Source organism: Macaca nemestrina, chromosome X (genome assembly GCF_043159975.1).
Source record: "Macaca nemestrina isolate mMacNem1 chromosome X, mMacNem.hap1, whole genome shotgun sequence".
Taxonomy (NCBI): Eukaryota; Metazoa; Chordata; class Mammalia; order Primates; family Cercopithecidae; genus Macaca; species Macaca nemestrina.
Genome location: NC_092145.1, coordinates 39,133,515 through 39,205,603, shown reverse-complemented (window position 1 = coordinate 39,205,603; position 72,089 = coordinate 39,133,515). Strand labels below are relative to the sequence as shown.

The 72,089-nt window shown below is 35.5% G+C and overlaps 2 protein-coding genes, 1 long non-coding RNA gene and 1 other non-coding gene across 4 annotated transcripts; 1 reads left to right on the top strand and 3 right to left on the bottom strand.

The window, feature by feature from the left end:
* Window positions 1-6,438: 6,438 nt before the first annotated feature.
* Window positions 6,439-6,542, bottom strand: LOC112424412 (U6 spliceosomal RNA). The gene has a single exon (XR_003015158.1). It is a non-coding gene; the product is annotated as a U6 spliceosomal RNA (small nuclear RNA).
* A 34,875-nt stretch (window positions 6,543-41,417) lies between these two features.
* Window positions 41,418-66,144, top strand: LOC105480076 (sodium- and chloride-dependent neutral and basic amino acid transporter B(0+)). The gene is made up of 14 exons (XM_071088650.1): window positions 41,418-41,567; window positions 42,600-42,765; window positions 45,781-45,912; window positions 47,513-47,674; window positions 48,469-48,616; window positions 49,747-49,879; window positions 51,583-51,723; window positions 56,131-56,359; window positions 57,710-57,835; window positions 59,024-59,142; window positions 59,679-59,778; window positions 60,050-60,159; window positions 62,308-62,475; window positions 63,497-66,144. Exons 1-14 carry the CDS (start codon window positions 41,520-41,522, stop codon window positions 63,641-63,643), a joined length of 1,929 nt encoding a protein of 642 aa, XP_070944751.1. The 5' UTR covers window positions 41,418-41,519; the 3' UTR covers window positions 63,644-66,144.
* Window positions 42,996-49,280, bottom strand: LOC139360755 (uncharacterized). Its single transcript, XR_011618220.1, has 3 exons — window positions 49,115-49,280; window positions 45,829-45,975; window positions 42,996-43,128 (listed from the first exon to the last, which is right to left on the bottom strand). It is a non-coding gene; the product is annotated as an uncharacterized lncRNA (long non-coding RNA).
* Window positions 66,145-66,362: 218 nt separating the features above from the next.
* Window positions 66,363-67,684, bottom strand: LOC105468369 (kita-kyushu lung cancer antigen 1 homolog). The gene is made up of 2 exons (XM_011718475.2): window positions 67,464-67,684; window positions 66,363-66,689 (listed from the first exon to the last, which is right to left on the bottom strand). The coding sequence occupies exons 1-2, from the start codon at window positions 67,539-67,541 to the stop codon at window positions 66,423-66,425; spliced, it is 345 nt and encodes a 114-aa protein (XP_011716777.2). The 5' UTR covers window positions 67,542-67,684; the 3' UTR covers window positions 66,363-66,422.
* Between the last annotated feature and the right edge of the window lie 4,405 nt (window positions 67,685-72,089).

Genomic DNA, 72,089 nt, shown 5'->3' with positions numbered 1-72,089 from the left:
TGTATTTGTTGGCCATTTGTATGTCTGCTATGAAGAAATGTCTATTCAAGTCTTTTCCCTTTTTTTTTTTTTTTTTTTTTTTCAGACAGAGTCTAGCTCTGTCACCCAGGCTGGAGTGCCATGGCACGATCTCGGCTCACTGCCTGCTCCGCCTCCCAGATTCAAGCGATTCTCCTGCATCAGCCTTCCAAGTAGCTGGGATTACAGATTCCCTCCACCACACCTGGCTAATTTTTGTATTTTTAGGAGAGATGGGGTTTTGCCATGTTGGCTAGGCTGGTCTTGAACTCCTGACCTCAGGCGATCCACCTGCCTCGGCCTCCCAAAGTGCTAGGATTACACGTGTGAGCCACCGTGCCCAGCTGCTATTGCATTTTCAGAGTTCCTTATATATATTGAAAATTAACCCCACATCAGATATATGGTTTGCATATATTTTCTCCTGTTTTATAGATGGTCTTTTTACTCTGTTAATTATTTCCTTTGCTGTACAAAGTTCTTTTAGTTTGATTCACTTCCACTTGTCTATTTTTGCTTTTGTTGCCTGTGCTTTTGGTGTCATGTCTAAAAAATACATGGCCCAAACAAATGTCATGGAGATTTTCCACTATGTTTTCTTTTACTAGTTTTACAGTCTCAGGTCCTTCATTTGAGTTTTTGATCTAGTTTAGGTTAAGTTTTATAAATGGTAAAAAAATAAGGATCCAGTTTACTTATTTTGGATGTGGATATTCAGTTTTTCCAACACCATTTATTGAAGAAACTGTCCTTTTCCCATTGTGTATTGTTGGAATCCTTGTCAAAGATCAGTTGACCATAGATGTGAGGATTTGTTTCTGGGCTCTATTCTATTCTATTCATCAAGTTATATGTCTTTGTGTCAGTACCATACTGTCTTTATTATTGTGGCTTTTTACTATATTATGAAATCATTGAGTATGATGCCTCTAGTTTTGTTCTTCTTACTCTAGATGGCTTTGGCTATTTGGGGGTATTTTTGGCTCCCCATGAATTTTAGAACATTTTTTTCTATTTCTCTAAAAAAATGTCTTTGGGATTCTGATAGAGATTACATTGAATCTGTAGACCACTTTGTGTAGTATAGATATTTTAACAATATTAATTCTTCCAATCCATGAAAACAGGATGTCTTCCCATTTAAGACTTCAATTTTGTTCATCAGCAATTTATAGTTTTCAGTGTACAAGTCTTTAACTTTCTAATTGGGCTTATTCTTGTGTTTTATCTTTTTTTTGGTGCTATTGTAAATGTTATTGCTTTCTTAATTTCATTTTTGGAACTATCTCTCTTTGCAGATTTCATGATCTTATATGTAGAAAACTCTGAAGACTCCACAAAGCAACTATTAGAACTAATTAAGGAATTCAGCAAAGTTGCAGGATATGAAATCAACTTACAAAAATCAGTTGCACTTCTGTATAGCAACAATGATATATCTAATTTCAGTCCTTTAAGTTGTGTTCAGGCTTACCTTATGATCGCACATATGGTAAATTTCGGTAAATGTTTATTCTTTCTCAATTTCAGTGCTCAAAAATGTTGATTATGTCATTTTTGTTTCTCATGATGGTTAGGACTTCTATATTATTTCACCTTTGTCTACCGATTTAATCTTTTAATTAATTAATTAATTATTATTATTATTTTCAGAGTCTTGCTCTGTCACCAGGCTGGAGTGCAATGGCACAATCTTGGCTCACTGCAACCTCCACCTCCCGGGTTCAAGCGATTCTCCTGCCTCAGTCTCCCGAGCAGCTGGGACTACAGGCATACGCTACCACGCCCAGTTAATTTTTGTAGTTTTTGTAGAAACAAGGATTCACCATGTTGGCCAGGATGGTCTCGATTTCTTGACCTTGTGATCCACCCGCCTTGGCCTCCCAAAGTGCTGGGATTACAGGCGTGAGCCACCGTGCCTGGCCCGATTTTATCTTTTATTAGCTATCACCCATTATGAAAGTAGTTTTCTGTATTTCTTTCAGTTCTTCCAGATTTTTGCATATTTTTAAAGCAAATTTAAAGATCCTTACACATTTAGAATTGTTTTATTTTCTAAGTGGATTGATCTTTTCATGATTTTGTGGTATTCCATTTTATGTCTAATAATGCTTCTTGCCTTAAGGTCTACTTTGCTATTAGTAGAGCTATACCAGCTTTCTTTTAGTCAATGTTTACATAATATTTTTGTTCCATTATTTTACTTGTTTTCAGCTTTTATTTTGGATTCAGCGGGTACATGTACAGGTTTGTTACATGGATATAGTGTATGATGCTGAGGTTTCAGGTATAGATGATCCTGTTAACCAGGTAGTGAGCATAGTACTCAATCATTAATTTTTCAGCCCACTACCCCCCCCTCCTTCTCCCATCTTGTAGTCCTCAATGTCCATTGTTCCCGTCTTCATGTCCATATTTACTCAATATTTAGTTCCCACATATAAGTGAGAACATGCAGTATGGCTTTCTGTTTCTGCATTAATTCGCTTAGGATAATGACCTCCAGCTCCATCTATGTTGCTGCAAAGGACATGATTTATTTTTTTTTAGGCTGTATAGTATTAATATTTCATCTTGTATATGTACCACATTTTCTTTATCCAATCGACTGTTGATGGGCACCTAGGTTGATTCCATGTCTTTGCTAACGTGAATAGTGCTGTGATGAACATATGAGTGCAAGTTTCTTATCGGTAGAATAAACTATTTTCCTTTGGGTATATACCCAGTAATGGAATTGCTGGGTTGAATGGTAGTTTTAAGTTCTTTGAGAAATTGCCAAACTACTATCCACAGTGCCTAAACTAATTTCCATTCCCATCAACAGTATGTAAGTGGTCCTTTTCCTCCACAGCCTTGCTAACATCTGTTTTTTTGTTTTGTTTTTATAATCACCATTCTGACTGGTGTGAGATGGTAACTCATTGCAGTTTTGATTTGAATTTATCTGATGATTAGTATTTTTTCATGTTTGTTAGATGCATGTATATCTTCTTTTGAGAAGTGTCTGTTCATGTCCTTTGTCTATTTTTTAATTGAATTATTTGGGTGTTTTTTTTTTTTGTTTTTTTTTTTTTTTGCTTGTTGATTTAAGTTACTTGTAGATTCTGGATATTAGACCTTGGTCAGATGCATAGTTTGTGAATATTTTATCCCATTCTATATGTTGTCTGTTCACTCTGTTATAGCTACTTCTGCTGTGCAGAAGCTCCTTAGTTTAATTAGGTCCAATCTGTCAATTCTTGGTTTTGTTGCAATTGCTTTTGGGGACTTAGCCCTAAATTCTTTGCTAAAGCTGATGTCAAGAATGTTATTTCCTAGGTTTTCTTCCAGGATTTTCATAGTTTGAAGTCCTAAATTTAAATTTTTGGTCTCTCTTGAGTTAATTTTTGTACATGGTGAAAGGTAGGGGGTCCAGTTTCATTCTTCTGCATATGGCTAGCCAGTTATCCCAGAACCATTTATTGAGAGGGAGTCCTTTCCCTATTGCTTATTTTTGTCAACTTTGTCAAAAGTTGATCAGATGGCTGTAGTTGTGCAGATTTCTTTCTGGATTCTCTATTCCATTCTATTGCTCTATCTGTTTGTTTTTGTGCTAGTACCATGCTGTTTCAGTTACTGTAGTCTTATAGCGCTTATAGTATAGTTTGAAGTTGGTTACCGTGATGCCTCCAGCTTTGTTCTTTTTGCTTTAGGACTGCTTTGGCTATTCAGGCTCTTTTTTTGGTTTCATATGATTTTTAGAATAGTTTTTTTTCTCTTTCTGTGAAAAATGACATTGGTAATTTTGACAAGAATAGTACTGAATCTGTAAATTGCTTTGGGAAGTATGGCCAGTTTAATGATACTGATTTGTCCTATCCATGAGCATGTTCCATATTTTGTAAGCAACATTTAAAAAAATCCATATTGTCAAACTTTGTCTTTTAATTAGAGCATTGGTCCATTTACACTTAATGTAATTGTTCAATTATTATCTTATTTTCTATTATTTCCATGTGTTTGTGTTCCTTTTTCTGTCCCTTTTTAACCTTAATTCAGAATGAAACAATTAATTATTCTCGATATTTTTATCTATTAGTTTTTTACGTATACATTATTTTACTATCATTTCACTGGTATCTTTAAGGTCATGGTTCTCAAAATGTGGTCCAGGGGTTTCTAGGGATGCCCAAGAGTCCTTCAGGAGTCTGAGATAACAATTATTTTTATTAATAATGTTAATACATTTTGCTCTTCCTCCCCTTTTCCTTCATGACTATATAGTGGAATGCTCTAGAACCTCCACTGGGTGTGATATCACAACAGATTGAATACAATAGCAGATATGAGGATAAAACCGTTTTCTACTAAGCCAGATATTTAAACAATTTTCAGAAACATAAAAACAACACTATTACTGTCACTAGATTTTTTGTTTTGAATAATAGTTATTTTTCATATAATTTATATAATTTGTGTAATAGGCTTATTGGTTTACAGCTTTTGTACTCTTTTTTTGTTGTTGTTTATTTATTTATTTTTAGAGCTGGGTTCTTGCTCTGTTTCTGGGTTGAAGTGCAGTGGTGTGATCATAGCTGACTGCAGCCTCGAACTCCTGGGCTCGTTATTCTCCTGCTTCAGCCTCCTGAGTATCTGGGACTACAGACATGCACCACCACATCTAACATGCTGTTATTTCCAAATGAATAAATGAATAAATGCTTTTTGAAACTTCTCAGTTTTAATTTCTAATATGACAAATATTAACAAATGCAACTCACAAAACAAAAATTCACTGGAGTCCTCAATAATTTTTAAGAGTGGAAAAAGTTCCTGAGACTACAATGAGAATCACAGCCCTAGAATCACATGCCTCCTTGATTTCATGAAGTTTAATATAAATTAGTAGTTTAACTTCTTCCTTGATAATGTTATGACCTAATAATAGTTTATGTCCATTTCTGTTTCAGCCCTTTGTATTGTTGTTATGCATCTTAATTCTACCTATTTTTTTTTTTACCACACAAGACTTTATTATTAACTTTTTGTACAGTCAATATTAACTTATATTTACTAAGATATTAATCTTTCCATTGTTCTTCATCCTTTCCTGAATTTATATGTTTTGGTAAGTAATGCTTTCTCTGCTACCTGATTGAGTTCTGGACATTATGTTTGAGAAACTACTGGGCATTGTATATTAAAAATTATAGCAATTCTGGATGATATTATTCTCCTATAGAGTGGATTCATTCTGGCCTCTGGTGGGCAATCTGTTTAAGAACAGAGTGCCTTGATCCAATCTGGGACTGAGCTGAGTTTTGCTTGGGTTGCAAGATTTTTTCTTTTTTTCTTTTGGAGTTTCAATCTAAATTTTGTGTTAGGCCTGGGGTATAGCTTGTTAGGGATCTCAACTAAGAGCAGCTGTGTTTACTAGACCCTCTCCTGTTTTGTGGAAACTCAGAACTAAGAAACTGCTTGAAAACTTGGCTCCACTGTTCAGTAGCTTTCTACTTAGCTTATTACTTAGGCTGTTGCTTCACACAACAGATGAATTCAGCAAATGTTTATGGTGGAAAATAGCAGAGTATCCAGCTCACTTTACTTTCTCTCTTCTCTCTGGGCTGAGATGTTGGTCATTAAAGTTCTGGTTCTCTTAACAGCCTCAAACTCCATTTATTTCCTTATTGATTTGATCCAATTACTTTTTTTAAAATTTTACTTTAAGTTCTGGGATACATGTGCAGAATGTGAAGGTTTGTTACATAGGTATAAGTGTGCCATGGTGGTTTGCTGCACCTATCAACCCATCACCTAGGTTTTAAGCCCCACATGCATTAGCTATTTATCCTGAAGCTGTCCCTCCCATCCACCCCACCCCCCGACAGGCCCTGGTGTGTGTTGCTCCCCTCCCTGTGTCCATGTGTTCTCATTGTTCAGCTCTCACTTATGAGCGAGAAGATGTGGTGTTTGTTTTTCTGTTCCTGTGTTAGTTTGCTGAAGATGATGGCTTCCAGCTTCATCCATGTCCCTGCAAAGGACATGATCTCATTCTTTTGTATGGCTGCATAGTATTCCGTGGTGTATATGTACCACATTTTCTGTATCCACTCTATCATTGATGGGCATTTGGGTTGGTTCCATGTCTTTGCTATTGTAAATAGTGCTGCAATAAACATACGTGTGCATGTATCTTTATAGTAGAATGATTTATATTCCTTTGGATACATACCCAGTAATGGGATTGCTGAGTCAAATGGTATTTCTGGTTCCAGGTCCTTGAAGAATTGCCACACTGTCTTTCACAATGATTGAACTAATTTACATTCCCACCAACAGTGTAAAAATGTTCCTATTTCTCCAAAGCCTCGCCAGCATTTGTTGTTTCTTGACTTTTAGTAATCGTCATTCTGACTAGTGTGAGACAGTATCTCACTGAAAAATATGGAGCGCTCACAAATTTGCTTGTCATCCTTGCGCAGGGGACATTTTAATCTTCTCTGTATCATTCCAATTTCAGTATATGTACAGCTGAAGTGAGCACAAACTCCATTTATTTTTCTTCTAGTCCTGTGAGTTTGCCAAAAACTCTGTTGCTTCTCTCCCTCCTATCCAGAGCCCTCTGCCTCGCTTGCCAGTCTCTCTCCCTATATCATAAGAGGCAAATGTCCCAGAGGGAAAAGCCACTTGTAGCCCGTTAGTGTACTTCTCTGTGCCTCTATTTTCTGAGGTTTTGGTCCCTCAACTTCTAGTTGTCTTGGCAATTTTCAAATGTCCTCTAATTGTTCCCTGTGCATACATAAACCTATAACAAGATAATCAACCATAGTAGGCCAGTGAAAGTCCGGATATCAACCAGGCCGTCTCCTTAGGATGAGTTCATCATTTCTGCTCCTTCACCTCAAGCCGCAGCAGTGTCCAATAATTTTAAGACGAGGTTATTACAAGCATAGACACTAAGGACTGACTTTCATTCCTGGCTTCTTTGTTTACCAGCTTTGTGTATCTTTGAAGATCATTTATTTTTTCTAAGCCTTAGTTTCCTCATCTGTAACATGCAGCTGATCATAGAAGCTATCTAGAAGGTTTGTGAGAATAAAATAAAATAATCCACAAATACATTACAGTGCTTGGCAAGTAGTATGTGTTAGATAAATACTAACTACTACTAGTATCTGTAGATTTTATGTAAGCACAATCATTATGAGGGGTATTAAATATAACAAATTAAATGTAAATTACTTATATTCCTTTACAATGAATATTATTAAATAGATAAAAGCTGAGTTAGAATAAGTGCAAGATAGTTTTAATGGATTTATATAATGTATTTTAATTTGTTTTGTTACCTCAATTTCATCACCTATAAATAATCTAGCAATGACATCCTTGGCCCCAGAACCTAATAATGCTTAGGTGAGCTATATATATTAACACCCTCATCCTCAAACTGTAGTTTTATGTTAAAATTGTATGTAGTTAATTATAAACAAATAATCAAACTCCTTCCCTTCTCCTTCCACATGTCCCAAATAACATTTCAATGTTATTTTATTTTATTTTTTGCTTGGTTTAAAAAATAATTGGCTATGGTGAGAGTGGAGAGGGTTTTCTAAACGTAGAATATATGCTATAATTCGGGTTGTCCTCTGTCCCAGCCCATCTGGAATCTTGCCTGAGTCTTAGCCTGAGGCACTGTAATGACATGAGTAAAAGCTAAAAGGGCTGTTTCATTCCAGTTTCTTAAGTGGATGAGAATGCCTTGCATCAGCAGCAGTGGTGCCAGCCACTCCTGCAGAGACAGTAGGAGGCAGTAGACTGTGCCAGTGGTTTCAGTAGCAAAGACAAAGCCAGTGCCCTTGTTGCAGATATTAGCTCCATCCAAAATGAATAGTGGCAGACTTGATGCTAATATGGGTAAACATTGGAACCTGAAGCAGTGTTTCTGGCAGGCACGAGCATCATTTGCGCCCTTGGTGGGATTGTGACTTTCTGGCATTAGCGTTTGTAGGATACCTGGTCAAAGAGACAGGAGTAGAAAGAGGGTTGGGGAAAGGGGGATGGTGAATGTCACAGCATAGCTAAAGAACATATGGGAAATTCTCCTTGTGGACCCCCAGAGCTATTTGGAAGATGTATGAAGGGGATTGGAATTTCTACAGAGTAAGTAGAGGCAGAGCCATGATTTGTGACTGTCATTGTAATATGTCATTATCCCTCGGCTAGAGTAGCTTGGGAAATACAGAGCTTAAGAATAATAATCGTGGTAATAACAATACAGGAGCTACTACAGTTTTCCAAATACAGAGATACAGTTTTCAACAAAATACAGAGAACTGCCATGCATGCTAATGTTCACCATTCATTTAGCTCCCAGGTTCCAAAGGAAACAGGTAAGTATATTAGATGTAACATTAAAGAAATATGATTTTTTTAAGGACAATGAACCAGAAGCTGGAAGACCCTCATGGAAATGTTTAATTATGGGCATAACCCCTATGGTAATTGTTTTTGGATGCAGATTAAAAACCACTTAAGAATGTATCTCATTGTTTTAAGATCATAGCTCAGTTTCAGACCAAAATGGTGTTGTTACACTGCTTGTTTACCCACCTTTCTACACTTTGGGTTTCTATAAGGCAAAATCAACAAATGATAACATTTGATGTTGCCAAACCTGAATTTTACCCTCAAAGAGTAAATAAATTTTAAAATATGCATCATAAACTATGAAGAATTTCTCAAAAAGGAGTACTAGGGAGGTAATTTGACCAGTACAGTTCTCCATTATATAAGAAAGTCTTTTGTAGTTATTGCTTAAAAATCCCTCAGGCAAATTGATTTCTTATAGCTCATATCTTTTCAAATACCACATCAATTCACTAAGTGTCTTTTAATTCTTCCTTTGTGCAAGATAGTAATGAAATAATCAGAGAAATGGATTTAGAATTGCAACTGTAATAAGTCCTGGAAAGAGAGCTACATAGCACCATGAAAACATATCTTTGTCTGAGAGGTCATGAAAGGCTTGTTGGGGGAAGTCACACTTAAATTCAGAAATGAAAGATGAGGTCAGGTGCTTTATCTTAAGAATTATTATTAAGCCCATTTACAGGCATATGGCTCACACCTGTAATCCCAGCAGTCTGTGAGGCTGAGTCAGAAGGATCACTTGAGCCCAAGAGTTTGAGATCAGCCTTGACAATGTAGAGAGACCTTGTCTCTACTAAAAATAAAAAAAAATCACCAGGCATAGGGGCTCACACATGTGGTCCCACTACATGGGAAGTTGAGGTGGGAGGATTGCTTAAGCCCAAGAAGTAAAGGCTGCAGTGAGCTGTGATTGTGTCACTGTTCTCTAGCCTGGGGCAACAGACTGAGACCCTGTCTCAAAAAAAAAAAAAATTGGAGAATGAGTATGAGTTAACTAGGTGAGGGAGGGTGGCACTGAATGAGGCAGAGGAGATAGCATGTGGAAAGATCCTGTGGTTAGAGGGAGCATCACATATTTAAGGACCTGAAAGAAAGTCAGTGTGGCTGGAGCCACATTCTTTTCATTATTACCTGAAGTCATTTTCTCATAAGGTAAAATAGAGTAAGAACATTTTTAGATTTCAGATTTCATAGCGATCACTGGAATCAGAACTCACAATGATCTTTTCCCTATACTCATTTCTTCTCACCTGCTGAATCAATTGAATTTGTATTTTTCTTTAGTCTTCATTGTGGTTTATGATTCCTTTAATCTGCCCTATTTATCCAGTACTTCACCCTGATTGGCTTAATTTACTTCTTTCCATAGGGAACCATTTTAAAGTGCTTTGCTAATCCCTATAATTTACTTTTTACCCTTTTGGGTTTATCCCATACTTCTTTGCTGACCTCCAAAGCTAGGTAGCCATCGTCTTACTCTGTTCTCACTCCAGGATTCCAAGGTTGTTTAAAAATCATGCTATCACGATTTAATGAAAATTTATACTGCCCTCAGCTGGGTCCTCAATACTACTCAGTTGTCTCTTAACTAATATTTTATTGCATCTTCAGGATTTATTGTAAGCTTTTCAATTGAAAACAATATCCACTATAACTCCACTATCCTCACTCATAGATCATACCTTCTATTTTTTTCACAAAAGATTGAGGCAATTTGATGTAAAATTTTTCAGTATATTTCTTTCATGCTCCCATTGCTTCTTTATATTTCTTCTATTAACAACTATCTTAGGTCTTTAAATATCCTCTTTCCTGCCCAACTCAAAAGAAAAATGAACCCCTTTCTTTCCAAAGTTAGTTCCTCTGTCTTTACCCTTATTCACTCTTACTTCCTTTAGGATCATGCTCCTCTGTCTGAAATGTTCAATTTCTTCATCTGTATTGTTGTCTTCTTCTTTACGTATGGTTCTAATCAATGATTGCTCAACCTAAAACAACATCAAATGAAGCAAAACCAAATGCTGATACGGTATTACTAGTCCCTGAAGCTACCACCCATCTTCTTATACAATGATGCCAATAACAACAATAATTTCTGATTAGAGCTCCTGACGCTGAGCTAAGTGCTTTAAACATTGCTTCATTTCAGCCTCACCAACACCTCCTGTGGAATGGAGTGTTTTTGTCCCATTTTACAGATGAGGAAACTGAGGTTTTGGTTTAATATTTGTTCTACTTCCTGGTAGTCCATTTGTTCATCAGCTTCTTCTAATCTTAATTCTACTCTACCCATTCTAATGAAGCAGTTTTGTCAATGATTTACTAATTTCAAATTCAACAGGCTTATCCAGTTATCAATTTCACTGCTGCATTTGCTTTTTATTTGATGCTATGTACTGAGACCTTTGATGTGGGCATTCCTGAGGGATTAGTCTTTGGTCCTTTTCTCTTCTTACACTTTCACAGTTATTAATTAATGCCACTGATCCGAGTGATTCTAAACTCTATGTCTCTATCCCAGACCTCTCTTTTGAGCTCTAGCTCCATGTATTCCATTATCTAGTAAACATTTGTTCCTACATATACCACAGATACCACAAACACAAACAAATCAAAATTAAACAAACCTCTCCTCTTCAACTTTCCCTTCTTTATCCAAAAAAGTCTCTCCTCCTTTTGACTTCCTTTGACTTTGGGCCAGTCTTCTAATTTGCCTCTCCACCTCTAGGTGTACTTGCCCTGGGACACAGGTGGGAGATGGATCTTCCTAAAGCTTAGTTCTGATTATTTCACCCCTGCTGTTTAAAATACTTTCATGTACTTGCATTCCAATCTAAACAAACTAAAACTCCTTATGTGTTCCAGGACATTCACAATTTGTCTATTTTACATTGTTTATACTCCCAGCTCCTGGTTTTCAAATCTGACTTTATATAAGAGTCAACTGGGATCTTACAAAATATTGACACTTGGGGTTCACCACAAACCAAATAAATTGGAATCTCTGGGTTGGGATTGGCACCTGTAGTTTTAAACACTTTTCAGGTGATTCTAATGTGTAGCTGGGCTTGCGGACTTCTCTAAGCCAACTGCACTATGTTTTTTTTTCTGCATTTGACCCATACCTCTTGTTTCTCTACACTTGCTTATACTTTCTCTTTGACAGTTACCCTCTATGGCCACAATCAATATTTTCTTGAGGTATAATTAACAGAGTAAAATGAAAACATTTTAAGTGTTCAGTTTGACAAATTTTAAAAATTATTTACATCTATATAATCACCACACAAAACAAGACCGTTTTATCACTGCAGGAATTTCACTTGTACCCTTTTCCAACTGGTTTTCCTCCTTCCCAGAAACCACTTTTGGACTTCTAAGAATAAAGATTTTGCCTGTTCTTATACGTCATAAAATTGTAACCATATTGTATATACTATTCTTTGTTTGATTTCTTTCAGTAAAATGCCTGAGATTTATCTTTGTTGTTTTACATACTGCAGTTGATTATTGTATTTCTGAGTAGTATTCAAATGTGTGAATATACAACAGTTTTTGTATTCATTTTTTGATTGAAGGACATTAGGCTGTTTTGATACATTCACTATTTGAAGCCGTATAAATTCCTCAAGGCCCACTTCAAATTCTAATTTTGTCATGAAGTCTTTTCTCATTTCCCAGTTATAAGTGATCTCTGCTTACTGTGACCTCCCGTAGCATTTTGTGCCTGTCCGAGACAGTACAGAATGTATAAGAATCAGATAGAGCTGTGTTTCAAATATGTCTCTATCACAAACTGGCTGATCTTATATAACTCAGTGTATAGTTTTTTTTTTTTTTTTTTTTTTTTTTTTTTTTCTGCTACAGTAACACATTGCTACAAATTTACTGACTTAAAAATAACACTAATTTATAATCTTACAGTTCTGGAGGTCAGAAGTCTGACACAAGTCTCCCTGGGCTAAAATCAAGGTGTCCGCAGGGCTGCATTCCTTTTTGTATGCTCTGCGGAAATATATGTTCCCTTTCCTTTTTCAGCTCCTAGTCCATTTTTCTTGGCTTGGAGTCTCTTTTCTTTTCTCACATTGTTTCACTCTGACCTTTTTCTCTGCCTCTCTCTTCCACTTTCTAAAACAATTGATTATTATTGCATATACTTGTGGGGTACAATGTGATGTTTATACACATACATTGTGGAATGATAAATCAAGCTAATTAATATATCATTGCCTCACATGCTAATCATTATTTTTTGTGGTGAGGACATTGAAAACTTACTCTTTTAGAAATTTTCAAGTACACAGTACAGTATTGTTGACTGTAGTCACCATACTGTACAACAGAGCACTAGAATGTATTCCTCCTGACTGAAACTTTGTACTCTCTGATTAACTCTAGCCATTTCTTCCCTTTCCCACTCCCCCAAACCCATGATAACTACGATTCTATTCTCTGCATTGTTTGACTTTTTTATATTCCACATATAAGTGAGATGATGCAGTATTTGTCTTTCTGTACCTGGCTTATTTCACTCAGTATTATGTCCTCCAGGTTCATCTATGTTGTCACAAAAGACAGGATTTCCTTCTTTGTTAAAGCTGAATAGTATTCTATCGTGTACATGTACCACATGTTTTTATCCATTCATCCATTGATGAACATTTAACCTGTGATTATATTAGGCCCATTTAGATAATCCAGGACTGGCAACCTTAATTCCTTCTGTAATCCTTAGTAGCCCTTTGCGATGAAACATATCATATTCATAGGTACCAGAGGTTAAAATGCGGATAGATATCTTTGGGAAGGTAGCATTGTTCTGTCTACCATATTCAGTTAAATTCTGGGATTGTTTCCTTATCTAGAAAATGAGATCAATGCTGCCTACTTTATAGGATTGTAGTGAGGATAAAATGAAATCAGCTAACATATGTAAATTGTCTAGCACACTTCCTGGAAAAACACAGCAGTATTATTGATTCAACAAATATTTGAGACCCTGCTTTGAGCTAGGCACTATTGTTGGTGCAGGTAATGCAGTAATAAAACAGAACAAATATCTGCTTTATGCAGTTGATATTCTAGTTGGATGAGACAGGTAATAGCCAATTAAACAGCAAATATATAGAATTTTAGAAAGTGAAGTGATGTGGAGAAAAATAAAGCAGAGTACAGGGATAGAAAGAGATAGATGTTATTTTATATCAGATGATCATAGATAGCCTTTATGATAAGGTGATATTTGAACAAAGTCTTCAAGGAGGTGAGGCAGGGAGTCACAGTGATATCTGGATATCTGAAGAATGAACGTTATAGGCAAAGGGAACAGCAAGTACATACAAAGATCAGGAAATGGAGCAGGTCATCCCAGTGGGCTGTATTGGGGTCCTCAAGGAGGTGAAAGGTAGGAGGTGAGGACAAAGAAACAGGAGAAGTTATTATGATTATTCTGTTGTCTGCTGCCTTACCACTTTGTAGGGTGCTTTGAGGGAATGAACTTTATATTTTTTGTGATGAGAATTGTAAAAATTTACTCTCAGCAATATTGAAATGTAACAATATTCAGTTATAAAGTATATTCAGCATGTTATCAATCTTTAAAATAAAATCAATCATTCCTGTCTTTTTGGTGTTGCATGCCTCTCAGCTTAGCACAATGCCCGACACATGGTAACTGTTCAAGGTAACTTTGTTATATGGACTGTTATTATACATACTATATAAATAAGTCATATTTAAATAAGTCACTTGGTTCTCCTATTCCTTTATTAACCTAAACTGTGTTTAGTCATATATCATAGAAAGAAAATATTCTCCCACCCAACTGTATAACCCACTACTCTCCATTTTGGTGAATGACTTTGCATAGGAAAAACCACCTTTTCTTTCTACTTCTAGGTTCCTGGAGGTTGTCTGAGCCTGAATGACTGAGTATATTTAAATTTCTTGCCAAAGAGTAGCCTCAGGCTGTGTTAGTTGCTTTACCTTTTTATTCAAAGGGGCCCAGATGAAGACAAAATATTTATTAATCAGTTTTGTCTGTGCCTCAGAGTCACATGCTCCAGCCCCATTAGTTAGCTTGTTCTCTGCATAACATTTTCAGATGTTTCTAGGAAGCCGGGAGCATTTTCACAATTTTCTGGGCAGACTTGGAAGTATTGGAAATTTTAAGTTCACATCAGCCCTGTTAGAACTTGTTTGTAGCTAGAGTTGTCAGTTAAAACACAGGATGCCTTGTTAAATGTGAATTTAATATAAATAAAAATAATTTCTAATGTAAATGTGTACCAAATATTATATTCAACATATTTATACTAACAAGAGTTTATTTGAAATGTTACCTGACAATGTTATCTGTAAATTGAATTCCTGAAACTTCTGCATCTTGGGACTACTATATCTGTGACTACTTCAGTTCTAGTCCTAGAATTGCCCATATTTACTGTTTCCATGTTTTCTAATTCATACTATTATAAACTAACTCATCAGGCTTTGTTGCTACCATAAACTGAAATTAGTCTGGTCAATATTCTCAATGACTTCCACAGTGCAAAGTCCATTGATTCATTCTCAGCCCTCAGCAGCATTTGCTCAACTGATCACTCCTTTCTCCTTGGTGCACTATATTCCCTTGGTTATATAACACCACCCCCTCTTGGTTTTATTTCTACATAGTAGGTTGCCCCATGTTGATTTCCTTTGCTGGCTCCTTCTCATCTATCCTACCTGTCAACATTGAAGGGATACCATATTTCTCAACAGCTCAGTCCTCATATCTCTGATCTCTGTTCTCACTCTCCTGTTGATCTAATCCTCTATCATAGTTTTAAATTTCATTTATATGTTAATGAAATGTTGACAACTTCTAAATTTATATCTTTATCTCAGACTTCTCCACAGAGCTCCAAATTCAAATATACAATGCCTACTCAAAACCTCCACTTAGGTGTATAATAGGCATCTCAAAGTAGACACATCAAAAATGAAACTCCTGTTCGTCTACCTTGCCTCACATAGCCCCACTCCTCCCACAGTTTTTGCCATCTCAATTATTGGGGAGCTCCATCTTTCTAGTCTTTAAGCTTTGGCTCATTTATTTCACTCTTATTTCACAACTAATACCTTAGAAATCACATTGACATTTCCTTAAGATTTATCCAGATTTGACAGCTTCTCACTGTCTCCACTGTTACCTTCTTGGTCCACCAGCTGTTGGCTAAATTATTATAATAGCCTTGATATGGTTTGGCTGTGTCCCCACACAAATCTCTTCTTGAATTGTAGCACCTATAATTCCCATGTGTTATGGGAGGGACCCAGTGGGAGATAATTGAATCATGGGGACAGTTCCCCCATACTGTTCTCAAGGTGGTCAATAAGTCTCATGAGATCTGATGGTTTTAAAACCATCTTTGGTTCTCCTTTGCCTTCTGTCATGATTGAGAGGCCTCCCCAACCATGTGGAACTGTGAAGTCCATTAAACCTTTTTCCTTTATAATTTACCCAGTCTTGGATGTGTCTTCATTAGCAGCATGAGAACAGACTAATACAGTAATTTGGTACCAGTAGAGTGGAATGCTGCTGTAAAGATACCCAAAAATATGGAAGCGACTTTGGAACTGGGTAACAGGCAGAGATTGGAACAATTTGGAGGGCTCAGAAGAAGACAGGAAAATGTGGGAAAGTTTGGAACTTCCTAGATACTTGTTAAATGTCTTTGACCAAAATGCTAATAATGATATGGACAATGAAATCCAGACTGGGGTGGTCTCAGATGGAGATGAGGAACTTGTTGAGAACTGGAATAAAGGTTACTCTTGCTAGTTTTAGGAAAGAGATTGGCAGCATTTTGGCCCTGCCCTGAAGATTTATGGAACTTTGAACTTGAGGGAGATAATTTAGGGTAGCTGACAGAAAAAGTTTCTATGCAGCAAAGCATGCAAGAGGTGACTTTGGTGCTGTTAAAAGCATTCAGTTTTAAAAGGGACATACAGCTTAAAAGTTTGGACATTTTGCAGCTTGATGATGTGATAGAAAAGAAAAACTCATTCTCTAAGGAGAAATTCAAGCTGGCTGCAGAAATTTGCATAAGTAATGAGGAGTCAAATGTTAATCTTCAAGACAATGGGGAAAATGTCTCCAGGGCATGTCAGAGACCTTCTGGGGAGCCCCTGCCATCACAGGCCCAGAGGCCTAGGAGAAAAAAATAATTTCCTGGGCTGGGCCCAGAGTCCTTGTGCTGTATGCAGCCTAGAGACTTAGGGTCCTACATCCCAGCCACTCCAGCTGTGGCTAAAAGGGGCCAAGATACAGCTCGGGCTGTGTATTCAGAGGGTGCAAGCTCCAAGCCTTGGCAGCTTCCATGTGGTGTTCAGCCTGCTGGAGCAAAGAAGTCAATAATTAAGGTTTGGGAACCTCTGCCTAGATTTCAGAGGATGTATGAAAACCCCTGGATGTACAGGCAGAAATTTGCTGCAGGGGAGGGACCCTCATGGAGAACCTCTGCTATGGCAATGCAGAAGGTAAACATGGGGTTGAGGTCCCCACACAAAGTACCCACTGGGGCACTGCCTGGTGGAGCTGTGAGAAGAGGTCCACCGTCCTCCAGACCCCAGAATGATAGATCCACTGACGGCTTGCACTGTGTCCCTGGAAAAGCTGTAGACAGTCAATGCCAGCCCATGAAAGCAGCCAGGAGGGAGGCTGGACCTTGCAAAGCCACAGGAGTGGAACTGCTCAAGACCATGGGAACCCATCTCTTGAATGAGCATGGCATAGATGTGAGACATGAAATCAAAGGAGATCATTTTGGAGCTTTAAGATTTGACTGCCCTACTGGATTTTGGACTTGCATGGGGCATGTAGCTCCTATGTTTTGGCTAATTCCTCCCATTTGAAATGGCTGTATTTACCCAATGCCTGTACCCCAGTGTATCTAGGAAGTAACTAACTTACTTTTGATTTTACAGGCTCATAGGTGGAAGGGACTTGTCTTATCTCAGATGAGACTTTGGACTGTGAACTTTTGAGTTGATGCTGAAATGAGTTAAGACTTTGGGGAACTGTTGGGAAGGCATGATTGGTTTGAAATGTGAGGACGAGAGATTTGGGAGGGGCCAGGGCAGAATGATATGGTTTGGCTCTGTCCCCACCCAAATCTCATCTTGAATTGTAACTCCCACAATTCCCATGGGCTGTGGGAGGAACCTGGTGGGAGTTAATTGAATCCTGGGGGTGGGTTTTTCCTGTGCTGTTCTTGTGATAGTGAATAAGCCTCATGAGATTTGATGACTTTAAAACAGGGAGTTTGCCTGCACAAGCTCTTTTCTCTTGTCTTCCCCCATGTGAGACGTGCTTTTCACCTTCTGCCATGATTGCGAGGCCTTCTCAGTCACATGAAATTGTAAGTCCAACAAACTTCTTTCTTTTGTAAATTGCCCAGTCTTGGGTATATCTTTATCAGCAGCATGACAACAGACTAATACAAGGGTTGAACTAGTGATTTTAAAAGTCTCTTAGAGCCCTAATTTTTTTGGCTTCTAGGAGAGTAATTCCCAACATCAATAGTACTTGAGCAGTTTTCCTGCAGACCAGAAGTGTCCTTTATTCTCTAGCAAGATTTTTGAAAAACTCAGAAAGAGAGGGCATTTATAACCTCTTCTTTACCATTCCTAAATCATCAGTTCAACATTTTGATAAGTCAACATTTATTGAGAAAGTTTAAAATTGTCCAGATATTCCATTGTTGATGCTATACTTTAACATATTAGCAAAGGGTGAACTTCATCTCTTTTTTAACTGACCACTTATTTTACGGGAATATTGATTTGGGTTGTTTGATAAATATGTGAGTGGTCTCATCCTACAGAAGCAGATACCAAGTGTTATTCTAATTACTTTATTTTATTTTTTTGAGACAGAGTCATGATCTGTCACCAGGCTGGAGTGCAGTGGCACGATCTCAGTTTAGTGCAACCTCTGCCTCTTGGGTTCAAGCAATTCTCCTGCCTCAGCCTCCTGAGTAGCTGGAACTATAGGTGTGCGCCACCACGCTCAGCTAATTTTTGTATTTTTAGTAGAGACAGAGTTTTACCATGTTAGCCAGGATGGTCGTGACCTCTTGACCTCGTGATCTGCTTGCCTCAGCCTCCCAAAGTGCTGTGATTACAGGCGTGAGCCACCGTGCCCAGCCCATGTGTTATTTTCTTAAAAATCAGTTCAACCTGAACTTTTATAAGTTTATTGTTTTTTTTTTTTTTTTGGTAAACTGGATTTACATAACAATCCTTATTAAAAAGTGCACTGAGAAATTAGCACTGACTTTAAAGAGTTGAAAGATTGTCACGTAAATGAGGTTTACATTAACTCTTGGAGCTCCAGAAGATAGAACTATGAATAGGAGTGGAAGTGCAAAGAAATGAGCCTGCTGGATTTTGCCTTATATATGTATGATTGTCACCAAAAAATAGGTATTTCTGGCGTGAGTACCAGTAAGTTTAAATAATTAACTAATGCATCACATCCTAAGTGCTTTCTGTTAATTTAATGTCACCACCCTCAGATCAAAAGGTGTAGACTGAGAGTGTGACTCAATTATTTCATAACTAAGAAACACTTAATCTGATACTAATTAGTCATCTCTAAATTGGGACTTCACCCTAGCTTTTTAGTCTTGGATGACAAGTCAAAAAGTCACACAGAGAAGATATTTACATTGGCATTTGGATGAACATGGAAAATAAATGATCTCATTAATAATGTAGATCATTTTTTCCCCCAGGAAGTTTTCCAGTACAGAAAGTATTCTATTTTTTATGAATTAAGGTTAAAGGGAAGATTCTGACATGGAAAAGAAGAAATTTCTTTCTGAGTCTCTTTAATAAAAAATTAGCAAACTCTTTCGAGACTCTCTTTCTTTTTAAAAACAGCCTCTTGACTAATGAGAAACCGAAGCAAATTATCACTTATTACATGCTCACTTTGTAAAAGATGCAGTAGTAGGAGTCCCTCATTTTAACCTCTTAACAATCCTGTAATATTCATATATTTCTATTGTATTGGTGAAGAAACCAGGTTACAGCAAGAACTAATTTGCCTAAGATTACACAGCTGGTAAATGATATGTCAACCGGGTATTTCTTTCTTCATTCCTTTGTTCTTGTCATCGTCTAAGTTTTCCTGAAACTGAATTCCATTGTTTCATAAAGTATTTTCCCATGTTATTTTCCATTTTAGCGCTAATGTATTTAGATATTTGACTTCCCAGGTCCTATTTTCCCTGGAATAGGTATCAATCTTCAGTCAGAGCTAATAGTAGCAATCTCTAGAATTATACATTAAGGAGCTTCTGCTTCTCAGCAAACATATAGAAAGCAACCAGAAAATCTGGGTTTCTAATTCTTAAACAGTTGGTATGTATTAAGGTACATATATATCAAAAAGGTGGTATTTATTAGTACTTTGGAACATAGGTACAAGTTAAATACGTATGCACAATGGTGTACAGTAAAGTGCTGTTTATGATAGCAACATTTTGAAAATAAATATTCAAATATGAATTTAAATTATACTACATAATTATGAGAAAGAATTCAGTCATTAAAATTGACAATGTAGATCTGTTACTTATTAACATAAATTTTCGTGTTGTTAAGTTTTTGAAGCTTTCAAAAGAATATATAATGAAAAATTCTAACATATCATCAAATAAAATACAGTGCTATATTAAAACATATGCATCCCAGAAAGGTTAGATTTATTTCCAAAACACAAGGGTGGTTTAACATTTTAAAATCAATGAATGTAATTCATTAATAATAGAATCAAGGAGATATTTATATTTTATATTTATATTTTACCTCAGTAGATGCAGTAAAAGCAATTTATAAAATCTAATACCCCTTCAAAAAAAAAAGATAAAACTTTCAACAAATTAGGAAGAAAGGAAAATTTTTTAACCTGATACATGATTATTTAAACTAAAAGTCTACAGGAAGTATTATGTTTAGGAGTGAAATGTTAAAAGATCCCCCATACATATTACAACTGGGAGTGAGACAAGAATGCCCCATATCAATCTACTTACCAATATACCAGAAGTCCTAGCCAGTATAACAAGGCAGGAAAAAAGTGGTATAAGGACAGAAAAGGAAGAAATAAAACTGTCATTATTCATAGATGAGACTGTGTGTGTAGAAAGTCCTAAAGAGTCTATAAGAAAGCTATTGAAATTAATAAGTATATTATCAAGGTCACTGAATATAAGATCAAATAATTATATTTGTATATTTCAGAAACAAGCATAAAATAAAAATTTAAAGGATAACATTCACAATACCATAAATATGTCAAATACCTACAGAGATCAGACAAAATATATAACAGATCAATACATACAATTAGAACATTAGAACAATGGGGAAAATAGAGAGTTCCATCCACACATATATAATTTATGACTTACGTCAAAAGCGCCACTGCAGTGCACCAGGGAAAGATGACCTTGCCAATAAATGGTGCTGAATTTATAGTCTATTGAGCTACAAATAGAAAAAAAAAGAAATTTTACCTCTATATTATAAACAAAGAAATTTCATATGGACTGTAGATCTAACTATGAAAGGTAAAATAATAAAGCTTCTATGAAAAAATATAAGAAAATATAAGCGAATACCTCACTGACTTCATGCAAAGATTTCTTAAACAACACACAAAAGCACTTAATAAAAGAAGATGCTATAAAATTGGACATTAAAATTAAGAACATATTAATCAAAAGCATCATTAAGAACGTGAAAAAGCCAAAAAAAAAAAAAAAAAACCAGCTGCAGACTGGGATAAGATTGGGATAGGATGTTTATAAAAACTATGATCAACAAAGTTGGAGTAACGAGAACATCTAAAGAACTACAAATCAACAATGATAGACAACCCAATAAACAAATTGGTAAAATACTCCACCAGATACTTTGTAAGATAGGATATCCCAATAGTCAATGAAATATGAAAAGCCTCTGAGCATCATCAGTCATCAGGGAATCACAAATTAAAAACACATTGAGAAACACACATTCACCTGAAAGACTAAAGTGAAAAAAGCAGATAATAACAAGTATTGGCAAGGATGTAAAGCCACTGGGACTCCCGTGAATTGCTGGTGGGAATGTAAATTTATTTATTTATTTATTTATTTATTTATTTATTTATTTATTTATTTTGAGATGGAGTCTCGCTCTGTCGCCCAGGCTGGGGTGCAGTGGCGCGATCTCGGCTCACTGCAAGCTCCGCCTCCCGGGTTCATGCCATTCTTCTGCCTCAGCCTCCGGAGTACCTGGGACTACAGGCACCCGCCACCGTGCCCAGCCAATTTTGTTGTGTTTTTAGTAGAGACGGGTTTTCAGTGTGTTAGCCAGGATGTTCTCAATCTCCTGACCTCGTGATCTGCCCACCTTGGCCTCCCAAAGTGCTGGGATTACAGGCGTGAGCCACCGCGCCGGTCTGGGAATGTAAATTTATGCAACCACTTCAGAAGATCCTTTGGTATGGTATACTAAAGTGAATAGCCTATGACCCGGCAAGTTTTCTCTTAATAATATACGAGAGAAATGTAAAAATAAATGCACTAAACATACGTGCAAGAATATTCTTAACAGCATTATTCATAATAGCCAAGAACTGCAAAAACTCAAATGCTCAAGTATAGAAAGAATAAAAAACTTATTGTATATTCACACAATTTACTTCTAGGCAACCACTTGGATGAGTCTTATAAAATTAATGAGATGTGAAGGAAGCTAGATATAAAAACAAGTGCATACTCTATAATTCTATTTATACAAAGTTCAGAAACATAATTATTTGATCTTATATTCAGTGACCTCGCTAATTCACTTATTAATTTCAATAGCTTATAGACTCTTTGGAATTTTCTACATACACAATCTCATCCATGAATAATGACAGTTTTATTTCTTCCTTTCCTGTCCTTATACCACTTTTTCCCTAACTTGTTGTAATGTCTAGGACCTCTGGTATATTGGTAAATAGATTGATACAGGGAATCCTTGTGACATCCTCAATTGTATTGTGTATAGGGGCTTCTAAACCTAATGTTTCCTGTAGGCTTTTAGATTAAATAATCATATATCAGGTTAAGCAATTTTCCTTTCTTCCTAGTTTGTTAAAAGTTTTATTTTTTTTCTTAATTTTGGAGGGATATTCTTAGACGTGACGGCATTATGAAAGAGAATGAAAAGAGAAGGGCTGCATAGTACAGGAAATATTTGTAACAAAATGTTTGACTGCTAAATATCTGTGTATGTTGAAACCAATTTATTTATTTTCCCTCCAAACGCATAACTGCCCACCTTGTGGTTGGAACTTAGATATTAAATTTATTGTGATTTAAGGAGCAGGTACATAATCTTGGAGTTTGAGGTTTTCAATTCAATTGGTGGATTTTTCTCAGTGATTCAGAAAAGCTCAATGTTTTGGCCTCATAATTGTATGTTTTGTTGCAAGCCAATTCGATCACATATGAACAAAACAGGTCTAACATGATTTTACTGGCAAAAGGCCAGCCAGCCTCTGCTGCAATCTTTTACTTTACAAACTTTAAATAATCCTTTTAGTGGTTCCAGAGTGGCTAGGGCTCTCTAGTTCTGGGTGCATGGGGCATATGAGGCACAGGTTATTAGGTCAGCTTCAATGAGTTTCACCATTGTCTTGGACTATCCTTTGATAATCATACATAAATTAAAAATTCAGGAAATCATTTCCCTTCTAGAAATTAGAAAGTTAAACTCAACTTAGGCAAGGAAATTATTAGACTGTCTAGGAAATATATTACTTCTATGATTTAGTTCAAAAAATAGATTTAGTACCTCCTTTTTTTATTTCCAAAATCAAAACATCAAGATGGAAAAGCAAGAAAACTAATCAAATGGCTTTTCTTTCTTTTCCAAAGTTTTTTCTCTCTCTTTCTTTCTTTTTTTATTCTTTCTTTCATTCTTTCTTTTTTCTTTTCTTGTCTTTTTTTTTTTTTTTTTTTTTTTTTTTTTTTTTTTTTTGAGACAGGGTTTCCCTATGTTGCTCAGGCTGATCTCGAACTCCTGGGCTAATGCAATCCTCCCACCTCAGAACCCCCAAAGTGCTGAGATTACAGGCATGAGCCACTGCACCAGGCCCGAAGTTTTGTCTTTGTTATTTATATGAAATGAGCTTTTTTTTTTTTCCGTTCTGACAGGCATTTTATTTACATTATATTATTGAATCCTCACAACAATCCAGTGAAACAAGTACTATATTATTGTCCCCATTTTACAGGTAAAGAAACTGAGACACTGAGTGCTTAACAACTTGTCCAAAGTCATTCAGCCAGGAAGTGGCAGAACTGGAATTTACATGATGATTCATACGTTCCAGAGACTAAATTCTTAACCATTATAACGTATTTCAGATATATATATATATATTGTGCCATCTAGTAGTGCAAATATACCTTTCTTTCTTTTTTTTTTTTTTAATAACAATCCTTTGGGGGGAAGTTAATTTTGTATCAATTTATAGAAGAGGAAATTGAGGATTATAATAGTTTGCTAACCTGCCTAATCTTATACAAAAGAACATTAGCAAAAGAAACAGTTAAAATGTGTTTGGCGATATGGCACACAAAAAGCCTTCAACTGATTTATCTATCAGATTGATCAGTCATATTAATCAAGCCTATAGTTAAATATTTTTTCCTATAGTTTTCAGGCGGCAACTCTTCTACACTGTACCCTCTTAATCACATCTGCTTAACTCAGGGATTTTCTTCTCTACAACCAATTTTCTTTTTCTTTTCTTTTCTTTTCTTTTTCCTTTTTTTTTTTTTTTTTTTTTTTTTTGAGACGGAGTCTCGCTCTGTCGCCCAGGCTGGAGTGCAATGGCGCTATCTCGGCTCACTGCAAGCTCCGCCTCCCGGGTTCACGCCATTCTCCTGCCTCAGCCTCCCGAGTAGCTGGGACTACAGGCGCCCGCCACCTCGCCCGGCTAGTTTTTTTGTATTTTTTAGTAGAGACGGGGTTTCACTGTGTTAGCCAGGATGGTCTCGATCTTCTGACCTCGTGATCCGCCCGTCTCAGCCTCCCAAAGTGCTGGGATTACAGGCATGAGCCACCGCGCCCGGCCTTCTCTCTGTTTTTTTAATCCCCAACCTCAAGCTTTGAGTGGAAACCGGAAGCAGCACCTCACTACAAAAAAGTTAGGGATGCTTTGCTGAGAGCAGCAGTTCTCAACTGGAGAAGTTTTTGTCCTCTCACCTCTGGAAACATTTGCCAATGTCTGATAGCATCTTTGATGATCACAACTTGGTGTGTGTGGGGGTGCTACTGGCATCTACTAGGCAGATGCGAGGGATGCTGCTAAACATCCTACAATGCTCAGAATTTCCCTTCACAGAATGGTGTTCAAGAGCTGGGTTGGGCGGGTGGAGAAAATAAGAAGTTGGTCAAAGTACATAAACTTTAAGTTGTAAGATCAGTAAGTTATATGGATCAAATGTACTGCATAGTGACTATAATTAATATTGTATTGTGTACTTGAAATTTGCTGAGAGTACATCTTAAGCATTCTCAGCAAAATAAAAAATTAAATATATGTATTAGTCCATTTTGTGCTTCTAAAGAGAATATTACAGAAAGAGTAATTTATAATAAACAGAAATTTATTGGCTCACAGTTGTAGAGGCTAGAAGGTCCAAGACTGAGTGACCTTCATGTAGCAAGAGCCTTCTTACTATGTCATAACATGGTAGACGGCATCACATGAGTGAGAAACAGAGAGAATGGGTTGAACTCATCCTTTTATAAGAAACCCACTCTCCCAATAACAATATTAATTCATTCATGAGAGCTCTGCTTATGAATCACCTCTTAAAGGTTCCACCTCTCAACACTGTTGCATTGTGGGTTGAGTTTCTAACACATGAACTTTGGGGAACACATTGAAATCATAGCACTATGTGAGCTAATGTATGTGTTAATTAACATGATTGTGGTAATTATTTCACAATGTATACATATACCAAATCATGTTGCACATTTTAAACATATAGAGTTGTGTCCATTATGCCTCAGTAAAACTGAAAAGATATTAAAACATTAAGAAAAAAACATTGTGGCTCAAAATGCCAATAGGGTTGAGGTTGAGAAACTCTAACTTGGAGGTATAATCATAACTTGCCTTACATGGCTTGTTGCATGAGCTTATCTAGGACAATGCCAGTTCTGTAACTAGGCTGCTATCTCGTAAATTCCAACAGCTTTAATGCACTCAAGATGGCTCTTGTACACAGAAAGAACTGTCTCAAAGATTGTTTCCCAAACCTTTATAGGTTAATATAATGGTTATATTTATAACCGTGTATAGGTTATACTAACCTATAAATGCAAGTGGTTAATAATTTATTCAAAGAAATAAGACACAAACAAGTGAAAAAGCAAGCCACTCCTTATAAGGGGATGGGAAAAGAGAGAAGCTCTGACAGAAGTTGATTCATACATTAGATTAGCTCTGACCTCATCTTTAGTAAATTGTATCTTGACATACAGATAATCAAAATCTTTTTCAGATATTTGTATGGAACTCTTAGACATCAGAAAGATCTGCAATGAAGGTATCTGAGGATAAATATTCTATCTCAATGTTGTAAAATAAGCAAGTGTACATCTAAAGATAGACTAATAGAAAACATTAAAATTGTTTTTTTTTTTCTCTTCCAACTTTAAATTTAGGTTTAGTGGATACCTTTACAGGTTTGTTACATGGGTAAATTGCATGTCGGGGGTGGGGGTTTGGTGTACAGAATATTTCATCACTCAGGTAATAAGTATAGTAACTGATACATAGTTTTGGATCCTCACTCTCCTCCCACCCTCTATCCTCAAGTAGTCCCCAGTGTCTATTGTTTCCTTCTTTGTGTCCATGTGTACACAATGTTTAGCTCCCACTTATAGGTTTTCTGTTCCTGTGTTAATTCGTGTGGAATAATGGCCTCCAGCTCCAACCACGTTGGGACCACTGGGTATAAGTCATTTTGCCTTACAATAAAACTTTAATATAATATATTTTATATAGGTGCATAGGGTCATCAGGTGGTTTTTATTTAGACTTCTAATGTGCTCTGCGGTTACATATTGGTTTATTTTCAGAATGTTCCTGGGGTATAAGTGGTTCATGGCAGGTTGTTGGCTGGCTATAGAATCAAACATAGTATGAGGTGTTGGGGGAAAATGAAAATGGTTGATCATAAGAGATGATATCTCTGTTTCAATTTAATCTTTCAAAATTTCATGTTGTGAAGTGGAAAGAGCTCTAGCTGTGGTGCCAGATAAACCTCAGTCTCCCCTGTGGCTCTGCAGTTTTCTAGTCATTGCAGTAAAGTTACTTAGCCTTCCTAAGCCACACTTTCCTCATCAGTAAAACAACATATTGAGAATTTCCACCTAAGAGCTTTGTGAGGACTAAATGGGACTCTGCATGTAAAGTGAGAAGCACACATTCTCTTGCACATGTTAACATTCAAGAAGTGTTAGTTTTCTCCCACATAATCTTCACAGGAGTTGCTGGAAGTTATGAAACCTAATGCAAAACATTATGGAATTAACTTTAAGTTTATTTGGTGGTCTCTGTGACTATCTGAAATAACAAGAGCAGCTTGTAAAGACTTTCACATGGATACTTGTTCTGTAATTTTTATTACTTTCTGATGAGATTTACAATATAGGTAGAATTATAGGGTTATGTACCTAAGAGATATCAGAAAACAAAGCCACTAATTTGACTTAATGGCTGTATCAAAAAGTCATTTTCAATAAAGGTCTGTAGAAACCCACAGAAAATCTTTCTGATAACAGGTAGTAAATTACGGTAAATGTAGGATGCGAATAAATAGGTAAGACCCTTGTATATTTGGGACAGGGTTAGAGTTTCTAAGCCATACTGAAAATACTGCCCCATAGTTGTCACATACCAAGAATTGCTCAGCCAGTTTGAGGTAGAGTAAATTGGCATAATTTTGGATGGTAATTTAGCAATGTTTCTTAAATATTAAAATAATCATTCCTTTTTTTCTCTAATCACACATATAGAAATCCAACCTGAAGAAATAATTCTTGGCAATTTTTAGACAAAGATGCTCATTTAACCATGACTTATAACAATGAAAACCTAAAAAAATTATAAATCACCAAGAATAGGTCAAATAAATTGTGCTATACCTGTGTGATAAGATGCTATGTGGCCATTTTTAAAGACGTTGGCAAGAGAAAATGTTTAAAATATAATATCACATACAAAAGAAGGGATCAAAAAATCATTTACAACATAAATTCAATTTGATTTTGTTCATATATTTAAAGCATATATTCAAGCAGCAGCAGTTGTATCTGGGTGGAAGAATTGTAAAGGACTTTTGTTTTTACTTTATAATTTTATTTTATAAAAAAATTTAACAGAAACACTTTTTATTAGTAGTAGAAAAAATAAATACTGTATGCTATATAGTTTTGGAATACTTAAAAAGGTACAGTTTTATATTAGCCCTGAGTAGTGGGCTACCTTGTCTGTCAGGACAGGGGAGAGCCAAATGTGTGAGCTGTCCAGCATTGGAGAAAAATCTAAAGCAACAGCATCTTTAAGAGCCTAATTAATAAGTCAGTTGTGTCTAGCTAATTTAAACAATAAGCTGTGTACCTGCAATTTAACTAATCTGTGTATAGTTTATACCCTGAAATTGCTACACTCTGTTGCAATTTTGCAGTCCAACTAGTTAACAGAGCACTAGTGAGCAGTAGACATAGAGCAGAGAGGGAGACAAGGGAGAAAGAAAGGGAAAAGGCTATGGGCCGTAGGTCATGGAGTTCAGCAAAGAACCGCCCTTCTCTCTGCTAACCAGCCATTACCTTAGATGACATCAGCAGGAAACTGCCTGCTTGAGGTTAGTAGCCCTATTTTCTAATACTCCCAATTATTGAGAAGTATGGAGGAAGTATATAATAATGCACAAAGTTTCTAGATTCTTTGTTTCATTTGTTGCTTTAAAGTTTGGACCAACTTTAAGGGTAGGACACAGAAGAATAAAAGTTTAGACTGGGATTCCGGGAGATTCTCAGGCTTACAGGTGCATACACCATCCTCTTTCCTCCCTGTAACATTAGAAAACACAGAGCCATATGATTTGAACATTTTCTTTCTTTATTTTTTGTGTTTGCCTGTTTTTTTTTTTTGTTTGTTTGTTTCTGTTGTTATTTGCATGGACAGCCCAATGGAGGCAAGAACATTAATATGAAGGAGGAATTTGTCAGACTACTACAGGAATAGGCTTAAATACCCAGACATGGTCCTTAAATACCTACTGATATATTCCTCAATTACACTAACTTCTTTATCAATCATTTCCATTTCTCTGTCTGCTTTCATTTTTTGCCTGTATGGAAAGGATGAGAAGATAAGATCAAATGTAGACTAAAAAAATAAACTCAAAGTTTCTCTCTGACTATAAAACACATACATGATTATTGGAAATATAAATTACTAAATATCTCACCACCTGAAGAAAACTGTTTCATATTTTGGCATAATTTCTTCTAGACTTTTTCCAAAGTATTTATATATGGGTTTGCATTTTTTTCCATATCATTATGTATTCTTCTACAACAGACATTTTATCGGGTGAAAAATACAAAGTTTACTTAAACATTCACAAAATGTGTAGACATTCAGAGTGTTACTAGTTTTTATTGATTCCAAATACCACTATAATGAATAGCCTTCCAGCTAATTTTTTGTCAACATCTTTGTTTATTTAGGGATAGATTCCTAACATTACGATGTACCAGGTCAAATGGTATAAACATTCTTCAGGTTTTAAATTTATGTTGTCAAATTGCCCTCCAGAAGTGTATGCTGACTTGAGGTCCCATCAACTATGCAAATAAATATAAATCAGGATTTTCAAACCACAAGAAATAACACAAATACTGGAATAAAATTCAATTCTGACAGCCAAATAAATAGAAATGAGTTTCACTTTTGTCATTCTTCAGCCTTATTTCATGTGCTGGGACTGCAATTTAACCCTTACCTATTATGAGATATCCTCAGATAGAATAAGGGTGTGGAATGAACACTGAATAAAAAATAAAATTCAAAATAATGCCAAATGTACCTTGGAAAATTCTCAAGTGATTGTGTTTGTGATAGCTCTGAAGGCTCCCTCCTACCTACAGCATGATGTTTAGATTCAGGTGTTTCTAGTCTCAGGCTCAGCAAGCAACAAATATGTATTGAGCCTGCTATGCTCCAGAACTTTTTCAAGGCAATGATGATACTGTGTTGTACAAGACAAAGTCCTTCCTATCTGAAGTTGCAGTCTGGTAATTCTACTGCAATGAGCCAACCATTTCTTTTATTCCCACTCCCACCACAAAATCTTGTGCTCTAATCAGATCTGTATTGTGCTGCTTTATAATCATTCTTACTTAATTACAGTTATCTTGTCCCATAAGCCCTAATCCTTTCAGTCAGGGCTTATCTGAAGTCTCCTGTGAAGCTCCCCCCCCAGCTATTACAATAGTCTAAACACTTAAATCTGTACTTACACTTTAGAACTTGATTATTCAATGTCCTGAATAATAGCAAAGACTTGGAACCAACCCAAATGCCCATCAATGATAGACTGTGTCAAGAAAATGTGGCACATATACACAATGGAATACTATGCAGCCATAAAAAAGGATGAGTTCATGTCCTTTGCACGGACATGGATGAAGCTGGAAACCATCATTCTCAGCAAAATAACAGAGGAACAGTAAACCAAACACCATATGTTCTCACTCATACGTGAGAGTTGAACAATGGGAACCCATGGACACAGGGAGGGGAACATCACCTACTGTGGCCTGTAGGGGGCTGGGGGGCTAGGGGAGGGATAGCATTAGGAGAAAAATCTAATGTAGATGCAGATTGATGGGTGCAGTAAATCACCATGGCACGTGTATACCTATGTAACAGAACTGCACGTTCTGCACATGTACCCCAGAACTTAAAGCATAAAAAAACAAGTTACACTCATGAAGTGTTATAGATTCCCACTTTCCTCTTAAAGAGGGAGAGGACTTATTAAGGGTAAAGAGTAAAGGTAAAAGGGACTCCAAGATAACTGCTTGCCATAAATTGCAGGGCCTGGCACAAAGGGGGCACTGGCTTTTTGTTTTGCTTTGTTTTAACTTCTGCTTATCTGGGGGACCATCTTATTTGTCCTTTATGACTGAGCACCAGGAGAAAACAGCAGAAAAGAGATATTAGTGGAACAGTCTGAACTCCCAGTTTGTCACAGAAAGTACATAGGTGTTTCCCTTTGATCAAAAGGATGACACCAGAGGTAGCCAGGCTTGAGTCTTTCTTCCAATATGCTACCCAAGTTGGCTATCAATTGATGAAGCTGTCCCCAACAGCCAAAGGCTTTGAGGTGTCCTGCCAGAGGCAGGAGCTGAGGGAAGCTTTGAAGAGGTTGAAACTCATTGTCAGATTAACAGTGTGAGGGGGGAGTCACTCATTTACATAGCTCCAGAAGACCTCACATTCACCCATTATTTGGATACCTGACATGCAGAGGGCATTGATGACCAACCATTCATAGCCAGAGAAGCAGTGACAGCTGAGTTTAGATTATACCAGTGGTGCCTTCTAACTCCAACCCTGCAGAGTAGAAAGGAACTCTGAAGAAAGAGGAGGAAAGTTCAGGAGGTATTCAATCACCACTCCAAGTCTCTTGCGTTGAAGTTTGGCCATTACTGAGAGAAGGGAAGAAGTAAACTGGCAATGAATTGAAATTTTACAATGGGTTACAATTTTTAAAATGGGTTGGACTTTTTAATAACTAAAAGTGATTAAAAAAAAAAAGCTAGGGGATATGCCTGAGGTGTTTTTAGGGGTCAGGAAATGCAGATTGAACACATCATGGTTAAAGGTAGTAATCAGAAAAAAATAACATATTTGTACCTATCACAATTCAACAAACTGAGTATCAATACATATATATTTTTTTTAATTCCTAAAGGTACCCTAGTCAGAATAGGCAATAGGATTTAGTACCTATGTCACAAAACGTTGCTATTTTTTGTCTGTATCTACACCTTTTTTTTTTTTGCATCAAGAAGTTATGTAACAACAATGTGAGTGTTTTCTTCTGAACTACTTAACAAAAAGGACTAGGACACACTGTACCTATTTCACTTGTTATACCTGATTATAAGTAGCAATTCAAGCTGGTAAAATGATTAAATGGAAAGGTACTAGGTAAGAGGTACTGTTTAAATTTTTTTCTACATTTTTCATTACTTCCTAGTACGTTTTAATCACATAGCTCCCTTCATTTCTAGACAAAAATGATCTAAACAAATGAGTCAGACTGTAACCCACACTGAGGCATTAGCTGGTGTTGTGTAATTACAAGACAGGTGTATCACCACTCCTAAGCCTGAAAACAACTGTATTCCAATAACACAGGTCATGGGCCTGACCACCTGTAACTGATTGCTGCACCCCACTGATGTTAACAACTATAATAATACTGATTATACAGCTGGACTCCACTTCATTGTTTATGAGTCCTCCCTTCCATGGATATTGGTGGAGGTCCTGGTGCTGGTTTCATAAACTGATCTCTGATTGTCAGTTGAAAAGTCTATGTAACTGATCCAATTGACTTATGCACAGAATCGACCCTCCTTTCTTCAGCAGTCTCCTGAGAGGGATCCTCAGTTTGGAGCAGTGAGATATCTATCCGGTGTTAAGGTGTTATCTGTTCAGGCTGGTAATTAATACTAATTAGCCCTTTGTTTGTGTTTTGTTTGTTTGTTTGTTTGTGTTTTAAGGAGAAACCGGATAAGAGGGGAAAGGTGGAAGGAAGGAAGACTTCCAAGAAAAAGGAAAAGAGTTTGGAAGGACTGGGTGAAGCATGACATGGGGTAGAGGAAGGAGAAATAGAAGTAACCAAGAGGGAGGAATACTAAGAGGGAAGACAATTTAATGTAATAATTGAGAAAGGCTGAGGTGGAAAGGAGAAGCTCTGTAGCAAAATTACTGGGAAAAACTCAGGTTTTGTTAATACATCTGGGTTTGAATACCAGCCCCTATATAGTCCAGCCCTATGACCTTGGACAAGTTATTTCACCTATCTCTGTCTATTTGTTAATATGTAAAAATGGCGATAGCAGTAGTACTTGCTTGGTAGAGTTGTGAAGATTAGAAATAACAAACATAAAGTACACGGCATATGGTAGCTACTCAAAGAAAAGGGTAGCTGATATTGTGGTAATAGTGGTTATTGTTATTGGTAGAGGCAGTCACATTATTATTGTTACTGACAATATTAATTGTCAGTATGAAAGCACAAATTAATTAGTTGCCATGACATTCAGCAAAAAAAAAGAAAGTGCGTCAATGAAGGATGCCTCAGTTTTAGAAAGAAGTTCCATATGTCAGTTTTAGAAAGAAGCTAGAACGTTGCTATGTATGGTGAAGGCAAAAAGAATTGCATTGTATTATTCACATATTAGACATCACTTTTACATTAAAGAACTTCAGGCAAGCAAGAAAAAGTAAATGTTATACTTTATGACTAGTTCTGCTTGCAGCACCTCCTTTTTCAGTTCTTTAGAATATGTAGTGATGCAATTTAAACTTTATTAATTAGAAAAACATATTGAAAATGCCTGCACATGAACACAGATAATATTAATATAACTATTCTTTAATTTTTTTTTATCTCTTCAAAGAACTCAGGTAGGTTAGGGTTCATAATAAATTATACTTTATGTTTGTTTTTATTTAATAAGTTAACAAGAACAATTATTCTGGAGATCTTGTGAAGCAAATAATTTCCTGAGGTAAGAAAGTAAGAGTAGGCATTTGGCTGTTTGAAAGGCCTTGGATTTAAGAACTAAGATACATAGTTTTGATAAAGTTTATTTTTGTAAATGAAAACCGGCAGCAAGCATACCTTGCAGCAATGCATTTAAAAGGAGGAATACCAGTATACCAAAGGTGAAGTCTAAGTACAGGCATAGCTCATTTTATTGAACTTCACTTTTATTGTGCTTTGCAGATACTGCACTTTTTTACAAATTAAGCGTTTATGGCAACCCTGGTTTGAGCAAGTCTATTGGTGCCATTTTTCCAACAGCATGTGTTCACTTTGTGTCTGTGTGTCACATGTGGCTAATTCTCACAATATTTCAAACTTTTTCATTATTCTTATATCTTATGGTAATCTATGGTCATGTTTGATGTTGACATTTTAATTATTTTGAGGTGCCATGAACTATGTTCATATAAGATGGCAAACTGTTGTGTGTATTCTGACTGCTCCATTGGCCAGCTGTTTCCCATCTCTTTCCTTCTCCTTGGGCCTCCCTATTTCCTGAAACACAACAGTATTGAAATTTGGCCAATTAGTAACCCCGAAATGGCCTACAAATGTTCAAGTGAAAGGAGCAGTCTCACGTCTCTCACTTTAAATTTAAAAAGCCAGTAATGATTGAGCTCACTGAGGAAGGATTGTCGAAAGCTGAGAGAGGCTGAATGCTAGGCATCTTGTGCCAAATAGCCAAGTTGTGAATGCAAAAGAAAAGTTCTTGAAGGAAATTAAAAGTGTTATTCCAATGAACACATGAATGATAAGAAAGTGAAACAGCCTTATGACTGACATGGAGAAAGTTTTAGTGGTCTGGATAGCAGACAAAACAAACCACAACACTCCCAATAACGCTCCCAATAACGCTGATGTACAAGGAGATTAATGTTCTCTTCATGCCTGCTAACACAGCATCCATTCTGCAGCTCATAAATCAAGGAGTGATTTTGACTTTCAAGTCTTATTATTTAAGAAATATATTTTGTAAAATTATAAGTGCCATAGATAGTGATTCCTCTGATGAATCTAGACAAATTAAAGTGAAAAACTTCAGGGAAGGATTCACCATTCTAGATGACATTAAGAACAGTCATGATTCATGGGATAAGTTCAAAATGCCAACATTAACAGGAGTCTGAAAGAAGTTGATTCCAACCCTCATGGATGACTTTGAAGGATTCAAGATGGCAGGGATGGAAGAAACTGCAAATATGGTGGAAATAGCAAGAGAACTCGAATAAGAAGTACAGCCTGAAGAGGTAACTGAATTGTTGCAATCTCATGATAAAACTTGAATGAATAAGGAGTTATGTCTTATGCATGAACAAGGAGGGTTTTTTTTGTTTGTTTTTTGTTTGTTTGTTTGTTTTTAGATGGAGTTTTGCTCTTGTTACCCAGGCTGAAGTGCAGTGGCACGATCTCGGCTCACTGCAACCTCCACCTCCCAGGTTCAAGCAATTCTCTTGCCTCAGCCTCCCAAGTAGTTGGGATGACAGGCATTTGCCACCACGCCTGGCTAATTTTTAGTAGAGACGGGGTTTTGCCATGTTGGCCAGGCTGGTCTTGAACTCCTGATCTCAGGTGATCCACCTGCATCGGCCTCCCAAAGTGCTGGGATTACAGGCGTGAGCCACCACGCATGGCCAGAATTTTCTTAAGATGGCATCTACTCCTGGTGAAGATGCTGTGAATATTGTGGAAATGACAACAAATTATTTAGAATATGACATAAATTTAGTTGATAAAACAGTGACAGGATTTGAGAAGACTGACTCCGATTTTGAAAGTTTTGCTGTCAAACAGCATCACATGCTACAGAAAAATCTTTCGTGAAAGGAAGAGTCCGTTTATGTGGCAAGTTTCATTGTTATCTTAAGAAATTGCCAAAACCACCACAACCTTCCGCAACAACCACCTCTATCAGCCAGCAGCCATCAATATCAAGGCAAGGCCGTCCAGTAGCAAAAAGATTGTGACTTGCTGAAAACTCAGATGATTGTTACCATTTTTAGCAATAAAGAATTTTTAAATTCAGACATACACATTGTTTTCTAAACAATCCTATTGCACACTTAATGGACTATAGTATGGTGCAAACATAACTTTTATATGCATTAGGAAACCAAAAAATATGTGTAACTTGCTTGATTGCAATATTTGCTTTGTCGTGGTGGTCTGGAACTGAGATTGCAGTATCTCTAAAGTATCTCTGTACCTCCCTCCTTTAATGCATCGTTACAATAGTATCAGGTAACTAGGTCATGTTAAAATGTTTATTCATTGTTTGTTTAAAAAGATAGTCAAACAGCCACACCAGCTCCATTGCCCAGCTGATTTAGGTGTGCTTTATATTAAGGATTTGGCTTGGTTAAATGTATTTAGGAAAAAGGGTGCATTGCATGGGTTGGTTAGTGAAGCACCCAAGTGTTCCAGAGTCTCCGAACCTATTTGCTTGTTATACCTTAGAGAACAATATATGTCTATATTTGTTTCTGAGCCATAGCTACTGAGATCCAGCCCTCACCTTGAGCACCTAGCACTGATTGTCCTCACTGTGGATCCAAACTTCTTGCAGGTGACACTTGTAAATTGACAATGTGAGACTCAGCTGGAAAGGAGGCACAAATGTTTAAGTTGTGACCTCTTCAAGGAGGAAATATAAATAAATGTGTTCAGTCTAACTGAAGTGGATATTAAACAGAGTTTCATCTATGTGTGGTGCTCTATTAGATACGGAGGGTCAAGTGATGCCTAATTATTCCATGTTATCTTAAATGTTGGTGGATTACAGCAGGGATTCAACAAACAGAATTTTCTAACATGTTACCGTATTTTCTTATAGTAAAATAGTTTGAGAACATAGGCTGTAGAGTCAGATCATTTGGGCTCGAATATCAGATCTTTCACTTACTAGTTGTGTTATTTTGAGCAAGTCACTTAACTTCTCTGAGCCTTAGTTTCTTCATTAGTAAAATGAGAATTATACTTTTTCCTACCTCAAAGGGGTTCTGTGAGAATTAAATTAGAGAATAAATGTAGATCGCTTAACACAGTACCTGGCTCAGTAAATAATGGTTTTCTTTTCTCATCAGGCACTCACTTTCTTCTACCTTCTTTCTTCTCTTGCCACAGCCCATTCCATGCCATGGGGCCTTTAAAGGTTTATGTTATAGTGCTGATGCTGATGGAAACATACATTGGAAAACTATTGGGTAACATATATTAAAGCTGAATTTATTATACCCCGTGATCAGAAATTCTACTCCAGGTCTATACCTAACAGAAATACATAAAGAAGAAATGTTAAAAGAAAGTTCATAGCAGGAATATTCAAAATAGCTCTAATCTGGAAACAGCTCAACTGTTCATCAGTGAAATGGTTAAGTGAATTTAGTATGTATTGTATAGTAGCATATTCATACATTGTAATGTGATACAGAATGATAATAGATGAACTACAGGTCCATGTAACAGTATGAAAGACCCTCTAAAACATAAGGTTGAGTCAAAGATGTCAGACACAAAAGTGTATATACTACAATATTCCATTTGTTAAAAGTTCAAACACTGGCAAAACTAACTTATGGTGGTCAAACTCAAGATAGTGGCTAATCTTGGGGAGGGTAATAAGAGGCCTTTTGAGGTTCTGCTAATGTTGTTTCTTGAACTTACTGCTAGTTGCATGGGAGTGTTAAGTTTGTGAAAACTCATCAAGCTTTATATCTATAATTTGTCCAATTTTGGTATACATGTTACACTTCAATATAAAGTTTATACTAAAAGCTCTATGTTATGCTAAAGGCAATGTAACAAAAACATGAAATTTAACAAATTCACCTTCCCTATTTGGAAAGAACCAATATGAAATTACACATCAGGAGCTATTATTTTCTTTAAAGATTCTATGGCATGTTATCCTTTATATTCTGTAGAAAGCAAGATTCATGTTCTCTGTCAATTCACTAGTTGTTAATACTGCTAGAGAATCATTACTTCTTTGGCTGACAACAAAATTTTCTTTCTTAAATAAGTCTTGCTTCTTAGAATTATAGGAACCTTTTCTAGAAAAACTTACTAATGTTTTGACTATGGGTAGAGTCTGATTTTTAGTAAAGTGGTTAATGTCTGAAACCATAAACTTCAAATGCTTAATTCATGTATACACATTTACTAAAATAGGAATTTATATTATTTATTTTTACTGTAGACCAACTAGTCTTTCTTCTTCATTCTTTCACACTTTCAGATGGTGAAGTTTAAAAGAGTTCTTTCAGGAGACGTCTAAAAAACAATGTGGTTGCTCAATAAGGCATTGGGTTTCATGAAAGTGTTCAAATGCCTTCTTTTTTATTTTTATTTTTTAAATTATATATTTGATGTATATATTTTGGAGGTACTTGTGATGGATAATTTGATATATTCATATAATCAAATCAGGGTAATTGGGATATCCGTCATCTTAAATGAGAGACTGAAGACAACTTCCATGGTTAATGACATAATCTTAGTGAGAAAGAAGAAGAATATGGGATGTAACTATTGGATCAATTTTTATTTTAACTTGTTTCCTGGACAAAATCACAATTATAAGCTGATTTTTAGTTGCTAGGGACTTATTACTAACTAAATATTTTGGTTGCTGTATTAGTCTGTTTTCACACTGCTATAAAGATACTACCTGAGACTGGGTAATTCATAACTAAAAGATGTTTAATTGACTCACAGTTCCACATGGCTGGGGAGGTCGCAGGAAACTTATGGAGGTAGGCGAAGGATAAACAAGCACCTTCTTCACAAAGTGGCAAGAGAGAAAGAGTGCAGGGGAAACTGCCTCTTTTTTAAACCATCAGACCTCATGAGAACTCCCTATCACCAGAACAGCATTGGGGAAACTGCCTCCATGATCCAATCACCTCCCATCAGGTCCCTCCATTGACATGCAGGGATCACAATTAGAGATGAGATTTGGGTGGGAACACAGAGGCAAACCATCTCAATTGCTGATGGTGCTTTTTGTGTGTATGTGTGTGAAAAAAAAAAATAGCAAATCAGATTCATGGCTATTGTGTATGTCCTAGCTGGGATGGCCCATGTTTAAAAATCCCCCACTGAACAACATAGTGCATGTGGGTCATTAATTATAATGTTGAGGTGTTTTTGCACAACTAAAACAGAGCTTGCCATGTGTCATGCCCAAGTTAACAATCACTTTACTACTGCCTTTCAGACTGTGGCTTAGGCCTAGATTGCAAGGCAGATGAGTGGTTACACTTTCTCTCTTTCTACTTATTTTTTATTACTCCAATAATGAAGTCTTCTCCTGTTTTCCCACACCATGCTCATTCATATCCCTGTGATTGAGTTTACGTAGTTCCCTCTTTCTTTCACACATTCAACTTCCATGCTTCTTTCAAATTCCAAATCAATAATTCATAAACATGATTTGTTCATTAGTTAATAAATCAGGACCCAAAGAAAAGAAAATATGCTCTTGGATCCTTGAGTCTTTGAAAGTGAATTATAGACCAGGTGTCCTTTCCCTTTTTTGGCAACAAAGTCATTAAATTACTTGTCTGAGTCAATTTTTCTAACAAATATTTACTGAGTGACTACTCTGCATCAGGTTTTGTGCTAGATGTGTGGAATACAAGAAGAATTAACACAGTCTCCCTGCCTTCAAAGAACTGGTAGTCTAGTGGATGATAAACAAGTAATTTCACACAATATAAAAAGAATACAGGGTGCATAGGAACACAGAGGAGAGACATCTAAATCTAGTTCCCTGTAATAGAGGAGGAAATATTGCGAAAATACCTGAAGGAGGACACCTAAGCAGAGTTTTAAAGGATGAGTAGTAGCCAAATGAAGAGGAGGGTGGGAATTTCCAGAAGAAGCAATAGCATGAGCAAAGGCACTGAGGTGAGAAACATCATATTTGTGCATCTACAGAAAAGGACATACACACTAAGCATTTGAGACAATAAATGGAAAGAGATGATACTAAAAAGGTAGGCAGGAGCCAGGTCATGAAAAGCAAAGCATGGTAATGGGAATAATCCTACCCCCCCCCCCAAAAAAAAGAAGTATATTATCTAAAATCAATCTCACATGTTATGTGTTAAATGCTCCAACTCTCAAAGGTAATAGAAACCTTACTGTGTAACAGGCAGGGAGAGTTGGTCTCCCTGTATAACAGATACCCTTTCCTTGTGATATGGTTGGGCTTTGTGTCCCTACCCAAATTTTATCATAAAATGTAGTTCCCATGATCCCCACGCGTGGTGGAAGGGACCCGGTGGGATGCCATTGAAACATGAGGTGGTTACCCCCACGTTGTTCTCGTGATAGTGAGTAAATTCTCAGAAGATCTGATGGTTATATAAGGGACTTTTCTCCCTTTGCTTGGCACTTCTTTCTCCTGCTGCCATGTGAAGAAGGACGTTTTTGCTTTCCCTTCCACCATGATTGTAAGTTTCCCAAGGCCTCTCCAGCCACGTGGAACTGTGAATCAATTAAACCTCTTTCCTTTATAAATTACCTAGTCTCAAGTAGTTCTTCATAGCAGCATGAGAATGAACTAACACACCTTGTGAGTCCCATAATCTCTCTATCCTTAGGATTCTTGTTTTCTGTCTATTCCTTTGGTTACCAATTGTTTGAAGGGCCCCACGGTTGGCTCCTTTCATTTATATGGGACTTTGATAGTTTAGTAAATGCTATTGGATTTGCTTTTTAGCTCATCCTCTTATAAGGAGGTTTATAAGCCCTTCTTGCTCCTCTCCCTTCTATGTTTCATCTTAACCTTTAGGTCATACCAGTAGTGTATAGTACTAATAGGCACACACTCATGCATTAGCACTCTCCCTCCCCTAATGTCCCATTGATACATGCACATGTGCACACACACACACGCACACTAGCCTTTGTTACGTTCAAGACAAAGTTAAATAAAACTTATTGATACTTTCCTTACTACCACCCTACATCTTTCATGGACTTTTCTCTACCTTACCTGCCAAGATTCCCCAGGGCATATTTCTATTGCAAATGGAAAATTCTTTCAGTCAGTGGAGACAAAGGAGCTGTACATAGGGTACAGAATTTGCCTATTTGTTCATTCCTCTGTGTGCATGAATTTGTGCTTTGCTTCATAGAACCACCGTCACTATCTCTTACCTGGGCAGACTGAGTTTAAATCCTTTGAGTTTCCTGATGAAAAGGCATTCCACTGGTAAACAGCATTATAATAATTATTTCCTCCCTGGTCAAGCTGGGATGTTTCCTCATAGTTTACTTTCTAGGCCTCATCTTTCTTACAGAGAGTGCTCCTTTGTTAAGGTTAGAATTTCCCATAAACCTGCTCAATAATTTGTTTGTGTTTGGCTTCTTTGAAATACTATACAAAGCAATCCCTGTAAAAGGCAAAGCTGTCCTGAAGGCTGAGAAAGGAGCCTGAGACATAGGCTCCAGGTTGCTTTTTTCAGGCAGAGCCAGGTGGGTAATCTTATCTCAGATGGCTGCTTTTCAAGGTGCCCAATTCAGGGGCTTTTCCTCTGGGAGCAGCATTTGCCCCAGGGAATCAAGTGCTTTCTAGTCAGGGGCAAAAATTTGGGAAATCTGAGGACCCAGGGTGGTATGGTCTGTTAGGGAGAATTTTGGGGAACAGAATGGCCCCCTTCTCCCTCCAGCACATGTGCAGATCAGCACTTGGCCCCAGAACAGAGACCAGATTGAGAGGCGAGGTTAGGAGGAAACAGGGGACCCAGGAAAGGAGGCTAGATTGCAAACGCACCTACACAGCTCTGAGTCAAAGGCTGTCAGTCATCTCGACTCAGACTGCTCTGCTCTCCAGCAGCCCAGCCCTTTCCCAGGGCTGGGGCAGGAGATTGCTACATGTAGGCTTATCTGGGGAAAAAACAGAGCCTCACTTTAGTCCCTTCCGGTAATTGACACTACTGGACACCCAGGAGGGGGAGGAGAGAGCTTCTCTTCATAAATGGTCCCACCCCTGGGCAAGGTGGCTCACTCACTCTGGCAGGTAGGAACAGGGGAGTGTGCACCTGCCACCAGTCAAGCTCAGCCAGACTGCAAGAGGAGGCGAGGCGGAGCCAGCCGAGGGAGTGAACCATGGACAAGTTGAAATGCTCGAGTTTCTTCAAGTGCAGGGGGAAGGAGGTAGGAGTCTGGGAGCTGCGGGAGGTGTAGAGGACCTGAGAGTGGAAAACTTAAGGGCGGTTGCTAGTCTGTTTTTGCTTTCTGTGGCTGTTCTTTGTGCTCCACATTTCTGTTCAACTATTAGGTGTGCCTGAGACATACCTATAGAGTAGAGAAGAAAGAAAAGCTCTTACTCTCATAGCTAGAAGACTTAGGGCCACCTCATCCTCTGCCTTGGGGGTACCCACAAAATCCTGTTCTCTGTCTGTCTCCTAACTGTGTCCATATGCTAGAGGAAAGTACAAAAGTACACACGGTTCTTAATTGACCCAAGGAACCCTCCATACCCCATAGAAGTGAGCAGGTTGGGAGAGAACCCCTGTCCCTTCTCTCCCTCCCAAGTGGAGACAGAGCTACTTCCTCTGCTGAGACAGGACTATTTGTCTCTGCATATTATTCTGTGGCTTTTAGAAAGGCACTGATTTTAATCTGTAAGACAGAGAAAAGTTAAACTACCCTTAACTTGATACATCCAATACTATCAAACCATAAGAAAAGTTTATAGATTCTTGCTTTTTCTTCCAGCAGACACTACATTTGATCCTGCTCAAAGATCTGCTACAGTATCAATAGTAATGACTTTATCTAATTCATCTTTAAGACTTTTGTATTTGAAACCTGATTTGTCTAGTTTCATTTTCCCCTCACACTGGTGTGACAAACACCTTTGTATTTCAAACCTGATTTGTCTGCTTTCATTTGTGTCTCACACTGGTGTCACATTTAACATTTTTACCAAAATTTGGATAATCTCAACTGATGGAGTATTAAACATATCTACTTACAGAACTTTGCTCATTTTAAGGGGTAAATGGTGTAAAGTACAAGCAGCTATCAGCAGAAATCTTCCCAACTTTGTAAAGCATTCCCCTGAGCTATGGTTTTCAGGGTTTCTTCCCCCCATTTTCTGTTGCTTTATGGATTTGTGAAATTATGCTTCTGTGGAATTTGTAATGGTAGAAAGGCAAGCTGTTGATATTTTTTCTTCCCCAGAAAGTGTCGGCTTCATCAGAGAATTTCCATGTTGGTGAAAATGATGAGAATCAGGACCGTGGTAACTGGTCCAAAAAATCGGATTATCTTCTATCTATGGTTGGATATGCAGTGGGATTAGGAAATGTGTGGAGATTTCCATATCTGACGTACAACAATGGTGGAGGTATTCTATTTCACCCCCACCCCCACCCCCGCTTTTCCCTTCAGTTTTAAGTGTGGTGCTGTATGGCCTCTGAGGATGTTTTACGAGTTGAAGGAAGGCATATGATAGTTGATGGTCTGGGTTAGTGGGAGAATGAGAAATAAGCATATTGAATTTATTATTAGTCTGAGCTACTAGCTCAAGTTAGAAAGCTAGTTTCACAAAATCCTCAGACATAAACTTGATAAAAGCTTTATTTTTAGCACTTCTAAGCTTCTGATTTGAGATCTCACGTAATCTTCAACTATGACATACTTTTCCAAATTTATGCATGTTTCTGTGATAATCTGTTCAAACTCAAGTTGTGCTTTGCTTAATTTATAGCTGAATCAGAAAGAAACAGAAAAATAAGTTCTATTAAGAAGCTCAAATAAATTATTTGCTTAACTAAATGCATTACATTTTGGTGATTTAAGTGTGGAAAAAGATGATTAAAAAGTAATTAAAGTTTTAGTATTTTAAGCTGCAATATTGAGTTACATGTATTCCAAATTGGACTGACTATGTGGAAGATCCTTCTAAAATGAAATAACTTAGTTCAAGAATTGATGTTTTAGTCCTGCAAAAAAAAAAAAAAAAAAAAAAACACTGTGTATACCTTGTAGATCATTAGAGTAGACTCAATTAGAAAAAGGAGAGAAAAATAACTTTGAGGTGACACACAAAGGGAAATAAAATGAATTGCACAATTCTCTAGTAATGTCCAAACAACTTTTCACTTACACCATATTTTATTTACTTGTAATTACAGGTTCTATTAGAAGTATAGAGGTGGCATGCCCTTATATTTCATAACTGGGTACCAGTGAGACTGTGCCACTATAATTATTTTTCTTAGTATAATAGGATTTTGTGTGGTGATATTTCAATCACATTTCATGTTAACTGATTACATTCAAATATTCACAGTGGTCTTCAGAGACTTAAGAAAGGAACTCCGTTTATTAAACACTTTAAGTGTCAGTAGCATGAATTCCCCTATCTAGAAGCTGGGTCATTTAGTCATCTTGGTATCGAATATTAGCTGGAAAATGCATCAGAAATCACAATTTTATTTCTGTCTGTGTCGTAAGGTCCAGTGTGGTAAAGAGAAGCATTCTGGATCATTTTGAGCCTCTTGTAACTCATGTTTAGAATAAGAAATTCCCTGTGCCTTGACATCATACATAAGCCCAGTAATTGCCATGAATTTTTAGGAACTATATTAAACTAGTTTTAATAGAAACTTTGAAAATATAGTCAAAAATAATATTAATTGTATGCTATTATATTTTTCACTATTTCCTCTGAAATTTAATATGCCATATTGGCTTTCAATTTTTTATAATAACATCATTTGGGTAATAGATGATCTAGACACTCTCAGTCCTTCTTCTTTTATCCAAGAGTGGAAGAGGAAAATGAAATTAAAATTTGTTAAATGCGAATTAGGTTTAAAAATATAGTCAGGTTTGAAAAGTTATTTCTAAAGTCTGGAAATATTTTTATCTGTATATTCTTTTTAACAGTTTATTAAAGAGAAATGTCATACCACTTTAAGGTCTAGGTCTGTAGTATTGACAATTTGTGGCCACTATATTAACAATTTATCATCTATGGATAGTATTAATAATAAAATAATATAATAGGTGAAAAGTCAGGTATAACACTGAAGAAAATAATCTTTTTTAAAGAAAAATACCTGTTCACACTCAGCTGGTAAAGCTTGTTTATTGTTGTAGTTAAATAGGGATATTCCGAATTTTTTTTCTTCATATTTGTCATTCATAGGACTTAAACTTCTATTAGTCGTAGTAAAGATGGTATGTGCATTGCAACATCTATACAAACATATTTTTCCCTGTGGTCTAGTGACTTCCAGGGTTAGTGTTAAAGTAAACCACTTACCTATGAATAAATAACAAGTACTTTATAGACTCATTTTTAGTAGAATGCATTTTGAGAGTTGAAAAAATGTTATTCCTAGGTATGATGTTACAGTATCATAATATGAAAAATACTTGAGGCAAAACTGTAACATGAGTAAATAAAATGTATATAATCTGAAAACCCATTTTTATCCACTGATCCCCACATTCTTTATTAAACTTTGCCAGTACTTCTGGAATGTTTTATTAGTAAGCTTAATATTCTGCCCTTGCTTCAACCCATAATTTGGCATGGTTTCTAATGAAAAATACCATGCCCCAAAAGTGGAAAGAAAGAAAAGGGAAAATGATAAATGGTTAAAAGTATGGGCGAGGTGAATTGTCTAGTGTGGGAGAATTATTCCTTATGAAATTGAAAGTTAACTACAAGTATTTCTCAAAAGTTCAGAGTCTTCAAACAAAACCAATACATTTTGTACTAATACTGAGTGAAGAACCTTGTGACTCTTTGGAGAATAATAAACTTAATTGCAGTAACTTATACTCTGAGCCACATTAGCAGTTTTACCCCAAGTCTTAAAAATATACCGTTTATCTTTAAAGGAGAAAGGAGGAAAACCAATGTTGAACATGGGCCATGTGCCTGGCATTTTAGCAAGTGTTTTCACATAGACCCTGTATTTGAACCCTTACCACAAAGTGAGTTGGCATTGTTCTCCCCTTTTATAAGGAATCGAAGGTTCAGACATTAGACAAATTGCTGGAGGTCACATAACTGGTAAATGGTCTAGCCAGGATTTCAACCTAGGTCTATCTGGTTCCAATGCCTGGGATCGCTCAATTCCTCTGGCTTACTTTTTATACTCTACACTTTTTAGTAATCACAACAGCCTCATTTGGTAATACTAGCATCCCCATTTCGTAGACGAGAAATCCAAGGTTTAAAAAATCAACTACTTATTCATAGAAAGTAGTGAATTTTAGGCCCAAACCCAGCACTCTCTGATTCCACTGTATCAGGATGCTTTTAAAATGTTATGCTGGTTGTCAAAGTGCCATCAAGACTCTGAGCTATAATAGTGCTTTGATTCTTTCTCATCCTTTTTAGGCGCCTTCTTGATACCTTATGCAATTATGCTAGCATTGGCTGGTTTACCTTTGTTCTTTCTTGAGTGTTCACTGGGACAATTTGCTAGCTTAGGTCCAGTTTCAGTTTGGAGGATTCTTCCATTGTTTCAAGGTTGGTAATAAAGCATTTTCTTCACCATGGTTATTTGTATATTTGTGCATATAGCTACCTTCACTGTGAGGAACAAAAAATTGCTTAAAATTCTGACAATTTAAGGCAAAGAAAACATACATTATTGTTGTTTCGCTGTACAGTATGCCACTGCAGAATTTAAAAAATCAAATGTTTTTATTTCTGTTTATCATGGGCTGCAGAAATGGGAAGGGTTAGAAAGCACACCAAGAACGGTTAGAAGGGTGTCATTATTTTCCCATTTTCACCTGGTGAATTCTTTTACCACATAGTCTTGTGCTCTAGTTTAAAGGCTCTAACTTTTTTCTACTTCATATGTAGTCTGTGTCTTACTGCCTTTGCATATCTTTTACAATGCCTCATTCAGAAAAGTTGAAGGGTAGGTCACTATTTTTTCTTGGATGCTCTTAATAGAATAGGATGCTGATAAAGCTTAAAAATGCCTTGTTATTAAACATCAAACTACCTCTTTTGACTGAAGATTAAATATCATTTTGGTATGTGCTAGCTGCTGAAAATTATTTGTTTTCAATGCAACATCAAAAATAAATTCATAGTGAGGTAAATAGAATATTGTTCTGGAAGAGTGGAGAAACTACCTTAAAAGCTAGTTTTAAGCATAGGCGTTATATTCAGCATGCTAAACTGCATTTTGAAACTGCTTAGTTAAGGAAACTTTGGATATTTAAATTCAGATTGTTACTGAATTATTTAATTTTCTTTACACATGGTTGTAGATATATGTACACCATCCCTCCAGGTCATTATTTTAGAGGCTTCATTTTCTACTTTTCAAAATGTTGATGTCTAGATGAATATTGTATTGGTCAGTGAGTAAATAAGATATGAGCTTTGAATTTTTTTTTTTTTTTTGTCTAAAGATGTCGACTTTGCATGATCTGACAAGAATTTGCAGGCTTAATAAGAAAATGTAATAGACATGGGTTTTTGTTTATGTGAATTTGATGTGCTTACAACAAGTCTTCTGGCCTTGGCCTTAATACGCTTTCTAATCAACTGAGAAACTGCATCAGAAAGCCAATCATAAAAATAAATTTAAATTTAGAAGAAAATTACTCAGATAACATTAGCCCCTACTCTCCCAGAAAGAAAAAGGAAAAAAGTCATTTAAAACAGTCTTTATTTATTTATCTATCTATCTATCTATTTATTTATTTATTTTTGAGACACAGTCTCACTCTGATGCCCAGGGAGGAGTGCAGTGGTGGATCTCGGCTCACAGCAATCTCCACCTCCCAAGGTCAAGCAATTCACCTGCCTCAGCCTCCCGAGTAGCTGGAACTACAGGCATGCACCACCACGCCTGGCTGATTTTTGTATTTTCAGTAGAGACAAGGTTTCACCATGTTAACCGTCTTGAACTCCTGACCTCAAGTGATCCGCCCTCCTCAGCCTTGAAAAGTACTAGGATTATAGGCATGAGTCACCGCACCCTGCCTGAAATAGTCTTTTTTATTTTAAAATAGATTTTGTGGTAATTGAGATCAGCTTTTTTATAAATTAGCAAAATAAATTTCACTTGAGTTTGGTTTTTATTTTAATTGTTCTTTCTTTCCAGGTGTGGGAATTACAATGGTCCTGATATCCATTTTTGTGACAATCTATTACAATGTCATAATTGCCTATAGTCTTTACTACATGTTTGCTTCTTTTCAAAGTGAACTACCATGGAAAAATTGTTCTTCGTGGTCAGATAAAAACTGTAGCAGATCACCAATAGGTAAAATTTGTCAACCACCAAATAGTTCTTTTATATATTTTTTATAAGCTTGAAGGGTCAAATCATTCTCTAAGCAACTTAGGTACGATTTTAAATGGTCCAAAGGTCACTGGTGAAAGCAGAAGATAGCATATATAATCGGAAAAATGAGTAATACAATGTGTTAATCCCTGAGAGCAGCCAGGAAGGCTAAATCATGCCTAAGAGTACTTCTTTCAGGCCTATGTCCTGGGCAGGAGAGGAGAAACTGAGAAAATGATAAAGGGAGAAAAGTACTATCCAGGATAGTTGTGCGTGTCTCAGGAGACAGTAGGTGTTGTTCATGTCATATGTTGCTAATCTTTGGGATAATGTACCATCCATGTCGTAGGCTATTACCATTTTAATTCCCTATGTACATCAGAGGATAAATTTATAAATATTTAATGCTACTGAGAAGTTTAAAGGCCTTAATTTGTCTATATGCATAGGTTGGATAGGTAAATCTACACACAAAAGTTTGTTAGCGCACTAAACCTCAACTGAAACAATTGTTACTCTATACCTGTTGTTACTGTAAATACAATCACAGCTTAAAAGGGTAGACAGTTTTGTAATCCCTCCTAGTTTAGTAGAAAAGATTTTAAGATGCTGAATGTACATAGCTTATTCCATCTGTAAGGTTTCTACTCCACTTTTTTCAAGTAACAATTTTGATGATAATTTAAATATTTTACCATTAAAACTTTTTTTCTAGGAAAGCAATCTTCTAAAACTAAGTACATGTCTGTGTCTATATTTTTTATTATCTTTAGTAACTCACTGTAATGTGAGTACAGTGAATAAAGGAATACAGGAGATTGTCCAAATGAATAAAAGCTGGGTAGACATCAACAATTTTATCTGCATCAATGGCAGTGAAATTTATCAGCCAGGGCAGCTTCCCAGTGAACAATATTGGAAGTAAGTATACTAGATGATTTACTTTTAAGCAGATGTTATCTTAAAATTTATATAAAACAACAAAATATTAATCAAACCCCCTTGCTTAACACATAAAAAGGAAAATCAGGACAAATTATATTTCATTTAACTCAAATGTCTACCTATCCCAGGTGACTAGTAGCTACCTGCAAAATTAGCTCATAGTCAGCAATGTGTCTTTTATAAATTAGTTATTAAATGGTCACAACACTGTAATGATTTATTAAGCACTTATTAGCTATGAGTTAGGAAATTGCTTTGAAGAAAACACATACAAAGTTTAGACTACAATGATCAAGTTGTAATGATAAATCGTTGGGTGATGAATAATATTGCTTTTTAAAAAAGTGTAATTCTTCAGTAGTTTTGTTTACTGTTGTCATTATATGGTAAGAATAGATATGTAGTGTTATATTTACTTTCATTAATTTCAAATGATCTCTCTTTACTTACTCTATATCTATCCATTACCCTTACCTAATATTGTTGACTCTACTGCTAAATGACCTCTTCTTCATTCACTGTTAATGACCTTTGTAACTCTGTTAAACTTTGGATCTTCAAATGTTCTCAAACTTCAAGCTTAGAAATAAGATCCTAGATTCATGCATGTACCTGGTGAGAATCTTGGAATTTTACAGAAAGTCTGTGGAAAAAGTGTGAATAACAGGATCATTTGAGTTTGATGATATCTATAAGTATGGAATGAGGAAATATTTAATATAATTTTAAATGTTTTCCTCATTATTTTAACATGAGAAAATACTATAATAGTAAAATAAAATAATCTGACATAAAGTCAATTTCTTTATATAAAAGATCTTGAAATAGAGGAAAGTAATAGCTAAAAGAATCAGTAGATCTTTTATTCTATGGTTTGAAACTTTGGATTGGCTGTGGTTAACTGAATTCAGAGCTTGGCCATTTAATGAACTATCTGTGCCTCTTCATATTGATAGTATCTATCAATAAAGGCTCACCGAACTTCGACATATTAATAAGATACAATATTCATGAAACTTCCACCTGGATAAATGGTATTACAAAATTCAATGTATTTTCTTTAAGTCAAGTGATTCTGTGATCATAAAATGACTTATGTATTTCAGTAAAGTGGCGCTCCAACGGTCAAGTGGAATGAATGAGACTGGAGTAATTGTGTGGTATTTAGCACTTTGTCTTCTTCTGGCTTGGCTCATAGTTGGAGCAGCACTATTTAAAGGAATCAAGTCTTCTGGCAAGGTAACTTGAAAAACACATTAGATAGTGATATAGCAGCTTTCCAATTTCATTGTAGTTCAATATCAAACATTATCAAAAACATGTTTTTTTCCTTCTATAATGGAGCATTCAAATGTGTGAAAAGCTTTCTAAATAGTTATTTTAAGCTCTAAGTAAACACATAGGATCTCTGTTATTGCTAAATACAAAACAAACAAACAAAATAAAAACTAGTACTAGAGGTGCACATTTCCTAAAAACATGGACTCTTTTAGCTGATAGAGCATTCTGAGGTTTAAGAGTATATTATTAAATTTTCTATCCTACTATATAAAGAAGCATCTTGAATGGAATCATATATTGCAATATATGGTTTGGAAAGTCTAGATTCTTGTTCTGTGTAGAGTAATAGTATCAGGAATCCCCCAGTTGGTGGGGGGGGGGGGAGAGAGAGAGAGAGAAATGTGTGTGTTTGTGTGCATGTGTGTGTGTCTGTGTGTCTGTGTGTGTGTATATATATATGTATATGTATATATACACACACAAACTATGTATTCATTCTCTTAAAGATTGCCAAAATGGACACAGAACTTTTTCTCTCAGTGAAAGGGCCTCTTCTGAAAAACATTCTGTTATATTTTCTCACTTCATTGTTTACTTTTATAAACTTTCAGAGAGAATAATGGTAATTTAAGAGAACAACATGAAATTTTCTCTGTGAACAGTTACACAATACCCAGAAAAAAAATGTTTATGTGTTTTTAACTAGTCAATGGATATTTCCTCAAAGGTGGAGGACAGGAATCACTGGGGATATTGTCTTTGTATTCTCAGTACAATATTTAGCACATTCAGTTAATGTTAAGTTGTGATGAGACATGCTGTCACATTACAAAAATACTGTGAATATCACAAATCAAGTGAAAACTTTCCAAAATGTTTTAGTTCCACATTTTTTAAACCCTTGGTTTCCTTTTGATGCTAATATTGAAAGAGTCCATTAAAGTCCATTTACCCAGGTAATTAATTTTTATTGGTCTCTGGATGACTTGTTTAAATCGTCTCCTTGGATGTATTATAAAACACAGGACATCTACGGATCAAGGAAATCATCCACATTAAGGCAAAGCTGGTCTCAAAGGCAATCTGCTCATCTGGAACCATGTGTTATCTAGTACAGAAGCAGTGCACTTGTATGTGTGTTATCAAACTTTCTTAATGGGAGCTGTAAGGATAACAGTAACAGGTGTCCAGTATTCACTTCAATATGCTTTTCTGGGATTTGAACATCTGCTAGGAAATATTTTCCTTTTCTTTGAACACTGAATATATATTAATCAATGCAGGGTTTAAATCATTTCTCTCCTCACCTCAATGCAGTAATTTACTGAGAGAAGACATTCAGTCTCCTCAGACATGTATAAGGATGTATTTATGAGAGCAGTCCATTTAGATCCCAAGTTATCACTGCTGATGTATTATTTATTTACAGCATAAACCTGGGAAATGTGGATTAATACATCAAAGTATTTTTGAAATGAATCACTTGAGAGTAGTGAGGACTAAAATAAGAAATTATGCTAACTTTGGTATATCATCAGAACCTATGAAATCCCCTGTATTTTATTTAATTAATCTCAACTGGCTAATAATTTTACTTGTATAAAATTATACATCATGATTTAAAAAATAATTTACTAATTTTTGGTTACTTTTCTTGGTAGGTGGTATATTTTACAGCTCTTTTCCCCTATGTGGTCCTACTCATCCTGTTAGTACGAGGTGCAACTCTGGAGGGTGCTTCAAAAGGCATTTCATACTATATTGGAGCACAGTCAAATTTTACAAAACTTAGGGAAGCTGAGGTGAGTCTTAATTTGGATTTCAAATTATCTGAGGAGGTAAATCTTAAAAGCAAATGCCAAACATTTTTGGCTCCATATGAATATAGTAATGTAATAGCTTGCAAAAGAATATACAGTTAAATTTGTTAGTTTGTATCCACTAGGATGTCTGACTTAGCTAATATTTAACATGCCATTAATATTCTTTTATTGATGGTGAGATAATTTTTAGAAATAGGATTTTAAAAGTAATTTTTATTCATATAAACTGATTCTACTTGACCAATAAAATTCCAGGCTTATTAATCTGAAAAACAATATTTCATGCATAAATACCTGCAAGTTGATGACTAGGGCTATGTGATTTATTGGATAAGCTCAGAGTAGCTTTAGAGATTACTGTTGAAAGTTTAATGGTCTAATATACATTTTAATTTTCTTGAAAATTTAATATCCCCAAAATATTATCAAATTTTGTCTAGTGAATTGTGAAGTTAAAACATAAATTTGACATGGAGTAAGCATTCCATAACCAAAATTGTTACTTATACGAAAAACTTAAACATGTGCGATGAATAAGAATTGGGTAACCCTGTTTCAACTTTACCTTCAGATAATGGCTGAATGTATCACTGGCATATAACATCTTTTAAAATTTGACTGCTGAGAGTATTAACAGTAAGTGTACTACAGATAGTATGCTTCTATTAGTATGGCCTAGAATACTTTCCCCCCCTTTTTTTTTTTTTTTTTTTAAGACAGAGTCTTGCTCTGTTGCCCAGGCTGGAGTGCAATGGCATAATCTCTGCTCACTGCAACCTCTGCCTCCCAGGTTCAAGCAATTCTCCTGACTCAGCCGCCCAAGTAGCTGGGATTACAGGTGTGTGCCACCACGCCTGGCTAATTTTTTTGTATTTTTAGTAGAGATGGGGTTTCATCATGTTGGCCAGCCTGGTCTCAAACTCCTGACCTCAGGCGATCCAGCCGCATTGGCCTCCCAAAGTGCTGGGATTCGAGGTGTGAGCCACCGCACCCGGCCCTTTCACTTTTTTACTAGTCACATCACATTCTTAGCACACATTAAGCTTCTGTTCAACTAAAAACCTGTAATTTTATGTTGAAGTCAAGAGAGATTATGTTAATATTATCTGCCATGCTAGTAGTACTATTCAAAATGGATATTAGTTTTACTTTGCTATAGTATTCTTCATGGAACTCATGCTAATTTCCAACCATTGCCATCTTCTCTAAATGCTTACAAGAAGATGTGTAATTATTTCTTGTAAATTTGTTTTGTAAGCTGTGCCAAATGTATTAGCTTTTAGTTGTGGAAATCTGTCCTTAATTTACAATTACCGTTCTGAAAACTGAAATGCCAATCTTTGGTCTTTGATTACCTTTTTTGGTGCTCAATAATTTCCACTCAATGATTAATCACATAGCTTTAACTTATTTTAGATCTATGGAATTTTATTATTGTTGTCTTGGAGATTAGTATACGTTGATGTGTCCACAGGACATCTAATTTGCTTCTTCATTTATCTTGGGCCTCACTCTTTTTATCCCTGTTGGTTAATCTCTTCCTAATTTGAAGACCATTTTGGATGGTGAATAAGAAACAAATAAAATGGAACTTAGCATTCATCACCTTCTCCACGCTAGGCTATTGAACAAGATAAATTATGTTAATGCACTTGGAAATAGTAAGCTTTTATATAAATATGAGCTAATGTACAATTGTTTCAATTATTTCTGTTATATTATACTATCTTGTTAGAGTTGCAGCATTTTCCCGAAGAATTAGATTCACCATTTTCTTTGAAACTCATGACTTTGAGCCTAGTTAAAAATCCCCTTTGATATTCTTTTAGTGGCTTTTGCAAGCCTAAGATATCTGGGTTTTGTAGTTTCTTGAAATCATTCTGAAAAATTTATATGACACTTTTATATTGGTCTGTGTTTCAGTGACTCTAACATCTTTAAAAAATCAGAGTGAAACCTAAAGCTCCTTGTGAGACAAACAATTTAATCTTCTCACCCCTCTACTCTCCAACACAACATGACCCAACTCCTTCTTTTTGGGGTTTGCTGGCAATGACAATTGTTTTTCTTAGATTTTTTAAAATTCCTCACAATATATATTCTAAACATGGAATCATAATCAGGTGTCTTTCCTTTCCTTTAAATATCTGAACTTCATTTAGATCTCCAGGAGAGTAGAGAACCACACAAATTTATAGATAGAGGAGTCTTCAGCAATGCGAAGATTATTTTTCTAACTCCCTCATTTTACAGTGATGAAACTAAGACTTACATGGATTCAATTTTAGCCAATTGAACACAACCAATTCATAAAATTTGAATTACGATTTCCTGATCCCTAATGTAATAATCTTGTATATTGGTATGAGATTAATAGATACAGAGATTAAAACTATGTTTGGAATTTCTCTTCACTTTTGTCTACAACCTAGGTACACATCATGGTATTCAGTAGCATTTTTACACAACACAAGACTGCCACACCCATTTCCAGCTCCCCCTGTCTATCCCAAAAGAGTTTTCTATGGAACTTGAAAACTGATCTAAATTTTATTTGAAAAAGAAAAAGGCCAAAACCCCAAGGTGTATCTGAAGTGAAGAGGACTTGTCCTATCAGATATGAAACAATATTTAAAATGCTATACTAATTAAAATAGTGAGGTGTTAGCATAGGTAAAAACATATAGACCAGTGGAACAGGATAATAGTCTCAGAAATAAATTCAAAAACAAATGGAACTTGGTATGTGGCAGAGGTGGCAATGCAGATCAGTAAGTGATGATAATCCAATTGATAGAATTGATATCTAATTGATTTAATTGATAATATCAATTATCCTTGAAAAATTGATATCCCACTTAGGAAACAACATCAGTTGGAAATTTCACATATCATTCACATATCACACATATTGATATGCACAATATCAATACTGGGTGAATTGAAAAGTTAACAATATAGGCAAAACTTGAATTCCTTTAGAAGAAAATGTAGAATAGTACCTTTATAACCTTGGGCTAAGCTGTTTTTTAAAAGTAATAGAGATCAAAGATAATACATATAGTCAAAGATGGATACCTTCAGCTACAGTAAACCAACAACAAAAACTTTGGTTCATCAAAGGACACAATGTTAAAAGGTAAACAAAATTAACTCACAAATTTGGGAGGAAAAAAAATCAACATATATAATAGTCAAAAGATTAGAATCCAAATTACATCAAGAATTTTAGAAACAGAGTAAGACAGCCCAAACCAAAAACTGGCAAAAGACATGACCAGGAATTTCACAGAAAAAAACAAATCATATGGAAAATGAAGTGTTTGCAAGTAGGTGGAGGAATGGGAACCCTCACAGCCAGCTGGTGGGAGTACAAAATGGTACAACCCTTTAAAGAACAATTTGGCAAGATTTAGTAGAAGGGAGGAATGCATATACTTTTCGGCATCACAGTTCCACACCTATGTATGGGGAATGTACAAGAATGTTTACAGCTCCATAATAGCAACGTACTGAATGACCTAAATGTCCATCAACAGGAGAAAGGATAAATTGTGACATATGCAGTGTGGCAATAAAGATGTGGAAAAGGGCCAGGCGCGGTTGCTCACGCCTGTAATCCTAGCACTTTGGGAGGCCAAGGCGGTCAGATCACCTGAGGTCAGGAGTTCCAGACCAGTCTGGCCAACATGGTGAAACCCCATCTCTACTAAAAATACAAAAAATTTAGCCGGGTGTGGTGGTGCATGCTTGTAATCCCAGCTACTTGGGAGGCTGAGGCACAAGAATTGCTTGAACCTGTCAGGCGGAGATTACAGTGAGCCAAGATTTCACCACTTCACTACAGCCTGGATGACAAGGAGAGACTCTGTCTCGAAAACAAAAACAAACAAACAAAAACAAACAAAAAAGAAGTGGAAAAGAATGATTAAAACTACATATATTTAATTTAGCCAAATGAATTTGCTTATATTGTTTCACTTTTGAATTACAAAGTGGACATTTTATATAGTTCAACTTGATGATGGATAAATCTCACAATACCTAATAAAAAATGGCATGTTGTATATGTTTACATGCATTAAGATAACTTTTCTATAAATTCCAAAACAAAGCATTCAAACTTAAATGTAAAGAAGAACAAAGAAATTATGAACACAAAAGTCAGGATAGCAACTACCACTGGTGGGTAGAAGGGTGATAATGATAAGGAAGGGGTACAAAAAGGATTTAAAAGACTGTAACATTTTATTTCTTAAGCTGAGTAATGGGCATTTGGGTGTTCATTTCATTGTTATTAATAATATATTCTTTGCTTATGTGAAGTATTTACACAAATAAAAATTGAGTATATGTTTTAAAATATTAAATTATTTTCTCTTATAGGTCTGGAAAGATGCTGCCACTCAGATATTTTACTCCCTTTCAGTGGCTTGGGGTGGCTTAGTTGCTCTATCATCTTACAATAAGTTCAAAAACAACTGCTTCTCTGATGCCATTGTAGTTTGTTTGACAAACTGTCTCACTAGTGTGTTTGCTGGATTTGCTATTTTTTCTATATTGGGACACATGGCCCATATATCTGGAAAGGAAGTTTCTCAAGTTGTAAAATCAGGTATATAATACTATATATTATCAAGTTTGATTAATTCAACGTATCTCACTTATGAAACTCCACTAGAATTTATAGAAATTTACTTAACACAGTTATGATTTAGAATATTGAATTTTCTTCCTCATTTCATCTTATATAATTTTGTTGCTGTAACAATATAACAATTCTTAGATTATCCATGTAAACAAGAGTATATTAGGGAAATATTGCTGAAGAAGATAGGATGTTTAATTTTGTTTAGTCCTTGCTAAGCACTTCCCACGCATTATAAAAGAAACAAAATGTATATACAAATTCCCTCTGTGCAATTATATTACTGGGTTTGAATTTTTAAAACACATGAACATCATATAGGTGAGAGAGTCAAGTGACTTTGAGTTTCCAGTTGTGTCTAGCTTTAAAGGAATCTTAGTGAACTCCCTAATTTTACAGATATTAGCTAGGGATGCTTAATTATCTGGCTACAGATTCCTGGGGAAAAAATACTAGGGTTGTTTTAAGTAGGGATGCTTCATTAAAATTTTGTTTATAGTTAGTATCATATGATGGAAAGACTGGTGATTCATAATGGAATGTCAGGGATCTTGTAGATTATCTAGTGTCTAGCTCCTCATTTACAGAGAAGAGGATTGATGCACAGAAATGTCATATATGTCTAGCAGAAGGTCAAATATTTAGGAAGTGATAGTGCCTAGACTAAAAGCTAATTTTCATGAATCCTAAGTTAGTCCTCTGGGAGGTCGAAGAAACTTAAAAATACTTAAAACTGAGAATCACATAATTAATATAACTGGCACAAAATTAAAAAGCATGTTAAAGGTAACATCAAATGGAAAACAAGATTTAATTTATAGTTTCATTACATATGATTTTGCATATATGCATATAGTGATTCTGGGTAAACATTTGGAGAGAAGGTTAAAAACAAAAGTTAGTCCCTAAATATATCTTTCTTTAATAGTGCAATTCTTTTAGAGTATCTAGGCTAAGAAAACGTGAACTAATTTATGTTTCTGGAATTTAAGACAGCTTTTATTCTTTGTCAATCTTAAAAAATAAGATAAGTTAAATAAAACTATTAAAACAAACTTTCTTATGTAAGGAATGTACCATTTACATTGCAGTCTATTTGCTAACTTAATTCATGTCACATGTTCACATTATCATATCACAAAACAACCAAATTAAATATTGTAAAAAGGGAATGTGAAATAGTTGGTAAAAAAAAAAAATTATGTCATGGATTGTGTTGCCAAATAAGATGAGATTTTTCTAATATCTTATGTTTTAAATGTTTAAATATGTGAATATTCTTGATAACTAATTTAAAATATCATACATTTTTCGTAGGTTTTGATTTGGCATTCATTGCCTATCCAGAGGCTCTAGCCCAACTCCCAGGTGGTCCATTTTGGTCCATATTATTTTTTTTCATGCTTTTAACTTTGGGTCTCGATTCTCAGTTTGCTTCAATTGGTAAGTAATACTTCCAGAGGTAACATATTCCTCTTATATTTCTTTTGCATTTCCTTTATTTGAAAACGTGCTTTTATTACCCCTATTACCCCCTCTAGCTGTTAATCTCAGAATGATCTTTCTGAAAGTTGTTTTAAATGAAATTTAAATACAGAAAAATACTTGACACTCAAAAGGAATACACAATAATATTTTATCATACTTGTTTCAGATATTTTAAGAAAATAAACTGTTACAGGTGAATATGAAGTCCTCTGTCTTTCTTTTCCTAATACAAGTCAAATTTTTTTTCTAGAAGCAACTCTTACCATAGATTGTGTATGTTATTCTGTCCATGTTTATATACATGTTATACGTGTCCGTACATAGCATATACATTTTCAAATTTGCACATAAATGTGAAGTTTCATAGCATACATATGACTCTGAAAGTTGTTTTTGCATTGATTATGAATCCCATTGATACAAAGGCATATAGATCTAATTAAATCACAATCTCTTTGTTGACATAATAATGGGCATATGAATGATATACAATTTTTTAAAAATTACACACACTGCTGCAATGATCATCCTTGCACATACTTCTATGAACACATAAGGATTTACCTAGGTTACAATACTAGAGAAATTCTGAAACAATTTTCATCCTACCACTCTCTCACATACAATATTTTCAGTTTACTCTATTTATAGGATAAAATCCAGACTTTTCTGGTTGACTTTCAAAGTCCTTGAAAATTTCAAACATATTCTCTGATATTTTCATTCTCACATCCTTCTACTCTTAGCCAGTTCCCTATTTCATGAACACATTTATTTCTAAACCTAGAATCCTTTCTGTTTCCACACCACTTATTCAAATATTTACCTTATTTAAAAGTCCTACTAGAATTCATCCTTTTAGACTAATTCAGCTCACAGGGGACTGTTACCTTACACTTGCTATCAATGAAAAATCATATAAAGCAGATTAAAAACAACAAATAGAGCTGCATTTGATTTTCATCAGAACCAAGTGGTGACTGCCAAAAGAAATAACCCTGTGGGTTTTTAAAAGCAAGGAACAGGGCTCAGAGTCTATTTTCAACATATATTTGTAAGTTTGATTAACATACATTGAATTCTGTGATTAACAGTATTGGCAAATAAGTTGACATATAACACGTCATTTCTCCCCCTCTGAAGAAACGATCACAACAACAATTCAAGATTTATTTCCCAAAGTGATGAAGAAAATGAGGGTTCCCATAACTTTGGGCTGCTGCTTGGTTTTGTTTCTCCTTGGTCTCGTCTGTGTGACTCAGGTATACTATAGCATTTTTTTTTTCATAGAAACATATTAGTTGTAACATACTTTATAACCTAACTAAAGAAACCAAAGCTTAAGATGATGCTTAGTGACAAGTCCACGTCTGACTTGGGTCAAGGTTTTCTGGGTTTTAGCCCGTTTTTCTCCATTCCTACTTTTATGGTAAGTCTATTTTGCAGATGAGGAGGCCGAATAATGGACAGTTACCTCAGTTACAATAAGATTATAGACTTTAAACACAAACTACATTTCTCACAGCCACTTCAGAACATACAGACATTGCATACCATTCTGATAATCAACAAATTTAAGTACTTATTTCCTTTCCAGTGACTCAGTATAGATGGAAAGATTTTTGAGATATTTAAAGTCACATTTGGGTTTACATTTGAAACATTGCTTTTCACATTTTAGCAGAAGGGAAATTGAAGGAGCATATGTCAAGATCAAATTATAGATTCAATTTGAACATCCCATCAATCATAAAAACAATTAAAATATACTTAGAAGTAATTAATATTTTTTTGGTAGGCTGGAATTTACTGGGTTCATCTGATTGACCACTTCTGTGCTGGATGGGGCATTTTAATTGCAGCTATACTGGAGATAGTTGGAATCATCTGGATTTATGGTAAATAGTAACTATAAAATTATTTTCCAGTTTTATTAGAATAGTTTAGTTTGATTCATTTTCATTATGTTTACCTAATTATACTATTAATTTTTATACTATTATAACAGCAAAGTACAATATACTGGACAAAATTATGAAAAAATAATTACAGGTGTATGATTCATTGTTGTCGTACAGAAAAATGTTTAGACACAGAAAGATAATTGATGCCACAATGGTTACTGGAAGATAATAAGCAAGGACTCAATGTACTCTTTGTTTTCTTTAGGAGGGAACAGATTCATTGAGGATATAGAAATGATGATTGGCGCAAAGAGGTGGATATTCTGGCTATGGTGGAGAGCTTGCTGGTTTGTTATTACGCCTATCCTTTTGATTGTAAGTAATAATATACCATGAACTTGGTTTCAATAATACATACATTCCAAGATGAACTTAATAATTCACATTGAGGACAAAATGCAAATTAATTCTATAAATGAATGATTTTCAAATTTTGCAGTATTTATGGCTGGTGCCTCCAAGTTGCCTAAATTAAAAATGCCTTTGCAGTATTATTCTGAGGCCATCAGTTTAAACATTTACCATTTGAGAACATAAACAGGTTCATATGGATGTAAAAGTTATCAATAATTTAAAATTTATCAATAGAAAAAATGAAAATAAAACATGTATTTGCTCATTCCCTAAAAAAATATGTTGAGCCATCAATAATATTCCTAACCTCTCTGCCAGGCGCAGAAAAAACAAAGATGCATAAGGCCCAGATCCTCCCTTAAAGAATTCAGTTTAAATATACTGACTGCTGAGAAACAACAGTCCTATTTTAATCCATATTTTATCTCTTAATGAGGGAGGTATTTGACAGATGAAAGCAGTAAAAGAAACTTACCTGTGTCAATAGGGGCAATGGTTTATGTTAATAAATTCAATAATTATTACTATTTAGGAGCTGAGGTAAAGCAAAAGTATGTCTTACTCGAGAGACATAACTTATCAACTTAAAATCTTCAAATAACATCTCAGGACAGTAAATGGCTGAGCACCAAAATAAACACTACACTGGATGGAGAATGATTATGGACTAGAAATAATGGTGGTGGGGTGAGGCAGTGTCAAAGCTTCATAGATTTATTTTGGTTCTCATTGCCTTCATGCTTCAAAGGTTTTCCTAGAAAAGGCCATTAAGTAATTATATCCAGGATTTCCTTCAAATCTAAAGTATCACATTTGTTTGTAGAGAGGATTACATTTTTTAACATTATGAGATCACTTTCAAAAGGTGAGCAGTTTGGAATGAGATAATGCTGAATTAAAATATTTGGATACTCCATATTTTTGCTAAAAGATTTTGAAAATGATGCTAAATATTTTTATTTCACAAGTCTCCATAATAAAATAAACCCCTTGTAAACTTAGAAGGTTTAGCTGGATCTCTTAACAAGCTAATATTCAATGATTACATAAGTTTGACACCTGAATTTAATTTAAAATGCAAAAGTATTACATATGAAATGATTTAAATTGCCATCTATATTCTATAAAGTCATGTGTATTGGACTCCACTATCCCTCATCCATTCTTTTGTAGTTATGTACATTTATAGTAACTGTGAAATATGTTTAAATTACTGTAATTAAATTAATGGAGCTAAGCCATTTAATTTTAAAATTAAACTTATAGGTCTATTTATTGTTTTCTCACTGATTTTAGTAAAACAAAGACAGCTAAATTTAAGGAAACTCTTTGATAATTATTGGGTTTTGTTTTGTTTTGCTTTACCAATTTCTAATTAATTAGTTTTAATGCTTCAACATTTCAGATTTATTTTAACTTGGCCTTAAAATGTGTTCATCTTTAACATTCAGATTTGACTGTATTTCCTAAACATATATTGAGGATTTTTGTTTGTTTGTTTGTTTTTTTGTTTTTCCCTGAGTAAGATGCTGAAAGTGAAATGTGCTTTGGTAAATGCTCATCAATAGTGTGTGTAAATGCATACGTGTTTTTGATGTGTCAAAAGGGCAGCTTTGTGCAATGGGAAAGAATAGAAGCAATTCCTAAGCAAGGAGAAAAGCATGCCCACTAAAGTGTACTTCACATTCTCATTGTATTAATCTATATGCTGGCATGTAGATTTAATCTATGGCATAGAATAAAATCATGCTATTATAAATCAAAGTGAAAAGCTCAGTAACAGAAAATTTCAGATATTATTTTACTTTCAATCTGATATATGGTCAAGTATTTTATTGAAATATATGTTGAACAAGTATTTGGATTTATAAATATATGATGGTGTTAATTTTGGAAAAATTTATTCGAAGTAAAAATAAAAGTTACTTATTTTGGTTCATTCCATATTGTTATCTTCTGGTTTGTTACCTGATTATTTCAACTATTTGAATATATTTTCATATTAATTATTTTTGATAAATCACATCTGAGGAACAGAATCAAATTGCTAATCATCAGTGCAATAACGTCTAATCTTTAGCTTTGTCTTTGCATATTTAACTTTGACAGGCGATATTTATTTGGTCACTGGTGCGATTTCATAGACCTAATTATGGCACAATTCCATACCCTGACTGGGGAGTTGCTCTAGGCTGGTGTATGATTATTTTCTGCATTATTTGGATTCCAATTATGGCTATCATAAAAATAATTCAGGCTAAAGGAAACATCTTTCAAGTGAGTGCATTAAAATTGTTTATACTTTATACAAAGTAGTTATGATCAAAATGGAGGTTAATTTACTCACATGGTGGTAATATGAAATTATATGAAATACAATTAATTACTCCTTCCTCTTGGCTACTTCTATACCTGACAGTCATCCGTTACTAGTGCACAATATGGTATTATATTATTTATATATTTGCTGTGCTTCTCTATGCTAGACTATAAGCTCATTGTGGGGAAAGTCTGGTAGTATTTGTTGCTGTATCCTCTGGCCTTGCTACAGTGCTTAGCATATGACAGCTATGATATCTATACCTATGTTGAGTTGTCCCTGAAGATGTCACAAAGCAAATGACCTGTTTGCTTTATATCCATAGTCACTACTTTTAAACCTCATCTGGCTATAATATACATCCTAATAGTGTTTTTATACTGGAATAAGCCTGGTAAATATCTTGAACCCAATCTAGAGCCTGAGTCATCCCTCTTCCATGGAGGTCTAGGGGTATGAAGTTCATCATGACATCTCAGTAGGACAATGACAAAGTAGGCTCAGCAGTCTTAGATTTAAATAAATTTCTAAGTCCATACAACGATGGATCCAAATCAATGGTTTGATCCTGGAACTCCCATTTCCTTTGTTCTTGAAACACATCCCAGCTATACACTGGTTTAGATCCTCAGCTTGTCCTCATCCTAAGGCCAGGATAGAAATATCTGATTCAGTGAAGGTACAGAGTAGTCACTCTGTTACTCTAATGGGTTCACACACCTTGTTTTGAAATCATTTACATGCTCAGTTATTTTGGTTTAGTAGTTAATATACTTCTATTAACAACTAGCAACATTTGATTATACCTTTTTCTTGGTAAACTGTGCATTAAGAATTTAGATGATCACTTTTTAGTTTTCTATGATTCTTATTTTTAGTAAAGAAATAATTTAAATGAAAGTACAGTTCAATATTAGATTGTTTATAGATTGTAGCACTTAAATTCTAAGACAATGATTTTTTGTTTTTGCATTTCAGCGCCTTATAAGTTGCTGCAGACCAGCTTCTAACTGGGGTCCATACCTGGAACAACATCGTGGGGAGAGATATAAAGGCATGGTAGATCCCAAAACAGAGGCTGACTATGAAATACCTACTGTTAGTGGCAGCGGAAAACCAGAATGAGATCTCATTGAAAAAAATATAGGATTGTATAATGTGATTTTTTTTAGAATGGGGGAAACTTATTTATTTGTATGTTAACTGAATAGGAAAATGTACTTACTATGTTCATGATGGTGTGATTTTTTTCACATTTAAGCAGGAATGCAATATAAAAATGTGAATCTCTTAATGCTCAGCCATGTGCTTATTATATTTCTTTTTAGATAATGTATCTGTATAACACACACACACACATAACTGTCTCTATTTCACAATTATATCTTTGTAAATAGTATATGCTTTTTTAATACATCGGAGGCTTTATTTTGAGCTAATTTCTTAGAGAATAGTTATATTTTCTATTACACAAGTTTAAAAATATTATTTACTTGTATTTTCTTAATATACAATCTTTCTTTTCCACAAATATGGGTGGGAAATAAATCAGTACATTTAAAAGAAACTGTTAAAACTGATGGCCTCACTTAATTAGAAACGTGACAAATATATGGACAAATGGACTATATATACTATAAGAGGACTGTAGTTTAATACTTTCTATCCAAATATGTTTAAAAACTTCGTGCATTTGTTATAGCTCATGTTTTCTATATGAACTTCGTCATCAATGTTCGTTATAAAAAGTGAAATAAGATGGAAAAATAAGGATCCTACAGCCCGTAAGTGATAAATCTAGAAAATTGAGTTTTGAGTACCTCTTTTCCCATACACAATCTTCCTTCCTTAGGTAATCTGGAAGAAAACTATGACCCATTTAATTTCTATTATGTTTCACAAAATTAAGAGTTGTTCATTATACTCTCTGAAATATAGGTTTAATTTCAAATAGCATATGGACTTAAATGTTAATGAGAAAATGGCTTTAATCAATTCTAGCATTTTATGATTGTAATACACGGCTGATAGAGTGATTTTTGTCTTGCATGAATAAGTTACTACTTACAGGTGATAACTTACATACTATTGGAAGATAAACTTGTCAAACTTGCCAAGAATTAGCAAAGCCAAATTAGAAAATCCTGTGTCCTACTTTTCTTACCAAGGATAATTAAATATATCACTAAGAGCTTTATCTATTGATTATATATTGTTGACAACTGGTTTAAGCATCATAGCCTATGATGATAAACACTGCCTACATATGTAAAGAACTTTTCATCAATTCTTAAATTTCTTAACCTAGGCTTCAGGAAACATATGAAACCAAAATCATATGGAACATTTTCTGTGTGTACATGTACATGCATTTTTCTAGGGAGAGAGTCCATAGGTTTATCAGAATATCAAGGAAACCTGTGACCCAAAGAAGTTTAAGAACCACATACACTGCTGCTAGCTTTTTGTGCTTGGCAAATGAGTGACAATAGAAGAAATAATTTTTCTTACACATTTTAAAACATTTTATCTTCCTTGTGATTGAAGATGAAAGGAGTAAGAAATTAAGGCCTTTGTTTAATTTATACTGGTAATTTATTTAGGGGGAGGGGACATGAAGGTAGGTAAACAGGTAGGCCTCTAATTGAACCACCTCTGTAAGTTATGTATGAATGTATAAGCTGAAATTGTGTTTCACATTCTGAGGGTTTTCTTTTTCTTTTTCCTTTATTTTTCGGTGGGAGACTGGGGGTCAGAGTCTCATTCTGTTGCCCAGGCTGGAGTGCAGTGGCATGATCTCAGCTCACTGCAACCTCTGCCTTCTGGATTCAAGTGATTCTCCTGTCTCAGCCTCCTGAGTAGCTGGGACTATAGGTGCCCGCCACCACACCAGCTAATTTTTGTATTTTTAGTAGAGATAGGGTTTCCCCATGTTGGCCAGGCTGGTCTCGAACTCCCAACCTCAAATGATCTGTCTACCTCGGCCACCCAAAGTGCTGAGATTATAGGTGTGAGCCACCGTGCCCAGCCCATTCTGAGGGTTTTCTTTGAAGACAGGTCAAATGCTATTAGTAAACTTCAAGAGATTGTTAATTCCTTAGTTATACCAGATTTTATAATATTTGAAAATAGATGGCTAACAAGAGGTTAGAAATACTTTTCCTTAAGTTTAATCCACATTATGTTACATGCATTCTACCACTACATTTTGGTGCTATTTAAGGTGTGCAATTTTCTATAGGTGACTTTTGAAATTCAGGGAAGATTTAGGCATTTTTAATGAAAGAATATCTAACTGGGGGAAGTGTGAAGGGAAAGAAATCCTTTTCAAAAGCTGACCACAAAGAGTAGTTAAAAGTTTTTGTCACTGTCTTCACAAGTGTGTAAAGCACAGATCTTAATAGAGTGCTTGGCATATTGTAGGATGCTCAGTGGTGGTTTTTATTATTATTACTCATATTCAACAGTGGCAAGAAATATCGTTCCACATAATGGAAAACATTTCCATCAAATCCCACTTACTTTAATGCAAACTTGGAGATAATTTATGATATTGTATTGTGAACCATTAATGAAAACTTTTTCACAGTTGAGTGAAATTAAAATCACTATATCTCAACTATAGTTTGTTTACTGTCACTTTTCATTGTTAAGAAACTTTTGAACTGTTTTTCTTTCACTATTGTGCTTCCATTCCTTCCCCAGTAAGTATATTTTAGCCATATGCAATCAATTACTTAAAGTATAAATAAGAAATTTGGGAAGTATCTGGATTTTTTTGTATCTGACTTGGCATCCACTCCCTCTTAAAAAAATAATTCATTTAGTATAAACACACAATCAAATGAATCTACTCAAAGTGTCTTTAATGATTTCCACCACTGGCATTACATCCTGTACGCTTTTAGGTGGATTTCCGGTGAGCTGATGCACTTCTGAAACCCTTGCTGACTAGAATATGTTCCAGTTCAACCAGCTTGTTTTCCACCGTAGTGAGGTTTACCAATATGCGCTTCTGCATGGCTATTGAGTGTGGGAAATTATTTAAAATATCCCGAGAGAGGTCGTAGACTGAAAGATTGTTGTCTGTATTGCTGTTAATTAACCCAGTAGAAGAGGGTCTTACTAGTGCAAGAGCAGTTGAATTTGATGACATTTCACCAGTGTTTCTCTGTAAGGGAAGGGAATTATACATATGTGGTTTATTGAATTAAGCAATTTCCAAACTACAGAAAAACAACTTGTTTAATCTTGGTTACCAAAAATAAACTGATTTCCCCTAATATGTAGAGATTAAAAATGTATTGAATTGCTACATTAATTCAAAAATACATTCTTCCAAAAACAGAAAAAAAAAAAAAAAAAAAAAAAAAACGAAAGTAGTCGTTAGTGCCAAAGTTCCATATCCTTTCCTTACATTTCCTGCGCACCCTAGTAGGTAAACATATGAACCCTGTCTTTGACTCTTATCTAAGAGCACCTCACTTGTGACTTTAACACCAGGAAATCCACATTGACACTCGAATTATTTGTGAATGCCCAGAAAGCGCCGTAAAATAAAGATGGTAAGATTAGCAAACAGACACGTGGGGGAGGAGAAGCAAAAGAAGAAAGAGAATCTTAAGATTCTTAAAGTGGGAGATGGTGGTGGGGAATGGGCACGGACAACTGCACTTTCCTCTCCAATGAGTGAAAAGCTGACCACATTACTTAGGGACTTGGGACTTTTTAGAAGAGACCACAACTGTCGAATCACTGGTCAGAATACAGGAATTGCGGGAGTGAGGGGGTAAAAGTCTGGGGTTCCTTTGAGCGAAAAAGAGAAATGAGGTGATCTCCCCTTACCTCTCATTTTACTATATTTTACTGTCTTACATATACACTCCCCAGTCCATATACTCATCTAGCTTCATCTAATTCAAATCTCCCTTACATTCGCCATTACCTGAAAGCGGCGATATTTCCAGAAGACAGTCATCAAGGCACACAGAATGCCGCTCGCTAGGAGTAAATAGACGTTCATGGTTCCTTTTCGGCCTCTTCTCCCTTCTCGGGACTGACCCACTCTGCTGGAAGTTGGAAAGCAGTGGGCCTCTAGCCACCCGGAGTTGGGAAACTTCGGGCCAGGATGCCTGGTGCAACTGGGATGCTCTGTGTTGTCCCGCTTTATGTACTGCTGAGGGCGCGAGACCTCACAGTAGGGCACACACGTGGCAGTGCTGCGCCACAATAAGATGATGTAAAAACCGGCCCTGCAGGAAACCATGCGGCTCACCTGGTTACTGTCAGGTCCTTAGAGAGGAGAGTGAAAGACAGTGAGGAAGTTTGGGATTTCTGGGAAGCTGAAACGTAGTACAAGGACAGGCTTTAAAGGGATTGGTTAAATAGAATATTTAAAGTGCTCCTACCTTTTAAAAAATATGTCTTTGCTACAACCACTCCTTTATTCACTTTAAAAACAAGACAAAAATGCACTGTAAAAAGCAGTTACCCACAAATTATCTTTGCCAGAAACTACCTCCTCCACACCCACCTTGCTATTTTAGCATTTACTGCAACCCTAGTCACATTGGAATAATTATGTACATGTGTATCATTTTACAGTTTAAGAAATAATTTGGGGGACATTTTCGCTTATAAATCTCACAACAAATTTGTACTAAAATTATTTTTTTAATTTTAAGTTTATACCATGACATTTATTTTTCTTTTATTTTTTATCAACTTTTAAGTTCCGGGATACATGTGCGGGATGTGCATGTCTGTTACATATGTGAATGTGTGCCATGGTGGCCTGCTGTATAGATCAATCTATCACCCAGGTATTAATTAAGCCCAGCACTTATTAGCCCAACACCCATTAGCTGTTCTTCCTGATGCTCTTCCTCCACACCGATCCTGCCCCACCTCACAGGCCACAGTGCGTTTTGTTACCCCTTACTATGTTTCATGTGTTCTCATCATTTAGTTCTCACCAGCTCCCACTTATAAGTGAAAACATATGGTGTTTGGTTCTCCAGAGCCAAGGTATTTTTACTACTGTGTCTATTTTTGCAAATGTGGAAACAGATTCAGGTGTTAAATTCATTTGAAACTAATAGCAAAAGCAGGACTTGAATCCATGGAGTTTGAGCTCTAAGATAAACTCCCCCATTCTTGTCATTATCCACATGATCCCCACCTCCACTCTGACTTGTGAGCATCAAGTATTTTATATTCTCCTACCAAGGTACTGAACATTGTAGTTGGAGTTGTATTAATGGGAGGTAACACATACAGGAATGATTGCACTAGACAAGTTACAAATGTTCAGGAAATTCAGTTAAATGTAGACTATGACACTGACCTAAAGACCCGAAACTAAAAATAATACCCACAGTAATCTCAAGGTGAGTGTCCAACTGCAACCCAGTAACTCTGCTAGGTAAACAACCCTCATCTTCATATAGATGGGACAGGGAGAAATTACATTTTTAAGTTTTTTAATATCACATCATTTCCTGGTTATGAGTACAAAGCTTAAAGTTTTATTGATTCAATGAATATTTATTAAACCCTTATATACTAGACACTGTTCTGTATTTTAAGAATCTGATTATAAGCAAAAATAAACTATTTCTCCACCTGAAATGTGCAGTCTAGTTTAAGAGACAGACATTCATCAAATACAGAAATGTATGTGAAAGTGCTGAGATAAATGGTACCAAAAAGTACCTGGTGGTGTGGGAGCTCATAATAGAATATAGGATCTAAAGAGGAGTGAAGTTCCTGGCTTTATGGCTTACTCAATTGGATGAATAGGAGATAAAAAAGTACGGAGTTGCTGGTCATGAATTTAGTCTTGGACAAATCCGGTTTCAGGTGGCTTTGAGACATGAAATAAATGCTCACAGGGAGATAAGTGAAGACATAAATTTGTGAGTCATCTACATATAAATCATAATTGACACTCTAGATGTAAAAGAAATTTCTTCATGTCAGTCTAGGGAGTACAAATGAAGAGAAATTTGAAAAGAGCATTGAAAGATTTTAATATTTAATAACTGGGCAATAACACTTCTATTAGTATGTGATTGTGGGCTTCCTGACATCTAAATTTTCTGTTTCACTGAATAGCATTGAGTGCAGCACATTAACCTTATCTCTAACGATAGGATTTTGAATTTTGATCCCACTGGTATTTAAGTGAAAACTTCAGAAATATTTGAAAATATTCTCATCAAACACATTAGAGTACTCTTGCTAACCACTGATTTTTTTATTTTTTATTGTAAAACATATATGACATAGAATTTAACATTTTAATTGTTTTTAATTGTATAGTTTTGTGCCAATAAGTACAATCACATGGTTGTAAAACATTAGTCATCCATCACCAGAACTTTTTCATCTTCCCCAACTGAAACTCTATATTTATGAAACATTAACTTCCCATTTTCCCCTTTCCCTAGTCCTTGACAACCCCCCTTCTATTTTCTGTCTCTATTAACTTGACTACATTAGATACCTCATGTAAGTGGAATTACACAATATTTGTCCTGTTCTGAATGGCTTATTTCAATGAGCATAATATACTCAAGTTTCATCCATGTTGTAGCATGTGTCATAATTTCCTTTTTTTTTCAGGAAGAGCAGGCTGAATAATATTCCACTGTATGTGTATACCATGTTTGGCTTTTCCATTTTTCTTTTGATAAACTCCTGTGCTGTTATCATGTTTTAGTATTGTGCATAATGCTGCTTTGAACATGGATGTACAAATATATCTTCAAGACCCTGCTTTTAATTCCTTTGGGTATATACCCAGAAGTGGAATTGCTGGATGATATAGTAATTATATTTTTAATTTTTCAGGAACTTCATGATGTTTTCCACAGCAGCTACACCATTTTATATTTCCATGAACAGTGCACAAGGTTTCCAATTGCTCCATATCCTCCTCAACACTTGTTATTTTCTGTTTTCTTGCTTTTGTTTATATAGTAGCCATCTTAAATGTTATGAAAGGTATTTCACTGTGACTTTCATTTGCATTTATGATTAGTGATATTGAATGTCTTACGTGCTTATATCTTCTTTGGAGAAACCTCTATTCAAGTCCTTTCCTGGTTTTTAATTTGTTTGTTTGTTTTCTGTTGTTATTGAGTTGTAAAAGTTCTTTATATACTCTGGATACCAATCTCTTATCAGACATTTGCATTGCAAATATTTTATTTCTTCCTGTGAGTTGCTTTTTCACTGTTTTAATAATGTCCTGCAAGGCACAAAGCTTTTAATTTTGATGAAGTCCACTTTACCTACTTTTTCTTTTGTTGCCTGTAATTTTGGTGTCATATCTTGAAAATCACTGCCAAATCTAACATCATGAAGCATTTCTCAAATGTTCCTTCTAAGAGTGTTATTGTCGTACCCCTTAAGTTTAGGTATTTGATCCCCTTGAGTTAATTTTTGCATATTGTCTAAAGGGTCCAACTTTATTCTTTAGCATATGGAGATCAGTTTTCCCAGCACCATTTATGGAAAAGACTACTTATTCCTCATTGAATAGTCTGGGCATCCTTGTTGACAATCAATTGACCGTACATTCAAGGATTTATTTCTGTGCTCTCTGTTTTGTTCTGTTGGCTCATGTGTGTCTTTATGTTAGCAGCACATTTTTTTTGATTACCATCGCTTTGTGGTGAGTTTTGAAATCAACAAATGTGTGTCCTCTAACTTTATTCTTATTTCTCAAGATAGTTTTGGCCATTTGCTGTCTCTTGTGTTTCCAAGTAAATTTTAGCATGGATTTTGATATTTCTGCAAAAATCATCTTTGGGATTTTCATAAGTCTTGCTTTGACTCTGTAGATCCCTTTGGGTAGTATTGACATTTTAAGATTATTAACACTTTCACTCCAATGTTACAGTATATATTTTCATCTATTTGTATCTTCTTTAAATTACTTCAGCCATGTTTTGTAGTTTCTAGTGTACAAGTAATTCGCCTCCTTTGTTAAGTGCATTTCTGTGTTTTACAGTTTTTGAAACTATTGAAAATGGACTTGTTTTCTGAATTTTCTTTTCAGATTTTATTGTTAGTGGACAAAAGTGCAAGTGATTTTTGAGTGTGGATTTTACATCTTGCAACTTTGCTGCATCCTTTTATTAGTTCTAATGTTGAGTGTGTGTGTCAAGGCATTTGTGTATGTACTGGTGTGTGTGTGTATGTGTGTTTGCAATATTTAGGGCTTACTAAATATCATGTTATTTGCAAACAGAGATCATTTTACTTCTTTCTTTTCTATTTGGAGATTTTTTGTTTCTTTTTTCTTTTTTAATTGCTCTGGCAAGGACTTTTAGTACCATGTTAAGCACAACTGGAAAAAGAGGGCATACTTGCCCTTTTCCATGTCCTGCAAGAAAAGCTTTTAGCCTTTTATCACTGAGAGGCTGTTTGATTCCTAGTCTGTCGAGGGTTTTCATCTTGAAGGTCGTTAAATTTTGTCAAATATTTTTCTGCATCAATTCACATGATTGTGTGCTTATTTCCTTTTAATTTTGTTAATTTGATGCATTACGCTGACTGATTT

Coding starts and splice junctions, on each gene's coding strand:
- LOC105480076 (XM_071088650.1), top strand. CDS start 41,520: ATGGACAAGTTGAAATGCTCGAGTTTCTTCAAGTGCAGGGGGAAGGAG. Junction 51,724..56,130: donor CAAAACTTAGGGAAGCTGAG/GTGAGTCTTAAT, acceptor TTTCTCTTATAG/GTCTGGAAAGATGCTGCCAC. Junction 59,779..60,049: donor TGGAATCATCTGGATTTATG/GTAAATAGTAAC, acceptor TGTTTTCTTTAG/GAGGGAACAGATTCATTGAG.
- LOC105468369 (XM_011718475.2), bottom strand. CDS start 67,541: ATGAACGTCTATTTACTCCTAGCGAGCGGCATTCTGTGTGCCTTGATG. Junction 66,690..67,463: donor GGAAATATCGCCGCTTTCAG/GTAATGGCGAAT, acceptor CTTCCCTTACAG/AGAAACACTGGTGAAATGTC.